The following is a 72089-nucleotide window of genomic DNA, read 5'->3' as shown; positions in this document are numbered from 1 at the left end:
AAACGGGTACGAAAGTCTGTATTTGGGATATCTACATCCCTAACCCTAAGCTAATGATACCCTTAATGAAGATCAATCTTAGCGAAGAAACTAGACCCTTTGAGATGATCGAACAAATCATCTATTGTGGGAAGTGGATACTTATTCTTTAAAGTGACTTTTTTGAGCTCACGATAATCAATATATATTATATGGGATCCATCCTTCTTTCTCACAATCAATATTGGAGCGCCCAAAGGGGATATGTTTGCTTGAATGAAACCCTTATCAGTGAGATCTTTCAACTGAAGCTTCAACTCTTTGAGTTCAGATGGAGCTATTCTGTTGAGAGAAATTGAAATTGGTTTAGTATCGGGTTCTAAGTCGATACCAAAGTCTATATCTCTAGGAGGAGGGACTCCAAGCAAATCATCAGGAAATACATCCATTCAAAACAGGACTGAGTCTATGGAAGGAATGTCATGATCTAAATCATAAACACTCATAATATTACATAATAACCCCTTGGACATCATTTTATTGTCCTTAAGGTTTGAAATCAAGGGATTAGGACGAATCGAGTTGAACCCCTCCTAGACTAGGTCCTCCTCATTAGGGAAACGAAATCTCACCACTCTACTACGACAATCCAAACAAGCATAACAACTGTGATGCTAGTCCACGCCAAGGATAACATTAAAATCACTCATGAGTAACTCAACCAAGTTTACAAAGATAGTCTTTCCACTTACAACTATTGGACAATCCTTGTATACTCTATCAGTTCTTACATTTTCTTCTAAAGGTGAACTAACCACTAGAGGATCATGCAAAACTTCAGGAAATATTTCAAAAGTGAGAGCAAGCAAAGGAGTTACAATGGAAAGGGCAGACACTGGATAAAGTAAAGAATAAACAAAACATAGGAATACTTGAAGGATACTTGTGACCACATCAATGAACTTCTCCTGCTCCTCCCTACCCTTTATAGCATAGAACTTGTTCCTCTTTAGAGGCTCGGCAGCTGCTGCACCCTGCGGATTAGGCCTAGGCAAAGCATTACCTCCAGCGGACCTCTATTCTGTGGGCAGTCTCTAACAATATGCCCACTCTTACCGCAATTGAAACATGCATTAGTTCCCTACCTGCACTCTCCACTGTGAGCATAGCCACACTTAGCACAGTTCTTTTTTGGACACTGTATATCAACTCCATTGATCTTCTTGGTCTCAGGTCTTCTTCCACTAGGTGTTGTACTCCTCTGGGAATTCGAATTCCCCGAACTCTGTTGCCCCTTCTTGAACCTAGGCTGCTCACACATGCCAATATTGTTTCTATGGCCTCCATAGCCGGGACATGCATGATCTTGAGGCTTCGGCCTCCTAATATCATGAACGCCCCTCTATTTGCGGCTATTCTATACCTGCTGGACATGCACCATCAACCTGGAGAGTTCTTATCATTGAGCATTGCAGACATACACTCTTCCTCCAGATTTCCGTTGATTATTATGAGGAACCTGCTCATCTAATCCTTGTTGTTAGATACAACGGAAGTAGCATACTCGGATAGTTTAACAAACTTCAGGAAATACTCCCTGACTGCCATTAATCCCTGCTTAAGGTTGATAAACTCCTCAACCCTCTCCTCCCTCATCTACCTGGGAAAGAATCTCTCTCCAGGAAGGCTGTCTCAAACAACTCCCAAGTGACTGGAACTCCGCTCAAAGCTCGCCTATCCTTGCATATCTTGCACCAAGTCTGTTTGACATACTTGAGCTGATAGGAAGCCATCTCTGCTTTCTCAGTATGTATTGCCCCCATAGCCACCAAAATCTTATGCAGCTCACCCAAAAACTTCTAGGGGTCCTCTAAAGTCTTAGATCCTGTAAAAATAGGAGGATTCATCCTCGTGTAGTCTCTCAGCATGTCACCAATGCTATGCACTGGTGGGATCTCCCTCTCAACATTCGACTTGTTGACCAGGGCAGTCAAGGCCTGGGCATGCATAGTGATGGCATGTGCTATCTAGGACAGATATGCCCGCACCTTCACATCAGTCAACCCAGCTTTGTTAACTGATATAAGTACTCCTTCAGCTGGAACTTGGGGTAGAACTTGATTGTTCCCAACAACTTCTACTCTTCTCCTCTGACCAACGTTCCTCTCAGTATTCATTCTATGAAAACAATAGGTATTGATGTTAGAGACACTCATAACACAAAGAAATCAAACATTAGGAAAGGCACAACAAGATCACAAGAAGGGAAATTTTCCTACGCCCCATGCAGTCTCTATTTCAGGATAGTGGTGCACTTCACTATATTGAGTTAGAAACTAATTAATGTGGTTGATGTGAACACATTATTCTCGGACTTTAACCTAGTTCTCTATTACAAACTTTTTTCACAACCAGAATCTAGACCCCAGACGAGACTGGCGTCGTTGACCTGTCAAAGCTCGCAGAAAAGCCTACATACGTCATCGTTACTTCTTCTAGGTTAATTTTAGCGGAAATGTTGAAGTTTTTGTTACTTAACCTTCTTAATTATAATTTCTAATATAATCATAATTTTTTCACCGGCAACAATCTAATATTAAGATCATCAAATGAAAATTTTTTTAATATAGCAATAACTGAATACTTGTCAAAATGGCACTAATAAAAAGTTTGAAATAATACAGGAAAGAAATGCCAGTGGAACATACTCAAAAAACTCAATCCTAATACTAAGATTTAATAAGAATGGCCAAGCATCCTCGAAATCATGAGGTCCTACCAATTCCGGATGAATGCTCGAAATCTGGATAGCTTCAGCTCAACCTGTAGCTCTAGCGTCAACCTTTGCTTGCACCTGAAGTTGTAGAGTTGTATAGGGTTATCACACCTTGTACTAAGTATAGGTACATGAAATCACAAACCACAGACATGCATGAGTAAGAATATCTCTTTCCTAACAACATGATTATGGGAAGTCAAATGAATAGACTTGCGAAATTTGGATTAGGAAAGTTAGTGAACTTTCCAAAATTTGGATTAGGAAGGTCATTCCATGAGGCTAATGTGCATCATCATACTTATCATATTGCACGCAATACATAACATTTGACACCAAACACATATCACATAACATACAACACATAACATCTTCTATAACATTCATTTATATGCCATGACACTTTGGAATCATGGACTTGACATTAAGACTTTCCAAAATGAGGGCTCAACAAAGGTACCTCAACTAGGGAGTCTTCACTAGCAAACACAAAGTCTACTTCATTCATTCATACGTAGTTTATTTTATTCATTCATAAGCTAGTGTAAACACTAGCTATAACTAGGATGTAGTTTAAGACTCTCATCGGGTTCGCTGTAAAATAACCAAAGAATAACCTTGTATCATTACTTGAGTGTAAATAACCACTTGATTATCATATCCTAACACCTTTGGTATTATTCATTTCATTGTGTGCATCATTTGAGGATGGCCTCATTTATTCATTGGGAACTTTAACTTTAACCGACATAGATCATGTGAGCATCATGAAATCCAGTGTCTCCCCCACACCGAAAAGAGGTGGAAATACAGTCTAGGTGACCCAAAACATCCTTGTGTACATGGGAATTTAACCCCGCTAGATTCCTATATTAGCAGTTGGCTTTTAGTATGAGGACATCATAGCTCAATAGATGATTTCTCATCTCATCATTAGTATTAAGTGTGTTAATCTTAATACATTCATGAGAGTGTTCATAGAGGTTAGTCTATTCATCAACTGCCACTCTTATAGGTGAGTACGTTTTGGTAACATTTAACTAGGCTCATTGGAGATTGTTCTCATTTTCACATTAGCCTCATATCATGATGTCACCATATTCATTAACATTAGTACAATTGCTCTTCATAATTACTCACCCCATTTTACATGAATGTTCATTTCATCATATGCCAATGACTTGGCCATGTGTGTATTTCACACTCTTACTTAACCTTTCTAGGGTTTTATCATTTCATTACATAATAATCATTTCATCTTATGCAAATTCACGTGGCTATTTAGTGTGTTTTACACTCGTACTTAACCCTTCTAGGGTTACTTTATTTCATTACATACATCTTAGGTTCACTTATTTTTGAACCTATGATAGACTTATGGGTCTATACTACAAGCCATGAGGCTTCATTCATAGCTTGTTAAGTGACTCATATCTTCATAACATTATGTAGTACAAAATTTTTGTATCTTATATGTATTCCAAGATTTCAATTTTGATATAAGTAAGTGGAATTATTCTTGAAAATTTAATTCACGTATCACTTATGCATTAATACGGAAAATTGGACAAGGGAACCCAAGTTCGAACCTCTTGGACAATACTTGCATTTTTCTTGACTTTATTTTTAGTCTTCATGACATTGGGACCCTAGATCGAGCCCCAACATCAACATTCTATTTTTATTTTTCTCCTTGGATTCTCCTCTTATTTGGCAGAAGTTTTGTGGTACCGAACCCCCACAACCCTCTTTTTTTATATATATATTTAATTCTTCTTGTCCAATTCACATGGACCATGAGCTTGTGGGATCGAACCCCCCCAGCCACTCTTTGTTTATGCTTTAATTCGCTAGGGGCTTTCAGGTTGTGGGTTTGAACCCCCCCCCCCCCCCACAACCTCATTATTTAATTTTAAGTTAAAAGTTGACTTAGTTATGCATTGGCAGTAAGGTTGTGCAATCGAGCCCCCACAGCCTCCCTTTACTTTTTTATTTCTTTCGCCCTTTTTCATATCTAGCGTTGAGGTCGTGTGTTCGATTCCCACGCCTCATACATCATTTATTTTATTTTTCTTTCCCTTCATTCGCTGATTTGAGGGCATGGTTTCGATTCCCACGCCTCCCATTTTATTTATCAAATTTTTTGCTCTCTCCTTTCTCAGCCAGTACAACCCATTTCGAATCCCCCTTACCCATTTTCTCTTATTGAGAATTTGAGGTAAAAAACGGGTGAGGTCACAAGTTTGTTCTCTATATTTTAGCCTAAACTAAACCTATATTTTTGGCTGGAAACTTAATCATTTTTTAACTTATTTTTATAAACATATCAACTTGAAACCCCTGGAATATTTATGGATCGTTTAACACTTTTTGGGGGGTATTTCGTGGATTCGTTTAGCTAAAATGTTGACATTAAAATCATACCCATTTCGATTTTAATGAACATCACGATTTACATAGATTTTTATATATAAAATTACAACCAAACCAATAAGAAACTTGAAGCCTTAACTCGGCATAATTCACAGTTTCATTTTTGTACTTGCACAAACTTTCGAATACAAGGTTGTCTATCATACAATTTCAAGTACAGAACGTAATCATATTCATCACGAAGACATAACATACACCTAAATCTACCAATAATCATACCCCACCTATGATACATTGGGAGCTAAAGACGGGGGCATGCAAAAGGGGAAACAATCCTTGTTTTCGAATGAATAATATGAACCTTAAGGGGTCTCTTGGGAAAGGGACCAAGAGAGAAGAAAACCCATACCTTATTTTGACGGTTAAACCGTGAATTTTATGCCCCAAAACCTCTCCAAAACTCACGTCCAGTCCAAGCTTTCAACACAAAACTTTCGATTGAAAAACCCTCTCATTACCTAACGTGTTCACTTTGCTTGTTTTCTTATATTTTCGTGTTAGTTCATCAAGTGAAGAACTATAGTAATTTTTCTGTTCTAGTAGTCGTATAGGCAGAGAGAAATCGTGAAAAGAGTGGAGAAAACGTGAGAGAGATGAGCATGACAGAGAGTTAAAGGAGGTGAAGTAGTTTATACTTAGTCAACAAGGAAACTTAGTAATAAAACCACATTAACTAACAAAATAAATAATAATTAATAATAAAATCTGATTTTTCCTTTGTAATCGGCACTTAATTTATTAATTTGTTAAATTAATTCACCAATTAAAAAAATCACATTAAATATTGCTCCTACCTAGGTTCGAACCTTGCTGGAGCAAGACTTCACTTCTAGTGATCAATTTTGATTCTCTCTCACCAATTTGTCCCTCCACTTTATTAATTAATTAATTAGTTATATATTTAGGTTAATTACTATACTACCCTTATCCATGAAAAGAACATTTTATCCCTTAACCCTTCAAACCTAAGATTTCTTCTTATTAAGTTCGGTAAAGACTCCCGAGTAAATATTCGTATTCAAGAGCCCTATATGGTTGAACCCAGCCTTTCCAAGATCAAATAGCTCCCCAAGTTAGTTGGTTTCGCTTTAGTAAGTGTTTTGAGGTCTGGTTCTACGCGCATTAATCCGTGTAAACCCTGGAATAATCATAGGCATTCTTGACACATTAAGCATTTCTTATCTTATTCATTTTTTTACTTGTATGGTTTTCATGTTAATGTATATACCAACCCCAAGATTCTACAATATGTATATGCTCTAAAGGAGTTAAATCTCTTACAAATAAGGTGGTCGGAATTATTGAAGGATTATGATATGAGTGTCCTCTACCGCCCTGGAGAGGCCGATGTGGGTACAGATACTCTAATTTGTATAACCATGGGTAGTGTATCTCATGTAAAAGAAGCCAATAAAGTCCTATTTAAAATTTTTTGTAGGGTTTTCTAGATTGGGTGTTAGATTGGAAGATTATCTGAATGGTGTGTTTATGGTCCACCTAACTTCGAGTCATCTTTTGTGGTTAAGGTGAAGTGTTAGAAACACCTTCATCAACCATCGATGGAATTAAAGGAATAAATTATGGGTAAGCTTAATGAGTCATTCTGTTTAGGGGGGATGGTGTCTTGAGATATCAAGCAAGGTTGTGTGTTCCCAATGTAGATGACTTGAGGAACTGGATTCTTGATGAAGCTCATGGATTCTGGTACTCCATATATCTGGGTTATACAAAGATGTATAGTGACCATAAACATTTGTTTTGGTGGGAAGTCATGAAGAAGGACATATAGGAATTTGTTGGAAAGTATCCAAATTCCCAACAAGTGAAATCCGAGCACCAAAAGTCGGGTGGTTTACTCCAAGAAATCCAAGTTACTACTTTGAAGTAGGAAGACCTTAATATGGATTTTTTGGTAGGGTTGGCTCGGGCACAAAATAAATATGACTTCATACGGGTGGTTGTGGAGTTGTTGACCAAATCCACTCATTTTATTCCCATCAAGTCTACTTACTCAACGAATATTATACAAGTATCTTCATTGATGAGATTGTGTGTTAAAATGGTATTTTGGTATCCATCATATTGGATAGGGGTGCACAATTCACATCTAGGTTTTGGAGGTAATTTCAAAAAGGGTTGGCTACCAAGGTGAAGTTAAACACCGCTTTTAGTCCCCAAACGGATGTTCAAGCGGAGCGTACTATTCAAACCCTTGAGGATATACTTAGATCTTATATATGTAATTTCAAGGGAAATTGGGATAAGCACTTGCCTTTGGTGGAGTTTGCATACAATAATAGTTAACATCCATCTATATCTATGCCTCCTTATAAAGCCTTGTATGATAGGAGATGTAGATCTCCAATTGGATAGTTTAAAGTTTGTGCGTCTTCACTTTAGGTTCCCGATTTGATTTATAATACTTTGGAGAATGTTCATATCATAAGGAATCGCTTGAAAACAACCTATAGCCGACAAAAGTCTTATGCCGACCACATGAGAAGGGAATTAGAGATTGAAAAAGGTGATAAAGTGTAACTAAAGATTGCTCCTATTAAAGGGGTGGTGATATTTAGCAATAAAGGAAAGTTGAGTCCTCGCTATGTGGGTCCCATGAAATTTTGCAAAAGATTGGTAAGGTTGTATATGAGTTGAAATTGTCTAGCGAACTGGCTTCGGTTCATCTGGTGCTCCAGGTTTCTATGCTTAAGAAGTGTATCCGTGATCCCGAGTCCATTCATCCTATTGAAGGTTTAGGTGTACAACAGAAACTCTCTTATGAGGAGGTTCCGATTCAAATCCTTGGTAGACAAGAAATGAGTTTAAGAAACAAAGAGGTTGCTTCTGTAAAGGTGCTAAGGAGGAATCACCTAGTTTTGGGTGCAACATGGGAGGCTGAGGCCAACATGATGTCCAACTAACCTCATCTATTTGATAAATAAGGTTCGTTATTCTTACTTGTATTTAAACTAACGAGTTTATTTGCAATTGCCTTTATTTTTGGTGAAGTGCGCAAAAAAGTCCATCTTATAGTAAAATTTATGACAAAAAAATGAAAATTTTACTTTCTACTTGTTTTGAGTTATTTGTGCATTTTAGTACATTGTGTCTTCATGAATTGTTTTTAGCATGTTGATATATGTTTAAGAAAGCCTTGGCATAATGAATAACCATGAAATGAATGTTGAACTCTCGAGTTTAAAAAAGTGATATTTTTAGTTGCATTGTAAAAAAGGCCATGTGGTTAAGTTGATTTTGATTGTGACTTATATTTTGATAGGTTTTTGATGATTGGGATTCTACTCTTGTGTCTATTCATTCATTTTTAAGAATTTTTGTGTCATTCAAGGAAGAATATTACTAAGGGCGGGATAATTGATATTCTGGAAGTCTAAAGCCTAATCTAGAGCCTAACATCAGAGTCAAAGAGTTATAAAACTATTTTAAGGTCAATTTTAAAGTATTTTGAGTCATTTAGGAAGTTTTAGAATCAAAACATCAAGGAATGTTCATGACATCTGAAAACATGTTTAATGAGGTGCAAGTGTGCCTTAGCCTATTTGACTATTTTTTGGGAGTCGGAAAATGATGAATTTTGGTGAAAGGTTGTCTAAAAAATATTAGAGTTAGTTTAGATTCGAAACATAAGGGTATAACTCCCCAAGGGTCCTTGAGGAGGAGCATCAAAAAAGTGGCTAAAAGCTATCAAGGGACAATGTCACTAAAAATGGCCATCGAGAAGGTGTGGTCCAATTGATGGGGCGTCGATGACCACTATCGATGGAAACTTAGAAAAATTTATGGGAATGCATCTTGAAAACATTCTGACCAAAACGACGGACCAATAAGACGTTTGGTCCATTTGTTGTCGATTGACAAGCAAGGCGTAGGTCTTGGTCTCGTTTGTCAAGACTGTTTTTGTTGCACGTTTTAAGGTAAGACAAATTAATTCATTAGGTAATTGATTATTTAGGGGTTCAGGGAGGTCTAATTAAGTTAGTTACCTCTACAAAGACCCTATCCTAATAAAACTAACCTAACCCTCATTATTTCCCAAACCCAAATCGCTCCTCCTTCTCTCATCTTTCTCTCTACCAAAGAAACCCTATTGAAGACCAAGCAAAGGAGGGTTATAGGTATGTCAAAGATCAAGTTTTATCCATAAAACTTCATCAAATAATAAGTTATGGTATTCCTTTCACCTTTAAGATCTCTTTCACCAAAAGGATACTTCAAATTAATTAAAAAAGTATGAAATTTTGATTCCAATACAAAATTGGTCTTGTGAATACCTTTATTTATGATTTCTTTGGTAATTATGAGTAGATTAACATTTATTATGATTATGTTATACTATTTTTTGATGATTTGACCTAGTTTGAGGAAGATTATATTTTCCCCTTAACCCTAGGTTGTGATCTTGAATTTAATTGTATAGTGTTGACTCAATTGGTTTTGTTAGTGTGTGAATTGATATCCTATGTTTTTATTATGATAATTATGAATATATTGTGATATATTGTAATCAAATAACTATAGTTCTTGAGTAATTAACCTTGGTTGTGAAGTACATTATGAAATTTATCTAAGTCCCTAATTCTACGATATGAACTAGTAATGAACTTTTGTATAGTAATATAACTAGCCTTGTTATTATGTTAATTAGTATTGTGTGATGGTACTTCATCCATTGTTGTGTTAAATTAGGTGGTTGATAGTAAGACCTTGATGATGGCATTATGGAGGAGATTGAGTAAGTCTTGTGATCTTTATTCCTTACTTCAATTATGGTTACTCGTGATTAAGTGATGATGTTGCATTGAACATTACCTTCTGTTAAGATTGATAGGGTTGGTATGATGTTGACTTCAAATGTCATCAACTGTGGATTGTGATTTGTTGGCTAAGATGTAAATGTTATATAAGGATGGTGATAACTTACAAATGTGCCTTGTTATGATATTAATATGTAAATGTGCTTACCTCACTTGTATGAATTGTAATGAAAGGAAAATACTCATGCAATTCTTATTGAGCTATGATGCTGATGATTATATAAAGGATAGAACCTTTGACTTACATTAAGCTTTGATGATTAATAAAGGATTAAAGACATTTCATAAAGTGACTCTAGCATAGCACTGAGTGAACTAGAGTGAGGAGTTTCTCTTCCCACATAGGGAAGGTAGGATCACTAACATACTCATGAGATTGGAGACTACAATGCATGTATCATAAAGAGGGTCTCAACTACATCTCCTAGTTCTTTAACTACGTTTCCCACACTCTTCCCACATAGGGAAGGTAGGATCACTAACATACTCATGAGATTGGAGACAACAATGCATATATCATAAAGGGGGTCTCAACTACATCTCCTAGTTCTTTAACTGTGTTTCCCCCGTAGGAATACTCACTAGTGGATACACCTAGATGCTATGTTGATGTTTTTGTACTACCTTGGAAAGTAGTCCGACTTCCTTTGGTGTAGGGTTCCATGACACCAGATTCCACATTAGCTCATGTTATATATTTCGATTAAGGAAAGATGTTCCCAAAAACGTAAAATGAACTAAAGAAATGAACTCTTTCTAGCATGACCTACGAGGGTTTAGCTTAGTCTATGTAGGGGCATGGAATATACCTAAACATTTCACTAGTTAGCCTTGGGGGAAGTCTTAGGAGGAGGTTCTTTTATATGTATATGCTAATAATTGTACATGATATGTATAAGATGACCTTCCATATTGATGATACTATATAATAATTGGTTTCACTTATAAATATGTTTTCGATCTCAATTAATGAGGGTGGGTAATGGTCTTGTTTTAGTTATGATGTTATGAACTCTTATCCATGCTTGTTGATATTATAGCTCGATGGTAGAGTTGTCTTGATTATGTGCTGAATTCGGTTATCTTCATGTTGGCTTGATTAGGCTTAGTATTTTTTGTCTTATGATGTACATGATCTTTAATTGATGAATATGTGTTATTGACGGTATGGTATTCTTGAATGTGCATAAGACTTTTCAAAGAAAATTGCATACTTTAATGAAATGTCCCTGTTTAACTTCATTTTATGTTGTGTGTGCATATGTTCTCATACTTAGTACAGGTTATGTGCTAACCCTATTTTCTACCTTTTTCCCAACATTATAGATTTCGGTCGTTGAAGGCTTGTGACGACATTTGAAGGAAGACTTGGATTCTCATTATCCAAGTTGGGTAGGTCCTCACTTCTTCGAGGACAATGCCATTATCTATCTAAGGATATTGATTAGTCTTAAAGACAATATGTTTATTTCCTTTAATTTGAATACTAAAGATTGTGTACCTTATATGTATCTTTTATGGTATTGATGTATGGTTTATGAAAAAATTTTGTACTCTTCCTTAGAAGGTTATGAGATGACACATCTGGTTTTAAGACTATGTTATATCTTTTATATATATATGTGCAATAAAAATAAAAGACTATGTAATCTTCTTATACGAAGGATCCCGTATACTAGATATGAAAATATATATATATATATATATATATATATATATATATATATATATGTATGCATATATATATATATATATATATAGAGAGAGAGAGAGAGAGAGATCTATGTAAACTTCATGATAGGTGTAGCAAAAGTTTTAACATTTTCCGCATTCTAACCTATGAATGTAATGATGTAAGATAAGAGGCTAGTCTTAATCCTTAATAAGGAAGACTACGCCGGTTACGTCTAGGGGGTACTCCGCAGATGTGACGTGAAATCTCAGTTTCCTCTCTTGATTCATTTAGAAAGTGATTACTCTTTCCTATAAACTAGCCCGAAGGCTCTTTGGAATTTCATTTTCCGTTCTTATTTAAATATGAAAACATTTTAAAACTCTTTGGGAATACTTGGTTCCTTATATAATTGGAGAAAAAAACTGCAACTTTACTCTTTCTCAACTTAGTTCTCAAAGTCTTTGAAGTACGTTGTAAGACAATTTGTAAAAAGACTTCTTAAATTAGGGTTTTTGGTGAATTATAGTCATGAACGAATAAATTAAAGGTTTTCAATAACCACACACTAGAATTCAATAATTTGAACTCAACAAATTCAGAATTCAAGGAGTCAATGATACTACTTATATCAAGAGTGCTCGACTCGGAGGGTTCGTGCAGAATTATGTCATGAACTGCTTAACTCAAAGACTCAATGAGACCTCTTATCTCAATACTGTTTGAGTGATAGGGTTCATGAGAAATTATGGGAATGAACTACTCAAATCAAGGACTTAATGGGTCATATGTAAACGTCACATGGTTAGAAATGAATATGAAAGAGGGATTAGGAACTCGACACTTAAGGTTTAGAACTTCAAGATTCAACTTCGCTGAAAGATGCTCAACTTACGATGTTCATGTTGAATTATGAGCATGAAACAATGCCACTTGAAAGTCTATATAACTACATGGAACTCATGTATGCAAGTCTTCTTTTTCTCTAACTTACTTTGCAAAACATAGTTTCAATCGGTAGTTGGTCTTAAAGGATTCCTAACTGAACTCAAATACATTCTCGAACTCTACTCTTAACTCTCTCTTGAATGTGAATTATGAATTCAAGAGTTATTATTCATGATAAAGAGGATCTCATAAAGACAAAGTAAACTCCTGTAATACATTCTCTTCCTTCTGATATTCACTTCCTCAAGTCTTGAAAAAATTTACTAGAAATTGTAGAAGGCTCCTCAAAATGACTCAAATAGACTTTCTCAAAAATGATTAGAACAACTCTCAAGACTTAACTCTTAACTTCACCATAAAGTTGAATTATTAATTCAATGTTATGATTTATGTTATGAAAGATTTATAAGGTATAAGAAGTAGATTAAAGTATTTATAATTAAAAAGAGTGAAGAGACACTTTAAATGAGCTCAAGTGGGACAACAGATGGAAAAGGAGTGGGGCAGGCGACCCTTGCGCATTCCAAGCGCAGGACCCTAACTTATAGATTTATTTTCTCAGTATTTTCTTAGATTCAATAAAAAAAACTTACTTACACACTATTAAACTCAAAATAACACTCAAAACAATCACTTTCATCCTAAGAAATCATAAAACCACAACAAATATAATTTAGAATAAACTTCAAGAACAGTTCTGAAGAACTTTAATCCTTCAACTTTTTACAGTGACATCACACTTAGAATAACATGTTTGGCGTGTGGGTGAGTAGACCCAACACTATGAAATATTACATACCTCATAGGGATTAAACCTATGGTGAAATACTACAACAAGACGCAAGAATATCGACGAAAGCTTGATCATCTCCTCTTTTCTATTCTTTTCACTTCTTGAACTCTAAACTAAACCCTATTTGTATAGTAGGAATATAAAACCGAACGTAAAAAAGATATGGCCCAAAAAATATTATTAATAATGAATAAAATCTAATTGAGTAAGGGGAATTAAAAAATAACCCTCAATATTTTTGGCTAGCTTTCCTTAACTGGACAACCTAACTTCAACCGGTCATATCTGACTCATCAGAACTTGAAACATATCAAACTCGGTGGCGTTTGAAAGATAATTGAAATATATTTCCGAAGGTATTTTGTAGCACACCTAACTCCTTAATTGGTAGGATTTATGGTCGTTTGAACTTGATTGAAAACATAATGGAACTTAGAAATCACTTGAATTCTTTTATCTTTGGTTCATCTTGGATCTTAAGATGATAAATCTAGTGTCTTCAACAGTTAGGAAAATTTAAATTCCTCAGTAAATTCTTACTCACAACAAAGGATGTTTTAGTTATTCGATTGAAAATTGTCTAGGGTGTTACAATGTGAATCCTTAGGGGTTGACTTAGTGAAAAATGCTCAAGACAAGGTGAGTAGCTTTCAAACTAAACTTCTAGACACACAAAGTAGACAACAGAAGTATGCAGATCACAAGGTAAGAGACTGAATTTCAGAGGATCGAGAAAGGTATAACCCATGATTGGGTTGATGATATTTGGTAAAAGGGGTAAGTTGAGTCTGCGCTATATTGGAAACTTTGAGACTCTTGAACGTTTAGGACCGGTGGAGTATAGGTTGGTGCTACCTACTAACTTATCCGGTGTACATCCCGTACTTCATGTATCTATGTTGAAGAAATATCATTGAAACGATGATTATATCAGTAAGTGGGACTTTATAGTGCCAGACAAAGATCTCCAATATGAGGAGGAACCAATTGCTTTTCCTGATCTAGGTTAACGTAAGTTGAAGATAAAAGAAATTAAGTCCATAAATTTTCAATGAAATTATCGTCAAGTCGAGGAAGCTACATGGGAGACTAAGAAGGATTTGTGAGACTAATATGTGCAATTGTTCACTGATTCAGGCACTACTCCACTCTTTCTTTAGCCATGTTTCCTATGTTTTGTCACTCAGGGATGAGTAATGGGTAAATTTATATCTATTTTAAAAATCAGGTTCCATCTTTACAGAAATTCCCACGACAGAAAAAATGGGGCCGGAAAATTTTTTGCGTAGTGTTATATTTTTCCAACATTGTCTACATTTTGAGGAAAGTGGAGTCAATAAGGTTTAGGTAAATCTGGTAACAATAGGGTGGACTAAATGTTGTTTTAACTATATAACTAGTTAGATAACTCGTTAAGGAGTCTCTACCACCATATGTAAATTAATTTGGATAAATACATCTCCTAGAATCGATCTTAGATTTAAGGGAATTTTCTGAGCGTAGTAGGTTAAAGATGTGTTTTAGAAAGGGAGAATTAAAATTCTCTAAAAAGCTCATTGTCTCGATTCGTGTTGTTGAAGCAAGGTTATTGCCGGTGCAGTGATGATGCTACAGAAAGATGAGTACCTCTTTAGCGAACGAGGTGGGAATTATATTATTGTATATCTTGGGATTTTTCAAGAAATCTCACTTGTTCAAAGGTGAAGCTACAGTTGAATGTGTGTTGTTGTAGCAAGAAAGATGCATAATAAATTCTATATAAAACCTCTAAAGGACCTTATTAGTCACTTTTCGACCTTTAGAACCAAATAACAACACCTGTGCTATTCCAACTTATTTTCCTCTATTTTTGAAGCTAAAGGTAAGATTTTCACCTCCTAAAATCACATTTTCATCCATATATAGAATGTAATGGAATAGGTCAATATTGATGGTGAAGGGTTTCTTGATACAGTGTAATTAAGCCTAAATTGACTAGTTGGGAAAATAAGTTTGATCTAGGGTTTATAGAATTCTTAATTTTCTGGGTAATTAGTGATTGTTCATTAATTTCGATGTTATTGTGTTTATTTGTAGACCAAGAACAACCGAACTAATTAGGTAAAGGAATGACCAAGTTTCTTAGGGTTTCAAGTTTGTTTAGAGGTAGGTGATGGTTGTGATTTCATGATTTGTATGATGTATAATATTCTTACTTCATTACGATACTTATGTTTATATGAATGTAGCAATATTGATCAAGTTATTGTAACCGAGATAGATGAACGATGTAGTTATGAAATTATGATGTAAATTTATGATATTGATGATATACTTGTGATTGTGATGTGATGTGTTATTGGGGATTTGATTTCCACTTTTCGAAATAAATATGGATTGGGTTACCACATTCTGGCACAACTTAGGGATTGGATTACCATGTTCGAACAAGCTAACTCAGATCAGGTACCACGTTGGTGGAGTAACAGTTTGATGTTTTGCTTCCGTGACAGGACTAATAATGTGTTAAGCATGTGAAATGTGTTGTTTAATGTTCATGTTGATAATGTTCTTATCTTTATATATGAATTGTATTAGATTGTTGTTAGACTTGTCATATATTGCACTAGTGAGATAGTTGTGTGCCTACCAGCACATGATAGTTGTGTATTGATTCTACACTTGATCTTATTTATGTTAAGTAATGACATCTTCAAGTCGCTATGGATAGACCTCTCTTAGGAGATTAGAGATTATCGTGTAGACTTCTAGAGTGAGCTACTTCTTCTGGGCTGCAATGGATTTCTCTTTTGTCCGTATCCACAATATTTATACTTAGACCTTTATATGTAATTAGGTGAATAGTTAATTAGTAATTCCTTGTTTAGACATGGTTATTCTTCAATAATTTTGATCATTAACTTTAAGGTTCTAGGCTTATCTTCCGCAAATGTTACGGATTAAAGTTTTTATTTAGTAGAAGAACTCCGCTTTTAATTATTTAACTTGCTTCCGTAACTTAATTTCCTTGGTATTAGAATATTGCTTTAGTTAGATAGTATTAATAGTTCTCCCACCGCGTAGCTAGTGTGTGTTCCTATCACAAAAGTCTGGGTCATGACAATATTTTATTCATATCTTAAAAATTTATTGAAATATTTTTCAAAGCCGTGAAGGGAAGGGCATCTCAATTGTTTTCTAGTTCATGGATGGTAAATAATTTCAATAGTGGTGTGTTTGGTATGAAAGAAAATATTTTCCTGGAAAATGTTAATTTGAAAACTAAGCTAGTTTCTAACTTAATTTCTCATGATTTGTTGGTGTGTAAAACACTTTTAAAAAAATTGTTTCTAGAACATCGTTGGTGAATAAATATTCTTTTAGAAAATATCTTTTACCTTTGTCTAAAGAGTAGAAAATATTTAGTTGGTGAGATCTAATTGTCTACTATCTATGTCATACCTTAGCAGGTGAATATGAGGGAGAGGTAAGTGAATTTTCACCTTCTCAATGTTATGGAATGAACTTATTGAGCATGCTGAAAGAATAATTGACAGTCAGACCAAAATGATCGGATCTTATGACGCTAGGAGAAAGATCTGAAGTGGTCGGAAATGGTCGAAGTAGTTAAATAGGAGGATAAGAATGACTTCAGTCATTGGTAAGTTTACCAAAGACGGAAATGATTTATTCGATATTATGGATAACTCGTTATAAATAGTATGCATACACTCTTTTGTTATATTATATGTATGTACATATCATTGCTATTAAATTTTGGGAATGTCTATACCCTTTAGCCAAAAAGAGGGACACGTGACGTTATCCTACGTATTTATTTGAATTTAATTTATCTACTCGTAATTAAAATAATCCATTGAAAAAATTCAATTAATACCTGAGTTGATATTTTTTGAAAATTGGGCAAAGAAGCTGCAATAACAAAGGAGTTTCATGCTTACAGAGAACATTTTTATGAGAAAAGACATACATATCTGTCATAGTCTAACGAAAAAGAAATGTAGTTTATTTCCACTAATAGGCTACAAGAGTCAACTGATTATCTCCAAACTTGTAAAACTCTAACAATTGTATCAGAATATCTTTTTTGATATTTTGAAACCTTAAAATGGGAACTAGGATTTGGTTTTTAATTTGATCTTTATTGCATTTAAGAAATTAATAGTTGTGAGAATTATGTTCATTTTGGTTAAATATATTAAAATTGGATACATGCCTAGGGTTATATACCATGCCTCTTTGTTTGGCTAAATGGCAAACGCAACCATAAATTTAACAGAAGGGTATTATACATATATAAAGTATAACAAAGGGAATATGCATACTTAAGGGTGTAAACATGAACTCAAATATAAGTAACACGCTTAAATGAAAAATATAACCACTTTTATTTTCTAATAAATATTTTGAGCCAAAATTTCCTTCACTGGAAACTCTCACTTGGCTGCCTTTTCGTCGTGTATTACATCGATGATTATGCAATTAACAAAAATGAATATAAATAATCGAAAAGTTTTTATCTAAGGTGTATACAAGCATTGCCAAAGGACGTTTCTCTGGACTTTGTTATAGGCATTTTAAAGGTCAATGAGCAACATATGCAAATTCCTTTTCAGCTTCCTATATTTCTTCTTCGGTTTTCTCATAAGATGAATGGCTTTAATAGTTGAACTCCCTAACATGAATCTAAGTAGGTATTGAGAGTGCACAAAAATTCCTTTACTCTACTTGTACTAAGATTAGACATTATGTTATTGATAATATTCTTATCGTCCTCCTTTACAACTATCAGAATGTTGTAGAAGACATTACATCAAAAGTAAAGAACGATGGACCTCTGCAATGACCGGTTGATCTTTTTCAAAGAGTTTTATAAATTAACTTTTTTGACCCTCCCAATATTGACCCCATGTTGTTCTAATTGTGTTTTTAAAATAGGTTCCAATATTTAAGTTGTAAGTTTTAAATTTTTGTAAGAATTGAGTTTGAAAGTCTAAAGTTGTTAAATTTGGTTTTCAATTTCTTTTGGAGTTTTGAGTCTCGAAATATAATTTCATTGATTCTATCAGTCCCGAAATATGGAATCTTGTTGGTGATAGTTGGCGATTAAATATTTAAAGTCCTTTTAAAAATTTGAGAACCTAAGTAGCAAAATTATAAAAACTTAGGTTTGCCTTGTTGTGGACCCTATTTGATTAATCAATGAGACGCTTGATAGCATTAGTGTGGACTTGAATTGCTTAATTTATGTCAACTTCTTATAGTGCGAGCTTGCTTATGTGCATTGATTGTTGTACATCATTGAGAGATATGTCATATAAAGCTTATGGGGAAATGGTTCCGGCTAGTTATATTATATAAATCCAATGTGAAAGGATTCTAACTAGTGATTTCAAGCAATGGGAAATCGTTCCAGCTAGTGATATGATATAAAGCTTATGAAAAATAGTTTTGACTATTGATATGATATAAATTCAATGTGAAATGATTCTGGCTACTTGTGCTGAAGGGAAATGGTTCCATCAAAAGTTTGATTATTGTGATTTAATAAAATTAAATGGTTATCTTTGACCTACTTTTCTACTTAACATTGAGATTGACTTACTCGACATGTTTGTAAATGAATTGTCGCTATTGGACTTTGATTATTGAGCCTTGAAAGAGGTATATTGTAGAATAATTACCGTGTTATTGGTATTCACTCCTTGCCTCTAGATTGTGTAAATTATGAGCCCGTATCGTGTGATTGTTTTTCTACTTCTAAGGCTTGTCAAAGAACTATTAAGAGGTCGTTGTTTTGTCATTCCTATGGGGGGGGGGGGGGGGAGCTATAGTGCTTCATTTTATATTTTGTTCCATTTGAGAGACAAAGAATTGAGACATGTACTGATTTATTAATTTCACAATTTAAGTAATAGTTCTTGTACACGTAACAATCAGATTTTGGGGTGTGAATAAATTAAATAAGTCTTCTGCATTTATCTTGTTCTTTCTTTTTTTCGCTAGGTTGAGACTAATTTGTCATGGTGAGAATAAATAAGGTTCATAACGTTAAATTTTGGATAGGAATAACCTCTTCCTCGATTAGTTGGTCATCTTAAAAAGGACATTATGGACATAAATTTGGGGATTAAATGGGATGATGTCGCCGAAAGAATAAGTGAAGCAAAGAAGAGCTTCTACGTACTCCAAATAGTTAATTTTGAAATATTAGAATACTAATGAATGATTGTTGGATGCATGTTTTGTCCCAAAAGGAATAAAGTGATATCACTTTTTTATAATTATTTTGACTTTCAACATCATATTACTCGCTCCAGCTGGCATAATTTGGCATATAATATATTGTACTTTAAAGTTTATCAACGAAATATTTCAAAATTTTCTACTTTCATTATTATTAACTATGTAAATTACTCACTAATATTAACATTTTTTATGTATACCTTACATTGTGAAGAACATTTTATTCTAAGACAAAGCGTTCCTCCAAAATCTTAAAGTGCTATATCTTTTTTTAATTTTTGTTATATAAATTATGAGTCAGAGAGATTTAGAGTATAATAAAGAAGCTTAAGAAAATCTTCATAAAAATATTTGGTGAGAAGTAATGAAATATGCTAAATCTGAAATTGTTATGAAGAACAACATCTGACAATAAAGAAGAGACCAAAAAGTCTCGAACAACAATACTCCCAAGTAAAGTGGAATATCACGTCCATATTAGAACATAATAAACTAAACTCAAATGGAAGATCTTCAACTCATTGCTTATAAACCTCCATCAATATATGTTTATTATAGTATGATGTATCATATATATGTTTAAAATTTAGCCTAAAATTTATCCTAGCATACGTGTTTTTCCTCATTGTCTCAGAGTAGTCATTACTATTGATTATCTTTCATATTACCGGCTCCAACATTTTTGGAATTGAACAATAGTTATTTTTATTGTTATAATATGCCGTTAGAAAGAATTAATATAATTATAAACCATGAAGTAGGTGGCCTCTGAAAGGAACTGTCCACAACTGGATATGCTAAACTAAAATTTTTGACATATAACATATTAAAATCTCACAGCATAATTTTGTAAGAACTTGAACTCGCAAATATCCACATATAATAATAAAACAACCGTGCATTCCTAACAATCAAGAAGAAAAATTAATGTTTCTTTTCTATCAAGTCGTATACAATTTTACAATTCACAAACTTAATTGAAATAATCAAAAATAAAGAGTTGTTACTTCTTGGTTTAAAAAAAGAAAAAGAAAACATTATCAAAATAAAGAGTTATCACTTCAATAAATATGATATTGAATAACAATACATAGTTTGATTATCAGTAAATATGTATTTTAAAAGGCAAGTGGTACTCTTTATAAATGTTCCTAAAGATTATAGAAGCATTAAATCTAATTAACACTTAATTAATATCGGTAAAGAGTCTAGCACTCTTCGTTAATGTGTATATTTATAGTAGGTAAAAATTTATTTTTTTAGTGTATTTTGTATATTTGTTTGTTCCAACAAAACTTGATCTCTTATTATACCTAAAAAGAAGAGACGAAGAAATTTGACAAATTACTTAACTTGCGACAAAAGAAGTTGGAAAATTGTGTCTATACTAAATTTTTAGGAAGAGTGCAATAATGTATAAATTATTTGTACCTAAGAAAAAATAATCAAAATAATATAGCAAATGTGGCAAGCAAGAAAACAATCTATTTGGTTCTTTTAGCAAACTGGATCATTGGTTCAGTGTCAATTATCTTATAATTTTTGTTGTGTGCTATCAAATATAGTACAAACCACAATTAACTAAATATTAAGCTTCGTTAAATAGGTGGACAAAAAATTTGAGATACTACACTTCATAAGGAGTTTAAATAATTTATTTGAATTCGACTGCCCTATAGAAAAGTAATACTTGCAAAAATTTTAATTAGAGAACCAAATGTTATGAATTAAACCATTTCAATAGCATTAAGAGTCGTGCAATGAGAGGTGCAAGAGTCGTAATGTGGTATTGCAATAAAAAATCCATTTTATTTGTTCATACATTGAAACCCGTAAAAAGATACAAAAGTGAAGATTAATTTTCATTTATCTTTGCTTAAATTGTAATAGAGTTCTAAAAAAAGTCAACACATTTGCAAAAAGTTATTGTCATAATTACATGAATGACTATGAGTTAAAGTAAACATTAAGTCAAAAGAGGAGGAAGAAAACTTTGAGGAATAAAACAAACTTCATAAGAATCTTAATTAATTTATTTGAATTCGACTGCCATAGATCGGAAAAACACCTACCAATAATAGTGGCAGGAAAACATTCTATATATAGACAACAAAGGATGGTTTGAATAAATTATTATTGTGATTTAATTTTAGATCACAACTCTTTGGAAAAGTTACAAACTTTTAGAAAGGTCACAACCATTTATAAAATTCATATTTTTTCATAAAAGTCGCAACTCTTCGGAAAAGTCACAACTTTTCATAAAAGTTAACAATAAATTCAAATTTTTTTTGAAAGGTTATAACTCATTGGAAATGTTACAACCCTTTAGAAAGATTACAAACTTTCATAAAAGGAACAAATTTTCAAAAAAAAAAACAACTCTTCGTAAAAATAACAACTCTTAATAAAAGGTACAACTTCTCATGAAAGGAGAAAGATAGTTTTTGAAATAAAATAAATTAAAAGGGACACCTTGTTTGTGGTGGCGACACATAGTCGGACATAGGGTTCTCTTTCATATATGATGTGATATATAATAGTGACTCCCAAAAAAACCGAAATAATTTTAATCATTTCATATAATTTTCTTTAAAAATATTTTCCTTGGAGGAAAATGTTATGCACACTTCACATTCTCTTTATTTTTTCCTCGTAACAAAAAATCACGTAACATGTTCTAATATTTAATGTTATCTGCAAAAAAACACGTAACATGTTCTAATATTGAATGTTATCTGCAGTGATAGTACACCTTGGCAAGGAGTTCTTCTGCTTGGTTCTCCTTGCACAAGAAAAACACTATTTGCCAAAGTTGTTGGTGCAAAGTGTGGGATAACATTTATGAATATTTATTGTAGTTTTTTGTGTGAAAAGTTGTATGGCGAGCGAACGATTGATACGGTGCTAATTCAAGCACGGTGTTAATCGTTAACTCTCCCCATGCCTTTTTTTACACAACATTCTACAAGTATTGTGTTAATTGATCACTTTGTAGAAACATCTTTGGCAAAGAGTGTTTTCCCTGTGTCAAGAGGATCAAGCATAAGAACCCCTATCTAACATCTTCTGATCCGCTGCAAAAAACATTCAATATTAGAACATTGCTATTTGTAACGGGAAAAACTTTAATGGAAATATGAACTGTGTACATTTCCCTCCAAGAAAAAAATATTTCAGAGGAAGTTTTATGAAATGTTTCAACTATTATTTCCACCATAATCTATATTTATCACTTAATATTTTGGAATATCAAAACATAGTAAAAAAAAAAAGGTAAATTATAATTTGTATAGTCTTGATCCTTTACCTTCGTGCCATAAAAACAATTTGAAACATTTTCCCTTATCTCAAAGAAACTTTTTCATATTTCTACTTGATTGTAATAAATAAAAAGTAGTTTTTGCATGGCATACAAAAGAAAACCTTTGATATAAATAATTTTTAATGGAAAAAAATTATAGTCATAGTATGAGTAAATAATTATTTCAAAGTAATTACATATTGACTATATAAAAATAATCCAAACAATAAGATTATTTGAAAGATAAGTACATATAAATTTATTGATTAGTAACATAAACTAAAGGGTAAATAATCCCAAAATAAAAAAAAATCAGATTATCATAAGAAATCTTACATATTAGGAAAAGTTAAATTAAAGAACTTTCCCAGTTATCTTTTACAGTGAATATAAAAGGAATTTCTCCTAATTATATGTACACTATTCTCTTTGAATTCTCAAAGTATGATTAAAGAAAAAACAATGAGGAGGAATAAGAAGCATCAAATTGAAATTGTTTGTTGTTGAAAACAACCACAATCTGCCGCAATAATGTCTAAAAAGATTGTATAGGAAGAAAAAACAAGAAAGGAAATCCATGGATAGAGAAAGAACACATAGAATTCTAAAGAGGATTGGATTTTCATGGGAAAGGTAATAGGGCAAATAATCTGCAACAACAAAGGAGCTCCATGCTTACAGACAGAGAATTTTTCTGAGAAAAGATATACAAATCTTTCATAGTCTAAAGAAAACAAATGTAGTGTGTTGTCACTAATAGGCTATAATTAAGAGAAAATTGATTACCTCCCAACTCGTACACACTAACAATTATATGAGAAAAACTTTTTTATATTTTGAAACCCTTATTTGCAAACTAGGATTTGGTTTTTTTGGTCTTAATTCGATTTATGAAATTAATAGTTGTTCAATTTTTTTAAATTTCAAGTAAATAAATTAATATTGGATAAATGTGTAGGATGATACCACATGCCTCTTTGTTTTGCTAAATGTTATTCACAACCAAAAATTAACGGAAGGGTACTAGTTCCCAAATTAAAGTTTCAAAATATAAGAAAAATTGATACGATTGTTAGTGTATACAAGTTGGGAGGTAATCAGTTTACTCTTACTTGTAGCCTATTAGTGGCAATGAATTGCATTTTCTTTGCTTTTAGACAATGAAGGATGTGTATGTCTTTTCTTATAAAATGCTTTCTCCATAAGCATGAAACTCATTTGTTGTTGTAACTTATTTCCCCATTTACTATACAAATACTTGGTGTGATTAGTGGATGATAATTCTAATTCAAATCAGAGAAAAAGGAGCGAAAAATTAGATGAAGAATGAAACATTTGATTTCTTCTAGTTTTTTTCTCCAGAAAAAGCTCAAAAGTACTTCTAAACTATTCGAAATAGCTCATATATACCCTTTAACTTTAGTTTTGCTCAAAACTATCCTTTCTGTCAAATTATTGGGTCAAAAAGTAGCCTTCTTATTAATGGAAGTTGTCAAATGCCATGTGGATGCCATATAGATGTCACATTGCATGCCAATAGGATTTCATTGCCACGTAGACTAAGTAGAAAGGGTCAAAATACACTTAAAATATCCAAAATAACTCATATTTACCCTTCAATTATATTTTTGCTTAAAACTACCCTTTCTGTCAAATTATTGGGTCAAAAGTACCCTTCTTATCAACAAAAGTTATTGAATGTCATGTGCATGCCACATTGCATGCAAGTATGGTTCCACTGCCACATAGACTAAATCTCTAAATCCTAAATACTTCCCCCCTCATTTCATTATTTCAGATATGATATAGTCACCCGTTCTCCCTCATTTCGCGGCTAGGGTTTCATGTTTTACTCTGTGGTTGGGTTTCAAAGTGAATATTCATGCTTATAGGTTAGTAAATATTTTTTCTTATTTATTATGTTTATGATTTCAAAGCATGATACTTAGGATTTCACAATTTCCCCCTAATTTCCCAGCTAAGGGTAAGCTTTCTTTGGGTCTAAGATTCAAAGTGGATATTCATTGTTGTAGGTTAGTATATATATTTTCTTATATTATTATGTTTACAATTTCAAAGTATGATTGATAGAATTTCTCAACATTTCCTTCATTTCACGGCCAAGGTTCCATAACTTTCTTCGGAGCTGAGTTTCAAAGTGGATTTTCGTGGTTGTAAACACAATAAAAAAAGAAAAAACTTTACTAAGCAATAACCACGAATATAAAATTGAAATCCAGTAATGAAGAAAACTGTGAAACATTAGCTACGAAATGAGGGAGAAGGGGTGAAGTCGTTTTTGAAAAATAATGAAATGAGGAGAAAAAAGAGTAATTAAGATTTAGGGATTTATTCAATTTGGCACATATGGAACTTAACAACGTCAGCCAATAAGGTCACTTTTGACCCAATAGTTTGACGGAAAGAGTAGTTTTGAGCCGAAATATAGTTTAAGGGTGTATATGACCTATTTAGGATAGTTTAAGGGTACTTTTGACTTTTTTCCTTTTAGTCTATGTGACAGTGGAAATATATTGGGGTGCCATGTGGCATTCATGTGACATCCACATGGCATTTAACAATTTTCGTTAATTAAAAGGGCACTTTTGACTCTATAGTTGAACGGGAAGGATAATTTTGAGCCAAAATATAGTTTAAGTATATATGTGCTATTTCAGATATTTTATGGATATTTTGACCCTTTTCCATTTTTTCTCTCATTTAAATTACAATGAGTAGTGTCTAATAATTTAAGCATGACTAACAATTTGTTTTTTGATTTTCCACGAGCCAAGAAATATTAGTAATAATAATAATAATGCTTACTAGCTAAAATGTGTAAGGTTCTGCTTCAAGATAAACAAACAAGACTGGCAACTTCACGTAATATGTATTAAGGGTATACTTTTAGAATTCTATATAAGAATAGGATGGAGAAATTGGGCAACAAATGGATTGTAAATAGAATAAGATATTAATTATGTCAATTTTTGACTCATGGTCAAATGAAATTAAAGTAAATATGGAAAGGTATTAATTATTATTCTTTTTTACTCATTGCCTACTGAAAATAATGTAAATATAGCAAAATATTAATTATTATTTTATATTTGACTCATAGTCAAATGAAATAAAGTAAGTATAAAAAGATATTAATTATTATTCAATTTTTGGCTCATGGTCATATGAAAATAGTAGAAATATATTAGTCATTGATTTTTTACTCATGGTCAAATGAACTGGAATCTATTAGTTATGCATTGCTATGTGACAATATATTTATTTACTGCATGTTTATTTGATTATTAAATCCATTTTCAATTGAAGGTTTATTTAATATATTTTTTAAAGGATATTCATAATAGAGTGTATTTTTAATACTCCCCTTTTGAAGCTTATATAATAGATATTGTCCCTTACTAAAATAATTAGTAAGAAAAAAGTTATTTGTAAAGAAAAACAATACATATAATAATAAAAACTTGCTTGTTGTCTCATAAAAAAATCTTATCACAATATTAACTCGATAAGATCTTATTTTTTAAAAAACCTCTATTTTGTTCTTGTATACAATTTTCTCAGGAGTTGAACTTATTAAGAATTTGATGAATAAATTTATTAGATTATCAATGGAGAGAATTTGTTGTATATTAATATCGCCATTCTTCTAAACATCACCTATGAAATTAATTTTGGTGAAATATTTTGCGTTCTATCATCTTTTATGATGCATTCTTTTAATTGGCTATGCATGAATTAGTATCTTCAAATAGAACTATGGGTACTTTGCTTTCACATTTTACGCCATATCTTTCATTGATGAAATGTATCACTGATTTCAATCGTATACATTATCAAGTTATAAATAACGGTTATCTCATTATTATTTCAAAAAATAGCAGCAATAAATTTTTTGTATATAAACAAGTAGCATGTCTGAAGATCGAGCTGCCACCTTCTACAAGTACAAATACGCTTTTTACTTGGTTAATAATAAATCTAGCATCTCCCTCATAAATTTGAAATCCAGAATTCCCATTTGATAATACTTTGCACCTCTTAGATATATTTTGTTTTCTTTTAAAATTAACCTTGCCACTGAAGAAACATATGTTATCCAAGTATTAACAAATATTCTCATAACGACATGTCTATTCACAATCTTATGTGTGATTTACTATAACATAGTAATAATTGACTTATTTCTAAGATTTATTATCCAATATATTAAAATATTCACACATGTTATTTTCAACAACTTCATGTTTAGAAGATGTAGAAAAAACACAATGTACCAATATTCTATATTGTATGCTAATACCTCTTCATATATTCCTTTTTTAGGTTTTGCATGTTTTTCAAGTTCATCGTTTAACTTCACCTCATATGAAGTCTTATCACAAGCCTAAAATTGTTATGATCATGACCATCGTGATTGACACCCACACTAACTATTTGAAGGGAGAACCACTACTACAAACAAACCAAACAACTAAACCAAAAACTAAGGTGTTTAACTAAAAGAAATCAAAGTTCCCATAAATTTCAACAAGAGTTATAGAGAACTAAACTAAACTATTCAGAAGAAAATAACACCTAGAAACAGAAAATAAATGAACTAAAACTACTAAACGATGACTAAGTTTGAACAGGAACTTTCATAACCAAACCTAAAATAAAAATGTTTAAAGAGCTACTCTAAGTCTAAAATGTAGACATACACCCCAAGAGAATCCAAAGCAACCCAAAAGATGCTATCTCAGACTAGAGTTCGAAAGAATTGATCGAAGATCTTCTAAGATATGTGTGTCAATAGCTTCCGAAAGATGTTCTATACTCAACAAAAATAAGATCAAGTGCAGTATCAGTACATAACCACTGCGTACAGGTAGGATTACACGGCTATCCCACTAAGTGCAATATAAATAAGTTAATACAATAATATAACCATACATTATATCGATCATCTACAATATTGAATATCATATGCTTCAAAAAATACACATTTTTAAAGGTAGTCAGTACTCTAAAGGAAACCAAACACAAACTATTAGTGCACCAAAATGTGGCACCCGATCCCATATTAATGTTGGAGCATGATGATCCGATAAAATTTTTATGCCTAAACCTTGCAATGTGATCCATTTAAATTATACCAGAACGTGAAAGTCTGATCCATCATCATACCACAATCAAATTCACAACTATATCCTCAATAATCATACAATAAAGAATTGATTAATTGCATATAATTATTCAGCTATCTCATTTCCAACAAGTTTGAATTCAACGATACAATATTTACATACAAGCATCATAATAAAGCAATAACAATTTATATCACCCAATCATATAATAACGACCATCACCTACCTCAGAACTATCTTGAAACCCTAAGAATCTTGATCCTTCCCTTTCCGTAGTAGTTTCACTTTTTCTTGGTATGCAAAAAATCATAATAACATGGAAATCAACAAACAACCGTTAAGTACCTAAATTTCTAACAATTTTATGAACCTGCAGCCATACCCATAAACCCAAGTATAGAATATATGGTTTTTTTTATCACGCCCCCATCGTACATCCTGAACGCGGGCGACACTCAATGACCATTGCTAGTCTTGAGAGAACCCTTGCCCTGACTTACTTAACTCAGTAGAAGACCTAACTTAACTCTATTATAAAAGTGGAAATATTCTCATGATAAAACTTTGAATAAATTTCATGGCTAAAATGATTCTTAAGTCTCAACATTGAACATATGAAATATAAGATAAGAAGAGAGTCAAAACGAACAATCTGACTGACTATCTGTCTATGAAGTCTCTACAATAACTAGGATGAATGTTGGGATAAACCCCTTAACATTATATAACAAAAATATTGGAAGAAATAAAGGGTCCTCCAAAAGCAAGGGGCTCACAACTGACTCTAGATGCTCAAACTGGATAAACTAGACGCTGGATGCTGATCCTGGTTACTTGCATCTGCATCAAAAGAAGATGCAGGGAAACTGGCATCAGTACATTAAATGTACGAGTATGCGAGTTCGAATGCTAAAGAACAACTTAATCTTAATGAGTATAATAAGAACTTACCTTGGCTTTGCTCAATTCAAGAATTATTCAACTCAATCCATGTATATACGACTATTTATAAAACATGCAATTTATAAATAACTTGTAAAAAATAAAAGCAAATCAATTCATCAAAAGAAATGTAGTAGAGAATGTAGTAGAGAACTCAACTCCTCATATATATGAACGTAATATATCTCTGTGGGAGTTTTCTAACCAAGAACCACCACGTTGAGCTTAAGTGGTGATACAACATCTCGCACTCGCTGCCAGAAGTGTCCTATTCTTTGCCATTGCATAGAACATCCTCAACCTAGTGTATCCACTGGCTAAACTCACGTGATCATCTAAAAAATATGACCCATTAATACCTATCATGGCTACATGGTTTACAGGGAGACTTGAGTTAATATGAACTCTCATCCCCATATAGGTGATCAATACAGCTTTTAAAATTTACTTTAGCTCGTGCTTTTAAAATAACTTCCTTCCTCTGGGTTGAGATAATTTGCTCAAGCCCTTTTTAGCTTTAATAAGACCTCTTGGAATCGATGTGCCCTTTTCTTGTTTAATACTCGATTAAGAAATCTTAGTTTCTCTTTAGCTTAAATCTAAAAATATTTACAAACATCCTAGGGAATACTTAAATCCCTTATGTCTTTTGAGAAATGAACTCAAATCTTTACTCTTTACTTTACTTGAAGCTTTTGATCTTAATCAACTCATTTGGGAAAACTTAGTCCCCTTATATCTTTTTAGAAATGAACTCAACTCTTTACTCTTTTTTAAACTCTAAACTTTAGCCCTAAAATGAAGTTAAAACATTTACATAAGACTCGTGGAAGCTCTAAGAAACTTTACTTTACTTTCTTTAAAGCTTTGGTTACTTCTTTACATTATTGACTAGGAATTGTAGGTACATCACTAAGGAACTAGTACGAAAATATAGGGAAGGAACGGGGTCTCCAGGTGACCTTGGCGCTTTGAGAGGAGTGCAACAGTAGAGCCTGACGGATAGAATCTTGTCTAAAGGAAACTGTCTGGTGCGGCGCGCCAGAACATGTCAGACAAAGGTTGTCTTGAGGGGCTCCGGTAGGCGCGGCACCCCAGGCCGTTTCAGACGGGACCTCTTACTTTTCTTCTCTGTTTTCGTCTCTAAGTCTTCTAAAATTCCCTGGATCTCACCCCAATCACTTAGGATAACTAATTATCTCAATATCCAATATATAACACCCGAAAAACCAACCAGAACACGAATCCTATCAATTAGAACATGCTACAACTCAATCAACAAGAATTCAAAAATTGATCATCAAGAAGTTCAATATTAATCAACCAATCTATCAAAAACGCGTTGAATTAAGAATGTTGGTGTGTGGCTTAACAAACCTAACAAAGAAAGATCTCACATATCTTATAGGGATCACACCCGGTGAATTCCACTTGATGATCTTGGCGTTGTTGATGAATTATTGGCCTTTTCTCCTTTCTCATTCTTCACTTCTCTTTTCTCCAAGACTTAAGCATGTTTCAATTTTATAAAATAGACTTTAGATTAGTTCTACCCTTTATAAACCCTTAAAAAAAATTAGGAAATAGTCAGGTGAAAAGAAAACTTTACCCTTATTAAAATTCGGATTGTATTTTTATCTAAATCAAACATCCCAACTTCTAATGGACATATCTCTCACATATGATATCACAAGCATGCAAACTCTCAACTCTGTGGCATTGGAAAGTTCTCATCAAGGGCTTTCCAACGATATAAAGAAATTGCCCTCAATCATCATGAGCTTGAAGTTATGGTTGTTTGGAAACGATAAAAAACTTACTTTTACGAGTTCTTACAGTATCTCCCCCTTGGGAGCATTCATCCTACAATGAGAAATATTTTACTAAGCTATGGGTAGTAACATCATTTAGCACTCAACAAATAATAGTAAGTAAAAACATAATGACACAGTCTTAAAAAGTGCTAAGAAGATTATCTCTTCTTCATATCCTCCTCCACCTCCCAAGTTGCTTCTTCAATAAATTGATTCCTCCAAAGGACTTTGACTGATGCAACTTCCTTTCTTCTCACCTTACGTACTTGATGATCCAAAATTTTAATCGGATTCTGTTCATAAAATAAGCTATACTTAATCCCAACATTCTTAGTTGGTACAATCAGTGAAGGATCACTCATCCACTTCTTGAACATAGATGCATGGAATACCGCATGAATCGCTGCTAATTCTGTTGGTAGATCTTACTCCTAAGCTATATTTCCTACTCTCTTGGATACTATATAAGGTCCAGTATACCAGGGACTAACCTTGCCGTTCTTACCTATCCTCCTAACCCTTTCATGCGTGAATAATTAATATATACCCAATTATCCACCTAAAACACTAATGGCCATTTTCTAACATCTGTGTAGGACTTTTTGCGACTTAATGCAATCTTAAACCTCTCTTGAATCACTTTCACTTTATTCATGGCTTGATGAACTACACCTGGTCCTATCGACCCTCCTTCACCAACTTCAAACCACCCAATAGGAGATCTACATATTCTCCCGTAGAAAGATTCATAAGGATCCATTTTGATTATCGAATGGTTTCTATTGTTGTAAGTGAACTCAATCAAAAGTATGTGATCATCCCAATTCCATTTGAAATCAATACCAAAAGGTCTAAGCATATCTTCCAAGGTCTGGATAGTATGCTCTGCTTGTCCATCCGTTTGAGCATGAAAAGTAGTGCTTAAATTCACCTTCATACCCAAACCTTACTGGAAAGACTTCCAGAACTAAGCAGTAAATTGTACACCTCTATCTAAAATAGTGGAGATCGGGACTCCATGAAGTCTTACCACTTCTTGAATGTACCACTTAGCATAATCCTCGGTCGAATGTGTAGTACTTACTGGTAAGAAATAGGTTGACTTTTTCATTCTATCGACAATCACCCAAATATAATCATGTTGCATGCAAGATCTTGTCAAGCTTGTGATGAAGTCCATGTTAATCATCTCCCACTTCCATTCTTTAATTTCTACAGTCTAAGACAAACCAACCAGTATTTGGTGTTATACTTTCACTTGTTGCAAATTCGGGCACGTGGCAACAAACTAAATAATATCTTTATTCATGCATTCGCACCAATATACCTCTCTCAAATTGAAGTACATCGTTTTTGAACCCGTATGAATGGAATATCTTGAGCTATGAACCTCCTGTAGGATCCTCTCTTGGAGTCCATCCACCCTAGTGACGCACAACATCCCTTGATACTTTACCACACCATCTCTCCCTTGTTCAAAAGCTAATAATTTTTGCTTATGAATATTTGCCTTCACATAATTAAAAGTGAGATCTTGGTTCTCTTTCACCTGAGACACTAGTGACGATTCAACCCCATTAGTCACCACTATCCCTCCTCCCATGTAACCCATAAGTCTGAGTCATAGGCATGCAAGTATGTGCACATATTTACCTAATTTCCTCTTTTGTTGATCAACATTGGCGGTGCTCACCATGGATAACCTACTTAAGGTATCAACAATCACATTAGCCTTACATGGGTGGTATATAATATTTATGTCGTAAAGCTTTAGTAGTTCTAAAACCCTTCTTTGTTTAAGATTTAGTTCCTTCTTTGTTAACACATATAATAGGATATTTTGGTCAGTGAGTATATCCACATGAATGCCATACAAATAGTAAAACCATATATTCAAGGTAAAAACCACGAAATTCAGCTCTAGGTCATGTGTTGGATAGTTCTTGTCATGAACTTTTAACTATCTAGGGCATAAGCTATGACCTTGCCTTTATGTATTAAAACACAACCCAAACCAACTGTTGATGAATCACACTAGACCACAAAACCTTGAGTACCCTTCGGTAAGGTCAAAACTAGAGGGGTGGTCAATCTCTTTTTCAATTCTTGAAAGTTTTTCCTTATAAGCTTCAAACCATTTGAAACTTGTCTTTCTTCTGAGTTATCTTGGTAAAAGGATACGAGATAAATCCTTCAAAAATTCTCGTATCTTAGCCAGACAAACCCAATAAACTCCTTATATCTTTTGGAGAGGTGGGTCTAAGCCAACTTTGAACGACTTCTATATTTTGTGTATCAAATCTAATCCCATGATCGGAAACAATGTGGCTCAAGAGTTCCACAGACTTAAGCAAAAACTCACACTTGGAGAACTTGACATATAACTCTTTTTATCTCTCAATGTCTGAAGAACAATTTTGAGGTGACTAGCATGATCTTCTTCATTCCTTTAATAAACTGGTATGTTATCTATGAAGATGATGACAAACAGATCTGCAAAAGGTTTGATAATTCTGTTCATTATATCCATGAATGTTTCTGGTGCATTTTTCAAACCAAAGTACAAAACTAGAAACTCTTAATCCCATACCTGGTTCTAAAATTTTTCTTTGGAATGTCACATTCCTTAACTTTCAGCTGATGATAGGCTTATCTGAGATCAATTTTCATGAAGCAAGAAGCACATTGAAGCTGGTCAAAAAGATCATCTATCCTCGGAAGAGGATATTTATTCTTGATGGTCACCTTATTTAATTTGTGGTAGTCAATACACATCCTAAGGGTATTATCTTTCTTTCTCACAAATAAGACCGAAGCACCCAAAGGTGAGACATTTGGTCCAATAAAATCTTTATCTAATAGATCTTTCATGTACTCTTTCAACTCTTTTAGCTCTAGTGATGCCATTCTATATGGCAGAATAAAGATAGGACGATTATTTAGAATGATATTTATGCCGAAGTCTATATCCCTCTCATGACGGGCTCCGGGTATATCATCAGAACAAACATCTTGATATTCCTTTAGTATAGGAACTAACAGAAGGGAAGTTACCTTAGAACTTGAGTCATTTACTAAGACTAAGTTATAGATATAATACTTTGAAATTAACTTCCTCACCTTAAGGTACAAAACAAAACAACCCTTAGGCAGTGCTGAAATACAACTCCATTCTATGACTGGTTGATGAGGAATTTGAAACTTGAATGCTTCAGTTCTATAATCTATTGACGCATATGAAGCATAGATTCATTCAATACCTACAATTACATCAAAATCTACCATGTCAAACTCCACTAGGTCAACCATGGTATAATTGTGATTGATACAGATAGAACAATCACTATAGACTCTTTCCGATAAAACTGACTCTCCAACAGGTTAGATACACATAAAGGTTCACAAAGTTTATCAAGAAGAATCTCTGACTGATTTGCAACATAAGGAGTTATAATAGACGAACTTGCTCCTCGGTCTATCAAAGCATATGCATCAAAAGTAAATACTTTTGTCATAAATGTAACGACATCTACCAAGTTCTCTTGTTATTGGCGGCTAGTGATTGCATTGAAATGATTTCCCCATCTCCGGTACCAGAAGTGGATCCTCTTTGTGAAGCCTTGTCGCGTAGAGAAACTGATGAATATTGAGATCTATTGCCTGGATTTCCACCACCTTTCTTAGAATTATGGTATTCTCTCATGAAGTGATCCTCCTGACCATAGTTAAAGAAACCTTCCTGTCCATCACTATATTTACGAGTGTGGTTTCTACCACACTTAGCATATGTAGAAGCCAAACTCCCTACTTATGCCACACTACCTTGGAATTGGGCTAGTCAAGCTTTGAAGTTCTTTGAATTTTTTCCATTATACTCACCTCTATTTCTAGGTGCACTAGTAGATGATGGTGCATGCCCCTTTGATTTGTGAAATTGTGGTCGACTTGAAAAATTCTTCTATTGACCATATTTATTCTTCATCTTGGTTGTCTTTTTCCTGTACTCCTCTCTATCCCTCAATTTTGCTTTTTCCACTTGTAGTATATACACCATTAACCTTAAAATGTTCATGTCCTCAATAACCATTACAGCCCTACCCCCTTTTCTTGAAGCGAGATCCAAGCAAAGAACAAACAAGGTCATTCTGCTCATCATATCCTTAATCATCTTAGGAGCATGGAGAAATAGTTGGGTGAACTTCAACCCTTATTTGTGAAAGCTCAAGGATTCATGTTACAGAATAAGGAACTTATGTACCTTTGCATCCTTCAGTTCCTGGGAAAAACAATGCCCAAAGAACGCTTCTTCAAAGCCCTACTCGGATGTGGTGCATCCTCATCTCTGCCCTCTTTCAACTGTTCGAACCAATTCCTACCAAAATTCTTGAGTTGATATGCGACTAGTTCAACTCTCTCAACATCAATCACATGCATCACATCGATATTGTTCAACTCTTCCACAAAGTTCTTGGGATCCTCAGAAGTACTCGACCAAGTGAAGATTGGGAGATTCATCCTCAAGAATTCCCGAATCCTCGAAGTGTCAGCCCCTTATTGTTGAGCTTCCCTTTGTTTCTTCAACTGGTTAGTCACCACTTCGCTTAGCATCTGAATACCCTCGTAAAACTCAGCATTTGTGACTACCCCTTGAGGTTGAACATTTTGTGCATTAGGTACCTGTGGTTCCTCAACATTCCTTTTGGACGGTAGACATCTAACTTCTCTTTTTGGAGGTATGATGATATGAAACATGCGCAAACACAAATTAGAGGGAAAATTTTTAGAGAGAAACTCTCACGCTGAAAATGATTATGAAATAAGTGAGATATTCCTATATGTTATAGCCTTCTAACAATAGATGTGGCGCGCTTCACACCGATGACTAAGACTCTACAGACACCACTTCATAGACTACCTAGGACATTTAAACTATGTGCTATAATACAATGTTTTTCATGCCCTAATCCTACACCCTAGACGTGGCCGACATTCAATGACCATTACAGGTCTTGAGCAAACCCGTTAATTTTCATAGCCAAAATATTATTTTACGTCTAAAACTTTGAACATATAAAATATAAGATAACAAGAGACCATAACTGAACAATCTGACTGACTATCTATCTATGAAGCCGCTACAATATCTAGGTTGAATGTTGGGAAAACCCCCACAACATTATATGAGGAAAATATAGAAAGCAATAAAGGATCCTCGGGGAACCAAGGTGACTCACCATTGACTGTGAATTCTCAAATAGATTTATATACATATATTGAGTGGAATAATTCTTGAGTGGAGAATAGACAAGGTAAGTTCATCTTATTTTCACCAAGCTTTAGTTGTTGTTTAACATTCAAACTCGCATACTCGTACATTCAATATACTGATGCCAGTAGGACTTCATCGACTTCTGATGCAGACATCGGTAATATATATATATATATATATATATATATATATATATATATATATATATATATATATATATCTTGTTAAATCTAAAACAAACTCAATTCATCAAAGGAAATTCAGTAGCAAACTCAATTTTACTTATATATGAAAGTAATATATCTATGTGGGAGTTTCTCTAACCGACAACCACCACTATTAGTCTAAGTAGTGGTACAATGTTTCTCCCACGCTGGAAGAACTATACTTTGCCGTTACATAAAACATCCTCAACCTAGTGAATATACTAGGAAAACTCACGTTATCATCTAAAAAATATGATCCGTTAATACCCATCATGGCTACATAGTTTACATGGAGACCTTAGTTAATATGATCTCTCATCCCCTCATTGGTTCTTAATACTAATACAAAAATATACTTTCGCTCATTCTTTTGAAATAACTTCCTTACTTTGGGTTGACGTAATTTTTTCAACCCCTTTTTACCTTTAAAAATCACTCTTGTAATAAATGTTCCCTTTTCTTGTTTAAAATTCTATTGGGAAATCTTTGTTTCCTTTAACTTAAATGTAAAAACATATATGACCTTCCTAGGGAATACTTGGGTCCCGTATATCTTTGAGAAATGAACTCCACTCTTTGCTCTTTACTTGACCTAAAACTTTTGATCTTAATCAAGTCATTTGGTAATATTTAGTCTCCTTATATCTTTTGATAAATGAACTAAAATCTTTACGCTTTTTTAACTCTAAAGTTGAGCCTTAAAACGAAGTTAAAACATTTACATAATACTTTTTAAATCTCTTAGAAACTTTACTTTAAGTTACTTCATAGCTTTAGACTTGACTTCTTAACTTCCTTGAATTTGATCCTAACATTACTTGAATTGAATTATGGTTTCAAGGTTCAAGGTTCATGATTCATGTTTATGGATGATTAATAATGTATAAATGTACCTCACTATATTGGAATCAACTAATAATTGTAGGTACATCACATAGGAAGTAGCATGAAAAAATAGAGAAGAAACAGAGTCTCCAGGTGATCTTTGCACTCGAAGAGGCTTGGAGGGCCAGAGCATGATAGGCGGACTCTAGTCTGAGGTGCTCTGGCTAGCACGACGCCCAATGGACTTTCTGACTGGACTTCTACTTTTATTCTCAAGTTGTCATCTCTAAACCTTCTAAATGTACATTAATCTCACCATAATCACTTAGGATAACTAATAACCTCAATACCCAATAGATTTGACCCAAAAAAACAACCCGAAAACACGAATCCCATCAATTAGAACATGTTATAACGCAATCAATAAGAATTTAATAATTGTTCATCATGAACATTAATATTCATCAACTAATATATCCACAACTCGCTTAATTAAACATTTCTGTGTGTGGGTGGACAAATCCAACACATTTCACTTGAAGATCTTGGCGTTCTTGATGAATTCTTACCCTTGTCTCCTTTCTCCTTCTTCTCTCCTCTTTTCTCTTACCCCTAAGTATATTTAAATTTTCTAAAATTTAATTTAGGCTTAGTGTTACCCCTAATAAACCCTTAAACAAATTAGGAAATAGTAGGGTAAAAAGAACATTGTACCCTTACGAAAATCCGGATTCGATTTTTCCTCAATCGCATAGCCCAACTTCTTATGGACATATATCCCTCATACGATATTTAAAATATGCAAACTCGGCGTGGTAGGAAATATCTGCTCAAGATCTTCCTAATCATATAAAGAACTGACCTTAACTCATCCCGAGATAGAAATTATGGATGTTTGAAAATGACTAAAAACATACTTTTACGATTAGGATATTTTCTAGATTTCTCCTATTCTATAAAAAAATATAACTATTCTTAGTTTCTTTATTTAATACTAGGTATTTCACTTTATGAGAGGTTACAATTGTGTTACGCCCTAAGCCTACACCCTTACCGAAACTGTCACTCAAAGACCATTGCTACACTCAAGCGAACCCCTAGCATGACTTACATAATCAGTGGAAGACTTATACTCAATAAATATAATTTCATGCAATAAACTAGAATGAGATAAAAAAAATTTAACTGGCCATCAAGGAAAACTAAAGTCTTAACATGAAAAACTTACAATTGAAAGACAAAAGAACTAACATTTACATGTCTGACTATCTTTGAAGCCTCTAAAACAATTGTGATGGATTTTGGGACAGAGACCACAACATCCTAATAAAGATAATATTGAAATTAATAAAAGGAGTCCTCCAGGATGGAAGGAGGCTCACCAATTGACTCTGGAGAGTTTAACTAGATAAACAGTGTGCTGGATGCTGATCCTTGTCAATTGCGCCTGCATTATAATATGATGCAAACTAAATGACGTGAGTACATTGAATGTACCAGTATGTAAGGTTGAATATTTAACAACATAGGCTTGAAAGAAATTCTCAAAGCAACACTTATCTTGTCTCTACTCAACTCATGGATACTTACTAACTTATTTCATTATAAAGTAGTTTAAATCAAGTGAAATATAAAACAAAAGTGCTTTAAAACATGATGTAAACTCTTAGTATATACAAGTATAAACCATAACTCTAAATGTACAAAAATATACAATCAACTAACGTATATAAAATACAATAAATTTTATGGTAGATTATGTATCCGGCAATCATTACATAAAAGCTATAGTGATGATACAACAATTGACCTCACCCTTCTTCTAGCGCATATTATACCCAACCAAAGGTAAAGGTGCTGAACAACCAAATGGATCCACTAGCATACTCTGAAAAAGGTTCACCTAAAAAGTATGACACTTTTATACCCATGATGGCTACATGGTTTTATAGAGAGGTGAGTTATCTGAACTCATTGTCGTCCCCTATTCAGTGCACAATACTACTCCCAAAATATACAGGCTTTTATGTTTTTATAACATAATTTTCTTTGAATTGAGATTAGTACTCAAAAAGATAAATCAAAGGATATCTTGGAAATATAAGTTTCCCTGCTCGCTTCATTTATAAATCTGTTAATCTGTTATGAAAACTAGCCCAAGGGCTCTTTTGAAAATTCAGTTTCCATTCTTTTTTAAAAAAATGTTAAAACATCTTTACACTTCTTTAGAAATATTTAGCCCTCATATACTTCTTTGAAGAAATGACTTCAACTCTACTCTGATCTTAACTCAAAACTTAAGTATCAAAAAAAAGTTGAAACTTTTGTAAAATTCATATGAAAACATGAAATGAACTTCTCTCACTTGACTTTTGACTTCTCTTAACTTTGATGTATTTGCTCTTGACTTGATTCTCAACTGATCCTTGAATTTAATGTTATAGATTCAAGGTTGTATTTTATGTTTCTTGATGATTTCTACATGTTAAGAAGTTATTTGGATTAATTAGAATCATTTGGAAGTGTTAATACACTTCAGAAATGCTTAAACAGACAGAATGTTTAAAATTGGGTGAAAAATGATGATTCAGGGGCTTCCGCGGCACACAACGCCAGCCTCACATGACATATGTTCCTTCCTAGCGCATTCTTACGGTGTCGCCCCTGCCTTCCTGGATCTCTGGTAGCGCGTCGCCCCATCCCTCTCCTAGACCTAAGTTGATGAATTTTTCCTCTCATTTTTGACATTCAATCATTTTAATTCGATTTTTTTTCTCAAATTCACTTTAGATTCATGTACCCACATCATATACACAAGGATCTAACCCAATGAACTCAAGATAAAATATTTCCACATCGATAAATTCCTAAATCTGAACTTATGTTAAAGAACGAAAACAAATATAGAAAAACAAACAGGAACATTCATTTTCCAATCAGTTTAGAGCTTGTTTTCAATGAATAAAACATGCTTGTAATATGGGTGAATGAACCCAATGTTATAGATGTCTCACATATCTTTTTAGCGATCACCACCGATGAAAACCATTCTCAAACTCGAAAGTTTCTTGGTGATTTCTTAATTTCTCTTCTCTTCTGTCCTTTCTCCAAGACCTAGCGTGAATTCTAATTTTCCTAAAATGAACAAAGTCTTGTTTTACCCGTTTTAATAACTAAAAACAAATGAACGTAATTATGTAAGGAAAAGAATATATTGCCCTCCACAAAGCTGGATAAGACTTTTCGTACTCTAGCAGCCTAACTTCCAAAAATGCATAATACACTCATATAAAATAGGAATCGCGCTAACCTGGCGGTGTTGGAAATCTCTTCTTCATATTGATATACCATGGTTTGATGGTATTTTTAATGCTTTTTCCTTGAATTTAGTGTGTGTCCAAAAGCGTTGTTGTATTGATTTTAATGTAAGTTTCTCCTTATTTGCAGAAAATCTGTCTAAAGATAAATGCGGATGTTTTGAGTGAGAAATGCAGAAGAGACCACGTACGGAGCTTGTGACGGTCTGTCAATCCTGTGATGGCCCGTAGGTGGAATCATAGTGAAGCTGCTGAAGGAATATGGGGAATTCTAATCTTGTGTGGGATTACATAAGTCCACGACGGACCGTCATATCCACGAACGTCTGTCCTGCTGGTTCGTTGCAATAATCAGAGAGTAGTCTCAGTACCCAAATTCGAAGAAGTTTAAGTATTATGGAACGAAGACCCTCGATGGACCTTCATGCTTGGAATGGTCCGTCATACCTGTCCTTTGAGGGTTATGAAGAAAGCAGAAGAAGAATTTTTGAAGTATGGGACGACGCAGGCCACGAAAACCCGTCGTGACCACAACGGTCCGTCACGAGGTCTGTTAACTCAGACGCGTTTTGACTAATTTTCAGTAATTAGAATCCTTCTTTTATTAGGTTTTTTGTTTTTATTATAAATAGTTCGAAAAACCTCATTTTTGGGGTTAGACTTTTTGATGGTAGACTTTTTATTGTTAGACTTTTTGAGAGTTAAACTTTTGCATAATCTTTAGTTCTTTTTTTCAAGTATTGAAGGATTAATTTCAGCAATTGTAATACTTTTTCTGGAATTTATTGTTGGTGCTTTTGTTGATTAATCAAGTGAATTTCTGAATTTTATTCTTTCTCAGCAAAGTAAGTGCATGAATTCTTATATTAAATATATGTCTAGTGTGATTATGACTATGGGTAACTAAACTCCATAACTAGGGTTGTGGGAACCATGGGTGAATAATGAGGTAAAATCTAACTAAAATAGCAATTTTTAGAATAGTTTCTTGCATGTATTGATAATTCTTTTGCTTAGAAGTCTTTTTAACGGATGACCAACGTTAGAGCTCGCCTTAATGCTACATGCAAGACCAAGGAGGTAGATAATTTCAAAAGAATTATCAAGAAAGATTTAGTGTATACAATCTAATAGGCTAGTGTCGATTGGTACGAGGTAATAACTTAGTATTTTTAATACAATGCTTAATATGAGGTAAAGGTAAGGGTTAGTATAGCAACACACGTAGCCGGACCATGATTCAGAGTGAAATTTTCTAGATGTCGGACAAGGGATTTAGAGATACATAACTTATCACTTTACATGAAAGATACTAGGAAAAAATTGTTATAGCCAAAATTATCAAGTTAGAAACGTGTGGGGAACACTTAAGCCCTAGTTACTTTTGTTAATTGATTAAGCTCACAGATTTGAATCTGTTAGTAGTTTACTTTAGTTTAGTTATTTATTTTCATTAATTTAGAAAAAAAACCCCTTTATTGGCTTTTTTTGCCAAGGATATAATTGACTAAATAATATTAATAATAGAATAAAGTTAAGTCTAAACTATTTTCCTCGTTGGAACGATCCCAACCTCATTTGTGGGTTCTTTACTTGATACGACCACTGTACTTCTTATTTGAGAAGTAAGTTTGAGCATATCAAATTTTGGCGCCACTGCCAGGAAAAGTAGCTTTTAGATTAACTTAACCTTATTCCTAATGTTTAGTCAATATTTTCTTAATTTTACTTTTCTTTTGTTTTTGATTCTTGCAGAACTAACTTTCTTGTATGCAAAATACACTGAGAGGAAGAGAACCCTTTTTCCCTACGACCATGAATTAGAGCGTACACTACGCAATATAAATCAAAACTTGTGTATTAACGATGATGATCCAAACCAGAACATTCCAGCTCCGGTTGATGTTCATAGTCTGTTATTACCCGATGATCCCGGTGAACATCAACTATGGGGTCAAAATCCCGCTCCACACCCTCAAGAATACTACAGAAGTTATGATAACATTGCCGAATCTGATGGTCCACTTTTCTTTCCCCCGCTACCACAAGGCCACACCTTTGTGGTAACTAGTAGTCTGATGGAAATGCTCACTACTAGAGGTTTGTTTCCAGGGCTACCTTTTGAGGACCTACATATCCATATAGCTAAGGTAAGGGCAGTGTGTAAAATCTGTGTAGGGAGGCCTAATTTGGAGTTGGATGTAATAGGGCTAAGAGTATTTCCCCTCTCATTGACGGGAGAGGCTGCTATTTGGTTCACTGAGCACCGTTATAAGTCAATTTTCACATGGAACCAACTAAGGGACGTTTTCTTAGCACGTTACTACCCGGTCTCCAAGAAACTAAACCACAAAGATAGAGTGAAAAACTTTGTGGCACTACTAGAAGAGTCAGTTAGCACTTCTTGGGATAGATTCACTTCATTTTTGAGAAGTGTCCCCAATCACCACATAGATGAAGAGTCACTAAAGGAATACTTCTATCGGCGACAGGATGATAATAGTAAAGCTGTATTGGATACTACAACTGGGTGGTTCTTATGGGGAGTGTCCTTATACCAAGATTGCCAAAAAGATACAGAAAATCTCTCGGAATAATAAAGCTTGGAGTACTAGGAAGTCAGATACTAGAAGAAATACCTTCACAGTGCAATCCACACACAACCAAGCCACAGATGAGATTCGTGATGAGATGGCTCAGATGAGAACTGATCTTGGGTTGGGGTATTAAAACATGTCACTGTGGTGCAGAAAAGATAAATGCAGTTAACTACTTGTCTAAACCACCACCACCAATGATGAATGTTATTATGAGAACGATTCCCATGTGGTAAATGAGCAGACTGGGGGTTTTCAACCGAGTGCCCAAGGCTAAAATTAGGAGAATTGGCGTCAAGGTCAAGTAAACAAAGGTCGTATCTATGGTAACTATAATCGTGAGGGCCATTATGTCCGAGATGGAAATTAAAACAGCGACAACAACTTCAACAGGGGTAACTATATGGTAACATAAATGATTGGAATGTGCCCTATGTTCCTCCTTAAAATCGTGATGTTACTCCTAGGGATAGTAGAGGTAGTATGATGCAAGTTGAGGATATGTTGCACAAAATGATGAGGAGGTTCGATGCTATTGATGAGTACACTAAAGAGTTTAGGAGTGATTTACAGGGTATTGGACCGAAAGTCGATACACATGCAATATCGATTAAGCAGCTTGAGTTACAAATGGCCAAATTATCTGTGACTGTGTACAAAATGCAACCGGTCACTCTCCCTAGAATTACTGTCCATAATCTAAAAAATGATGGACAATGTATGGAAAGAACTACTTATAGTGGTAAGCAAACCATTGACCAATTTATGTCGTCTAATGAGGAAAAGATGATAAAAGATAATGAGAAAGTGGTAGAGTTTAGTGGTGAAGTAGAAGATTAAACTGGAAAATATGCTGAAGTGCCAAAATTAGTAACTCCCATGCGTAGACCACAAGACCTATTTCCTCAAAGATTAGTGAAAAGCACTAAGGATGGTAAATATCGGTGTTTTAAAACAATAATGAAACAACTTTCTATCAATGTCCCTTTGGTATAAGCTTTAGAACAAATGCCCGATTACGCCAAGTTTCTGAAAGATCTAGTTCCAAAGAAAAGATTGGTCACTTTTGAGGATGATGATAGAATGCATCATTGTACTGTTATGCTATAATATCTGTAGTACAAAAGAAAGAATATCCGGGTGCATTCATTATTCCTTGTACAATCAGGTTATTATATTTTGTGAAAGCATTATGTGATATGGGGTCAAGCATAAATCTCATGCCCCTCTTGATTTATAAGAAGTTGGGTTTGGGTGATAAAAGCCCACTGCGATGCGGCTACTGATGGCCGATCGAACAGACAAAAAGGCCTATAGGGATACTTTACGATGTTCTAGTAAAAGTGGAGTTGTTCATATTTTTGGAAGATTTTGTTATTCTTGATTGTGAAGTCTATTTTTAAGTGCCTATTACTCTTGGGAGGCCATTCCGTGCTACGGGTAGAGCCTTAGTTGATATGGAAAAGGGGCAGATGAAATTTCGGTTGAACAATGAAGAAGTGAGCTTCAAAATTTGTATGTCCATGAGGAAGCGTGGTGAGCTCCAATCGGTATCTGCTATATCCTACAAAGTTGGTGAGTCATCTGAGACACAAGTAGAAGAACGTCTAGATGTAGACGCATTAGCGGCAGTGCTAATGAATTTTGATAATGATTGCGTTAAAGAGTATGGATCATTAGTCACGACTCTTGATCGATGTGATCTTCGGTTTAAACTGAAGAAATATGATTTAGAAATGAAGAATCGTGATTCTCCATCCGTGAAACCATCTATAGAGGAGGCTCCAAAGTTAGAACTAAAATCTCTCCCACCTCATCTCAGGTATGAATTCTTAGGAAATGGTGACACTTTTGTTCGTAATCATTGCATCATATCTGAATGAATAACAAGTTGAGAGTTTGGTGAAAGTGCTTAAAAGGTTAAAAAGAGCTACAGGGTTGACTATTGCAACATTATTGGGATCCCTCCTGGTATTTGTTTTCATAAAACCCAACTCATGCTCGATCATAAACAAAGTATTGAGCACCAAAGATGCTTAAATCCACCTATTCAAGAGGTCGTGAAGAAGGAAATCATTAAATGGTTGGATGCCGGAGTAATCTATCCGATCGCCGATAGTAGTTGGGTATGCCATGTTCACTGTGTACCTAAGAAAGGGGGAATGACTGTGGTCCCCAATGACAAAAATGAACTTGTTCCAATGAGACTAGTTACTAGATGGAGGATGTGTATGGATTACCTTAAATTAAATGCATGGACCGAAAAAGACCATTTTTCCATGCCCTTCATGGATCATATATTTGCTAGACTTGCCGGAAAAGGGTCGTACTGTTTTCTTGATGGATATTAGGGGTATAATCAGATTTCTATTGCACCAGAATATCAAGAGAAAACCATCATTACTTGTCCATATGGGACCTTTGCGTTCAAGAGAATGTCGTTTGGGTTGTGCAATGCACCCACCACATTTCAGAGATGTATAATGTTGATATTCTCCGACATGGTGGAAGATACTATTGAAGTTTTTATGGATGATTTTTCTTTGGTTGGTGAATAATTTTAGCGGTGTTTGAACCATTTATCTGAGGTCCTTAAGAGATGTGAAGAATGTAATTTAGTACTAAATTGGGAAAAATGCCACTTCATGGTGAAAGAAGGTATTGTTTTGGGTCATCACATATCAGGAAATGGAATAGAGGTTGATCGAGCTAAAGTCGAGGTAATAAAGAGACTTCCCCCACCTATCTCTGTAAAATGTGTGAGAAGCTTTCTTGGGCATACAGGTTTTTACTGGAGATTCATCAAAGATTTTTCAAAAATTGCACATACGTTGTGCAAACAGCTGGAGAAAGATTGTAAATTTTATTTTGATGAATCTTGTGTTAAAGCATTCGACGAGCTAAAAGAAAAATTGGTGTCTGCACCTATCATTATTTCTATGAATTTGAACATTCCATATGAGGTGATGTGCGCTGCTAGTGGGGTTTCTCTTGGTATGGTATTGGGAGAAAGAAAGAACAAAATCCTTCACCTCATTTACTATACTAGTAAATCCCTAAATGAAACCTAGAAGAGCTACACAGTTTTTGAGCAAGAACTCCTTGCAGTATTCTTTGCTTTTAAAATTTTTTGCTCATATTTGCTTGGAACTAGAGTTATAGTGCACTGACCATTCACCATTGCGATATTTTATGTTAAAGAAGGATGCGAAACTGATGTTGAATCGTTGGGTATTACTGCTACAAGAATTCGACTTTGAAGTGAGGGATAGAAAAGGGACCGAAAATCAAGTTTCTCAAGAATAATATCAATGTTTATACAAACATATGGACTTACAAAGGATAAACTCCCACCTAGTTCTAGCAAGGCATAAACAGTAAAGTCAATGACTTGAGAAATACAAATGACAACATTCGATGAATCTTCTTGCTCATGGCAATTGATGAGAGCATACAAAAGGTTTGTACCTCCATAAGTACCGAAAGTAACGACGGATGAATACTAGGATCTATGCCCCCATTACCACTTCCCTGCTTGTTATTTGGACATTCTCGTGTCCACTCTGACCATACTTGACACAACCATTTGACTCTTCACAACAACTACTTGAGTGGTTCCTACCACACTTGGCGCAGGCAAGAGTCTTACAATCCTCTTGCGCCACACTATCCTGAGAATAAGAAGGTTTAACTCTGTCATTTTGACTATATTAATCATCCTTATTCTTAGGTGCATGTAACCTAGTAGCTGATGGAGCATGATCCTTCTCTTTCGGTTGGAAGGGTGACTGGTTTGCTTTAGTCTTCTGCTGCTTAGATTCATTCCCTGTATTATCCCTCTTGGTCTTGATCTCTCTCTATCTCTCAAATTTTCTCGGAATACCTATTGCACATGCATCATCAACTTTAAAATGTCCATGTCCCCAATAAGAATTGATGGCCGGCTGTATTTACTTGATGAACGGCCCAACCCGACAACTAAAAAATTCATTCGACTCCTCATGTCCATAACAATTTCTAGAGTATAACGAGATAGTTGAGTAAAATTCTAACCATACTATTATACACCTGGTTAGCCACCGCTTAAATCAACAACTTTATATCTTCTTAGAACGCTGCATTAGTAACTTCCCCTTAAGTATCTTTGACTGCTTTTTCGTGGAGGCATGGTTATTAAAAACACATAGAAGCATGAGTTAGAGACAAAAATTTTATAAATAAACTCTAACAAAAGAAAGGAATGTGAAAGGAGTGAGATAATTCCTAAATACTGCATCCTTCTAATTATAGTTGTTGTGTGCTTCACACCAATAACTTGGACTCTACAAACACGACTTCATAGACTCCATAAAACTTTTGAACTATCTACTCTAATACAATGTTTATCGCACCTCGAGCGTACACCATGGGCGGGACTGGCACTCGAAGACCATTACTATACTCGAGCAGACCTTTATCATGGCTTACCTAGTAAGCAGAAGACTTAAAGTCAATAAAAAAAGGTTCATCCCATAAACTGGAATGTTATAAATAAACATTCAACTGAACATCAAGTCAAACTGAAGTCTCAACATGAAATAATGCCAATGGAAAGACTAAAGAACTAACATCTGGCTGTCCGGCTATCTATGAAGCCTCTTAATAAATTGCGATGGATGTTGAGACATACCCCACAACATTACTAATAAAGAAAATACTAAAGCAACAAAAAAATCCCTTCGTAATGCAACGAGGCTCAACAACTCACTGTGGAGTGCTCAATTGAATCAACGGTGAGCTGGATATCGATCCTCGTTACCTGCGCCTCCATCATAACACTATTGCATACCAACTTTCATCAATACATTGAATGTACTAGTATGCGAGTTGGATTGCTAAATAACATAGGCTTGAAAAAGATACTAAAAGAAACATTTATCAAAGCTTTACTTAACTCATGGATACTTACTAACTTATTTCCTTATAAAGCAGTTTAAATCAAGGGTAACACAACAAAATAGCTAATTAAGACATGATGTCAACTCTATGAATATGAAAGTTTATAATATAAGTGTGAAATGTATCTAAAAATACAATAAACTTACATATATAGAAAAATAAATATTATGGACCTTTCTCTAGCCGAAATCCATCACATAAGAGTTATAGTAATAACACAATGATATACCTAATGCTGCGATTGCATCGTTTAAATGAAAATGTATAGGAATTGAAATTCCTAATGGATCCACTAGTCTAATCTGAAAAGGGTCCATCTAAAAAGTATGAACCTTTTTTACTCATTGTTGATACATGGTTTTATTGAGAAGTGAGTTATTAGAACTTATGTTCATCCCCAATTAAGTTCTAAATACTAATCCAAAAAGATACTGGATCTTATTCTTTTGAAACATACTTCTTCTGTGAATTGAGATTATTTCTCAAAAAAATAGGTCAAATGTTATCTTAGAATTATCAGGTTCCAAGATTGCTTCATTAGACTGTTATTATTCTGTTCAGAAAACTATCCCGAGGCTATTTGGAAATCTCAGTTTCCATTTTTTTTTAAATGTGAAAACATCTTTATACTTATTTAGGAATTCTTAGTCCACAAGTACTTTGGTGAAGAAACCACTTCAACTTAACTCAAAACTAAATTCAAAACTTAAGTCGTTAAAAAATTTGAAACGATTGTAAAAGACTTATAAAAATTTTAAATGAACTTCTCTTACTTGACTCTTGACTTCTCTTAACTTTGGGCTTATTTGTTCTTAACTTGACTTTCAACTGATCCTTGAATATGATGGTATGGATTTAAGGTTCTATTTATGTTTGTAGATCATTTCTATTTGTTTAGAAGTCATTTGGAGTAATTAGGATCATTAGGAAGTGTTAATACACTTTTTAAAGGCTTAAACTTACCAAATGCTGAAAATTGGATAAAACGGCCAATTAAAGCGCATCCGAAGTGTGCTGCACCAACCTCACTTGACTGAGGCTCCTTTTGGGCGCAATGCTGGTGCACCTCCCAAGCCTACTTGGTTCTATGCGGGCTCATCACACCAACTCTCCCCCATAATAAACTTGATGAATTTTACTTCTTATTTTCTTACCTTAAATCATTTTAATTAGATTATTTTCCTGAAGTTCACTTTGGATACATGTAGACATAAAATAGATTCAAGGATCTAACCTAATGAACTCAAGAAAAAACTATTCCACATCAAGAAATTCCTTAACCTCAACTTATGGTCAATATCGAATGTAATTCAAGAACAACCAATAAGAACATTAAATTTCCAATCATTTTCGAACTAGTTACGTTGAATCAAGCATACTTGGACCGTGGTTAACAAACCCAACGTAATGGCAGACTCATGTATCTTTTGAGGGATCAACCCCAATTAAAACCACACAAAAGCTCAAAAGTTTCTTGGCGATTTCTTGTCTCTTCTCTTTTGTCCAAGCCTTGACTTGAATTCTAATTTTCCTAAGTTGCACAAAGTCTTTTTCTACAACTATTAATCTAGAAAATGAATTAATATAATTAAGGAAAATACTAAATTGCCATCCCTAAATCAGGATTAGACTTTCCTTACTCCAAAAACCCAACTTCCGAAAGGCATAACTGACCTATACAAACTTGGAATCGTGAAAACTTGGCGGAGTTTGAAATATTATTCCAAGAGCTTTCCAGTCATATCTAGAATTACACATAACTCATCCTGAGGATTTATGTTCGTTTGAAGTTGACCAAAAACTCATTTTTAACTTATTTAAAAATTTCCCCATTATCTTATACATTAAAAAAATAAATATTTTCTAGATTTTTACTTGTTTTTTAGTTATTACTTGTTGCGAGATGTTACATGTTTCTACCATATTATCTATCTAAAACACCCTTCCCATCTATATTTATCCATTCTATTACGTTTTTCAGATCAAAATGGTTTTGGGGAGTGAAAAACTTACATTTAGCCTCAAGAATGATGAAAAACAAGTAACAGTCGCATAGGATTCGTTCCTTAGCTGTAAAAATTGAAAAGTATCTAATAAGGTCATTTAGGTATTGAATAATGACATTAAGTCACCTCTAACCTTCAATAGCGTCTACCACCCAAATGAAGCGGATTTACCAGAGCGGCAGAAATCCCCGCCAAAGTGGGATTCTCAAGCCAGTGAGCTATTTCAAAGAATTTAAAAATCCATATTTCAGAACCTATCACTAATCCACGACACCCAGAAAATACCTTTTAAGCTAATATTGATAACAAGAGTTCTAAAATGCAAATTCAATTCGTTCAAATCTTACGGGTTCTTTAGGGATTTACCTTAGTAAACGTGAAATCAAAATAATACATGACTCACCCGGTTTCTACCTGATTTTCCTAAATCTTAACAGCTCCAATTTTATCTAAATCTGGACTAGGTTGGAAATTATTAAGATACTACCATAAAGTTTTTCAACCAAAAATTTTTCTCTGTTGGATTTTCAATAACATTGAAACTGGTCATTCACAAGTGACAAACTTTGGAAAAATAGGATAACGGATGAATGGAGTAGGATTTGACAAAATAATTGGGGATACTTGTATGGAATAACCTTCTCACGTATCCAAAGTAGACTCCTCAAAGGATGACGCTTCAACTAAACCTTCACGGAACAAATATTTTTGGTCCTCAACTTGAACACATCACGATCAAGAATCACAAATAGTTCCTTCTTATATGAAGTCTTATATAATACAATAGTCATAATTAATCACACGATCGACGTTACAATAATACATCTTCAACATGGACTCAAGAAATATCGGATGAACACTCGATCGATTAGAAGGTAAAGCAAATGAATATGCTACTGGGCCCAAAAACATTTGGAGGGTCCAATATACCTAGAATTTATCTTGCCTCTCTTAACGAATCTAATCACCACTTTCATAGGTGATACTTTCAATAGAACATTTTCAACAAATTGAAATTCTATTTCTCTCTCCTTATGATCCACATATTTCTTTTGTCTACTCTGGGCTGCTAGAAGCTGAATTTGAATACTACTCACCTTATCTTGAGCATCCTTCACTAAATCAATCCCCAATGGTTTCACATCTCCAGCCTAAAAACATTCTATAGGTAGTCTACATATTCTCCTATACAGTACCTTCAAAGTTCCATATGAATGCTATAAAGATTACTATTATTATACACTACTAGAAATTTGTTCTACTATCACGGTTCACCTACCGTTGCAATAGACGTTACTACCATAGCAATAGTTCTAAGGCTGCGGTTACATCTACCGCTACAACAGACCGCGTAGCAATAGCTCTTTTGCTACGGTTTTGTGCGACTGGTCATATAATCGTAGCCATATGTTGACCTATTGCCACGGTACACATTTGAATTAATTTCCAATGATTTTGGTCGTATTGATACGGTTTTGAACCGTCATAATAGAGGTTTATGCATTAGTTCTGGTAAGGCTATGGCTATAGTTTTTCTTTCGATTCAACACACTGTTTCACTCTATTGCAACGGTTGTTAAATGCTATTGCAAAACTTTAAACAATTGTAGAACTGTTGGTTATAGCCTATTGCAACAGTTATTACCTGCTATTGCAACAATTCTAATGCAATATTAATAAACTATATATACATGTTATATACTAAATCATTCACAAGAATAAATTTTATAACATAAAAATACACATAAAATCATTAACGAGATTAAATGGTCATTACTAAAATTAGAATTCAAGATCCTTGATTCTATATCAATAAAAGAAAAATATACAAATCTTTTTATAGCATTCGGAAAAGGTGAAACACATGCACTGCACAATTTTCAATCTTTAAAAATATATGATTTTAAGAACATCAATAAAGTTTACATCAATACTTCAGCTCCTATGTCAAGTATTCACTGCTGGTTTCATCGCCTTCTTCAATTTCATCAACTACATACAATTAATGAAAATTATAAATAATTTAGCAAACCTCAAATCTTGGACAATAACAAGTATACATGTAGTTACAACCATGCATTAGCTTTTAGAATTGTTCAACCATAGAACTTGGAAATGAAGTACATGCCAATAACATTCAACTGTGGCATCCAAACTTCTACAAGCAGCAGCATAAACAAGAGACCAGACTACATGCAATAACATGGATTAGATACTATGTTGGCTCTACTAAACACAATTGTGAAGCTAAGATTCAACACTATCATGCTACAAGGAACCAGTAGAAGAAACAAGAGACCAGACTAGAAGCAGCAGAAACAACACTATCATGATTCAACACTATCATGCTACAAGACACATGTTTTATTAGCATAAACAAGAAACACAGCCAACTAGGCTACAAGTAGCACCAAAAAACTTATGAACCAGACTACAAGTAGCAACTCAGACATTAAACTAATGAATCAGCCATTTACTAATCCTCTGCCTAACTTTTCTCCAACTTCCTTAGATCAATAGCATACTTTTCCATTATAATCCTATAAGAAGTAGCAACAACACAAAAAAATTAAAACATAGAATTAGCGACGTAAACCTTGTTCAGCCCCTTAAACATAAGTAGATTCTATTGGTGCAAGAGAAGACAATGATGCCAATATGCTAGGATCAATTAATCCCGCATGCTTAAGTTGTTCTATAACATCTGCAATAACTTCTTATCGCACAATTTTCTTTTGTTCCTCCATTTGTATCTCCATTTTCTGCATCCTTTCTTGCATTTGTTGCATTCCATCAATTGTTGCACTTAAAGTTTATTCTGAATTGCAAACTTTTTTTTTTCAAAGTAGTATTTGTAACTCTTGCGCCATGTAGTCTTAGACGTCCCGGATGTTGAGGACCCATGACGCTTGAAAATGCATCAACATACTCACCATTTATGCTAATTTGATTTTCAATTTCCTCCATTTCTGCCTACCAAAACATAACCAACAAACACAATATGAAATAAATAATTGCTCTCAATAAAAAAATTGAAAATAGACAGTTTACATACAATTTTATTAGTAGTATCTTCATTGGAAGACTTGTACAAACGCTCAGGTTTTCTTGTTCTTGAAACCACAAAGAGAACCTTAGATGATACTCTCTTCTTATCTTTCTCCTAGTCAAATTGAAATGTATATCAAAAAAACACTCACACATGAATAAAAAGCCCCAAAATTTTATTTAAAACATAATATATAAGAGAACACACTAACTTATTACGAACTAAAGTGAAACTATTTTTGCCAATAGTGTGTGGATTCATCATGTTTTTCGATTCTTTGCATCTGTTTCAGACATTTTCTGCAAATAAAAAATGAATCAATAATGTTAATATAGGTAAGAACTGCATTGTCTGCATTTGTTTCAGACAACATTAAGCTGCAATTTGCCACTTATCATCTAGGTAAGAAATATTTGTTAATGCGTGTTTCCGCGTAGAAAAGAGAACTCCTAATAGTTCCATCATCTTCTTTATTTCAGTTACAAAATGCAAACGTAAAAGACCATTTTTTAATCTTCATTATTTTGTTTATAAGTCATTTTCTTTTGACAACTTTGTTGTTGGAGAAGATGAATGAGAAGACCAGCTATATTAAATGAGATATCCAAACATGCTAGACAAAGAGATGCTACTTGAAACAGAGGTACTATTTTATCTAATAGCTTTGAAGTGTTAGGGGTCACTAGGTGGGAAGAAGCTTGGAAGGGAGCAAAAATCATGAGTTATAATACAAATGCTACTTATTCAGAAAAAATTGAGATTATGAACTACATTTTTACCTTGAATTTTTAAGAATTCCAATATTTGAGAAGCACTGTAAATTGACTTTCTAGAATATGACCAGGCGTTTTTGCCATTCGAACTACATCAGTGGCACATGGATCATAATAATTCATCTTCAAATCAATTCTATGTCTTCTCCAAGCATCTTGAATTGTTAACATAGTCCAATTGTACGCAGCTTCAGGAATAATGTATTTCTCCTAGAATTTTAATTCATTCACTTATCCAATATATTTAAAATACTTTTACAAATAATTAATTATTGTAAACCACATACCTTGTTATAATCCCATAAATCCTTTTCAGTGTCCATGTTGCAAAAAGTCGCATTTCTAGCCAATGTTCTTAGGAAGCTACTTAGATCTATGACAACATTATTAGTAGGACCAACAAGTTGATTTTGACTGTTAAGTATGATCAACTTACGCTCTTTTCGGGCATGAACATCATGCATTTACGTTCCACTTCTTTTATTTGGACAAGAAACATCTTCAGCTATAAGAAAATATAAGAAATATAATTAAAAATTATGGATACATTTAATAGGTTTAAGCTTATATATTTCCTTGTTCTTCAGGTTGATCTTTTACTTGAGGAGTAACATAACTCATTTGCACATGCTGCTCAAGAGGCGGCTCCTCGACAGGCTGCTCAAGAGGCAGCTCCTCGACAGGCTGTTGTTCAAAAGGAAACTCCTCAATAGGCTGCCCCTCGACAGATTGTCTTTTTGCTTCAGATTGTTGTGCTCTAATTAAGTTGAGCAGATTTCCTTTCTCGCACTTTGTTTCTTCAACAATCTCTTTTGTTTTCAATAACCGCCATTTCTTATTTGCCAAGAATAATAAGGATCCCAGTTTAGCAAATGTCTTCTTTTTTTCTTTTTTGGTTCTTTTTGAAGATTCGTCTTGATTCATAGTTATGACTATTCAAACCTGTATGAAAATAAAACTTAAAGAGTTAAAATGTATGGCAGTGTACACCTGAAATACTTAAACATATAAATTACCAAGGTCTTACAAGGAGATCAAATTATTTTTTGAACTCCATACATGTAAAGAAAAGTATTAGCGAAGAAATATTCAAAGAATAATAAAAACGAGATACGAACCAGTAGTTTTGGACCTTAATAAAGAGATAAGAACCTTGTAATTTGCTGGTCCACTACAATGTTGAAATTGTACTTGAGAAACAAACATAAAACATGAAAAAACAGAATGTATTCGAACAAGTCCACAAGATCCGTGTCAATCATCAACTTCCATCCAATTCCAATTAGTATCAACAAAGTCATCCTCCTTCTCTTCCAATGTTTCCATAGGTTAATATTGTGAATGTGGTGCAATGGAAGGAGCATCGATGATATCAACAGGAAGATCTTCTCTCGACCATCTAATATCTACATCAAATACTCTTTCTGATGGACCAATATCATCATTAGGATCTCTCAAAAATGTTTCTTCAATATTAGGACAATTCTCTTCCTCCAAATCATACAACTCCACAGGGACTTTGTATCTTCCATAATTAACATTTTTCTCAACTGGGTCTTCCACATAAAAAAGTTGATTCACTTGAGATGCTAGTACAAAAGGATCATTTGTACTACATATTTTGTTGAAATATACCTGAGTTCATCCATATTCATCGACTTCATTAATAAACAAATCAAAAATTAAAAAGTACAACACTAACTGATATAACGTGGTTTCACGGTATTATTAATTCTTTTTCCTTAAGTTTAGTGTGTCCAAAAGACTTTTTGTGCTAATTTTTATATAATTTTCTCCTTATTTTCAGGAAATCTGTCCAAAGATGAATGCGGAGATTTGAGCGAAGAAATGCAGAAGAGACCACCTACAGAGCTTGTGACGGTCCGTCATGCTTATGACGGTCCGTAGATGGCAGCGTAGTGCAGCTGCTGAAGGAAGATGGGGAAGTCTGACCAAGTGTGGGGTTACGGAGTCCATGACGGTCCGTCGTGTAGGTTTGTCATGAAGTTCAGAGAAGTAATTCCAGTACCCATATTCCAAATGTTTAAGTGTTTTAGAACGAAGACCCTCGACGGACCGTCGTGTCTGTGACGATCCGTCATACTTTCCATTGAGGGTAATAAAGAGAGTAGCAGAAGAAATTGCACAAGTATGGGACGACGGAGTCCATGACGGTCCGTCGTGACCAAGACCATCCGTCGCGAGGTCCGTCGACCTAGCCGTGTTTTGACAGATTTCCAGCAAATAGAGTCCTTGTTTAATTAGGTTTTTATTTTCTATAAATAGTTCGAAAAACCTTGTTTTTGAGGTTAGACACAGTATTATTAGTTAGACTCTGGATTATTTGGTCAGGCTTTTGATTATCATTAGACTTTTTGTGCAATTCTTGATTACTTTGAGATTCTTGCAAGTGATTGTTGGTGATTTTTGTTGATTAATCAAGCAAACTTTTAGATTTTACTCCTTCTCATGGAAGTAAGTACAGGAATTCTTATATAATATATTTGAATATTGTGATTATGACTATGGGTTACTTAACTCCATAACTAGGGTTGTGGGAACCATAGGCAAATAATGAGGTAAAACCTAACTAAAATAACAATTCTAGAATATTGTCTTTCATGTATTAATAATTCTTTCGCTTAGTAGGCTTTTTAACGGATGGCCAACGTTAAAACTCGCCTTAATGCTACTTGCCGGACCAAGGAGGTAGATAATAGGAAAAGAATTATCAACATAGATTTAGTGTATATTATCTAATAGGTTAGTATTGATTGGTACGAGGTAATAACTAAGTCAAATATCGAATATGATGCTCAATATGAGGTAAAGATAAGGGTTAGGATAGCAACACACGTAGCCGAAACAAGGTACGGAGTAAAATTTTCTAGATGCCGGACCAAGGATTTAGAAATACATTACTTATCACTTTGCATGCAAGATACTAGGAAAGAATTGTTATAGTTAGAATTATCAAGTTATGAACCTATGGGGAACACGTAAACCCTAGTTACTTTGATTTATTGATTAAACTCCAACATTCAAAGCTGTTAACTGTCTCTTTCAATTTCGTTAGTTATTTTCATTCATTTAGAAATAGAAACCCCCCTTTTATTGTTTTTACTTTCTAAGAAAGTAATTGACTGAACAATAGTAATAATAGATTGAAGTTAAGTCTAAACTATTTTCTTCATGGGAACGATCCCAACCTCACTAGTTGGATTATTTACTTGACACGACCGCTTTACTACTTATGTGAGAAGTAAGTTTGAGCGTATCAAATTTTGACGCCGCTGCCGGGGGATTATAGCTTTTAGATTAACTTAAACTTATTACTATAGTTTAGTTGATATTTTCTTGATTTTACTTTGTTTTATTGTTTTTTATTTGTGAAGAACAAACCTCCTTGTATGCAAAATACACAGAGAGGAAGAGAACCCTTGTTTCCATACGATCACGAATTAGAGCGTACACTACGCAACATGAATAGAAACTTGGGAATTAATGATGATGATCCAAACCAGAACATCCAAGCTCCGGTTGATGTTCATAGTCAGTTGTTACCCAATGCTCCAGGTGAACACCAACAGAGGGGACAAAATCCCGCTCCACGGCCCCAAGCATACTACAGAGGCTATGACAACATAGCAGACTCTGATGGGCCACTTGTATTGCCTCCTTTACCACCAGGTCATACTTTTGTGGTAACTAGTAGCCTGATGCAAATGCTCACTGCCAGAGTTTTGTTTTCAGGGCTACCTTCTGAGGATCCACATGCCCATATAGCTAAGGTAAGGGCAGTGTGTAAAAGTTGTCTAGGGAGGCCTGACTTGGACTTAGATGTAATAGGGCTTAGAGTGTTTCCTCTCTTAGCATGCTACTGTCCGGTCTCCAAGAAACTAAACCACAAAGACAGAGTGAACAATTTTGTGGCACTACCATGAGAGTCAGCTAGTAGTTCATGGGATAGATTCACCTCGTTCTTGAGAAGTGTCCCAAATCACCGCATAGATGATTATTCACTGAAGGAATACTTCTATCGGGGACAGGATGATAATAATAAAGTTGTGTTGGACACTATAGTAGGTGGATCTTATGGGGAGTGTCCGTATGCTGAGATTGCTGAAAAATTAGAGAAAATCTCGAATAATAAAGCTTGGAGTACTCACAAGTTAGATACAGGGAGACATAGCTTCGTAGTGTAGTCCACTCACAACCCAGCCACAGATGAGATTCGCGAAGAAATGGTTCAGATGAGAACTGAGCTTGCGTTGGTACTAAAACATGTCACTAGGGTATAGAAAAGATAAATGCAGTCAGCTATTTATCGAAACCACCATCTAATGATGAATGCTATTATGCGGAGGACTCCTACGAGTAAATGAGCAGACAAGGGGTTTTTGACCGAGTGTCCAAGGCTCAAATCAGGATAATTGGCGCAAAGGTCAAGGTAACCAAGGTCGAATCTATGGTAACTATAACCTTGAGGGTCATTATGTCCGAGATGGAAACTACAACCGCGACAACAACTTCAACAGGGGTAACTATGGTAACAGAAATGATAGGAATGGGCCCTATGTCCCTTCTTAAAATCGTGAAGTTACTCCTAGGGATGGTGGAGATAGTATGTCACGAGTTGAGGATATGTTGCACAAAATGATGAGGAGGTTCGATGCTAGTGATGAGCACATTAAAGAGTTAAGGTGTGATTTATCAAGTATTGGGCAAAAAGTTGATACACATGCAATATCGATTAAGAAGATCTAGTTGCAAATGGCCCAATTATCTGCGATAATGAACACACGGCAACCGGGCACTCTTCCTAGCAACACTGTCCAAAATCAAAAAAAATGATGCGCACTATATGGCAATCACTAATCGGGGTGGTAAGCAAACCATTGACCCACCTATGCCGTCAAATGAGGAAAATGTGAGAAAGGATGATGATAAGATGGTAAAGGGTAGTGGTAAAGCAGAAGAGAGTAATGGAAAAGATGCAGAAGTCCCTATTAAGGTAATTCCCATGCCTAGACCACCACCACCCTTCCCTAAGAGATTAGTGAAAAAGACCGAGGATGGTAAATATTGGCATTTTATAACAATGCTGAAGAAGCTTTCTATCAATGTCCCTTTGGTAGAGGCTCTAGAACAAATGCCCGGTTATGCCAAGCTTATGAAAGATCTGGTCACAAAGAAAAGATCGGTCATTTTCGGGGTTGATGATAGACTGCAGCATCGTAGTGCTATTGCTACAAGATCCCTCGTACAAAAGAAAGAAGATCTGGGTGCGTTCACTATTCCTTGTACAGTTGGGTCATTACATTTTGCGAAAATATTATGTGATCTAGGGGCAAGCATAAATCTCATGCCCCTCTAGATTTACAACAAGTTGGGTTTGGGTGATCCAAAATCCACTGCGATGCGGCTACTGGTAGCTGTTCGGACAGTGAAAAGGCCTATAGGGATACTCCATGATGTGCTAGTAAAAGTTGAGTCATTCATATTTCCGACTGATTTTGTTATTCTTGATTGTGAAGTCGATTTTGAAGTGCCTATTATTCTTGGGAGGCCATTCCTTGCTACACGTAGAGCCTTAGTTGATATGGAAAAGGGACAGATGAAATTTTGGTTGAACAATGAAGAAGCGACCTTCAACATTTGTAGGACCATGAGGCAGAGAGGTGAGCTCCAATCGGTATCCGCCATATCCCACAAAGAAAAGATGAAGAAGGAAAATGAGCAAAAAAGTGAAAAACAAGAGTTTATGGTTGGGGATTTAGGGCTTTTAGACAGTTCTGGGTCGCCTTGTCTTCCGGGCAAGCTCAAGACCAAATGGACTGGACCTTACTTGATTACCCAAGTATTCCCTCATGGAGAAGTTGAGTTAAAATCCAAGGAGAGAGTGTGGTTTAAGGTGAATGGAGAATGAACAAAACTCTATCTTGGGCATAATGCATCGGGGAATGAAGTGATAGAGGCATACCATCTTCATGAAGTCTGATTAATCAAGTGTCCCCAGTCGTGCTGCCACATTAAATCAGGCGCTTGTTTGGAGGCAACCCAATACTTATAGTCTTTTTAGTAATGGTAGCATTTTTCTACTAATGGGTTTTAAATTTGCAGGCACATCACCGGGAAATTATGCAGAAAATTACTCTGTAGCAGTCACTGACGGATACAGCGATGGACCGTTGCGCCTGCAACGGACCGTCGCATGAATCCATCGTGCCAGGTACGTCTTTCTGTTATTTTTAAACTACGGCAGACATGACAGAACCAACGACGTATCATCACAACTGAGACGGACTGTCGTCGTGGAATCGTCGTGTCATTAATGAGGCGTACCCGACCCGACCCGACTGGAGTTTTTTTTCATCAAAATCTTACCGTTTAAACACCCCAACCCCTCATATCACCCCCATTCCTTCACTACTCCTCCTATTTCCCTCCCTTTTGAACTTCCAAAATCTCTCCCTCTTCAACCGATCATTGTTCCCCGAAAATTCTCCAATTCCCTAACAGTTATCATCTCCTAGTCGGAGTTACTGCTGTGGGTGCCTCTTGATCACCAAGTACCTTTCCATCTTGTTTTTCTCCAATTGTCAGGTATGTGTCTCTAATTTCTATTCATTTATCTTGCATTTTTTTTATCAATTAGTATTAGCCTAGTTCTTCTTGGTATGTTCATTTCTTTTCTATAAAATTCTGTCTAACCTAGGTTAAAAATCTTTGAAATTGTCGTGTTTACAACCCTAGACATAGGTGCTTTGGCATTGCTAGTTTACTAGGTATTTGGGTTAGACAAATGTAGGTCCAAAACGCTACAAATTTGATTTGGTTCATCGGGGATGAATGGGGTACCCCCAGTTCTGTCACAGATCTACAGAACGAGACCCCGATGATGGACCATCCTACCCACAACGCACCATCATAGGGTCCATTCCAAAAGCCCTAACACCCCACTGTCCAATTTTATGCAAGTGTCCTCAAACGGACATATGCGACGGACCGTCATACTCACGACGGTCCATCCTGCACAACCGTTTTAGTTGTCAGAGACACTATTCCTGAGGGTCTCTCACTTTTTCTAAGTGACCTCCAACGGACACATGTCTTTACGGTGGTCCGTCCTGCACAACCGTTCTGGTTGTCAGAGACCCTGTTTCTAAGGGTCTTTCTCCGTTTTTCTAAGTGTCCTCAAACGGACAAGTACAACGGACCTTCATACCCACGACGGTCCGTCATGCATGAACGTTACGATGGTCAGAGGCCCCTCTTCTAAGGGTCCCCATTATTTTTTCAAGTGTCCTCTGACGGACACCTACGACGGACCGTCGTACCTGTGACGGTCTGTCCTGCACATATCGTCATAGTTGTCAGAGACTCTCCTTCAGGGTTATCCATATATACATAGTCTAAGTAAGACACGACGGATCCCATGACGGTCTGTCATAGTCACGAAGAGCCATCACGTGGCCCGTCGCGTTTCACTGAAACTATAGAAATGTCATTTTATTTTAATTTTATTTTCTTTTGTGTGATTTTGCTTGTCTTGTTTGCCACTTCTCGTACTAATATTGATCCTTTAAAGGTACTATCTACTATGGCACCAAAAAAAGATCGAGTCTATGCACGCGGGTGATCGAAGTCTGTCGCCCCGTCTGCCCGCATGGTCATTGGCTCTGATGATGAGCGTGACCCCGAGTACATGCCCCCAGGTAATTCCACCCCTTTCCGTGCTGCACGTGCTGCCAGAGCCACACCCACCAATGTGGAGTCCGGCGTAGTCACTGCCTCCCAGTATGATAAGGAGCGCACACTGACCGGCACACCTTCTGTGTCAGCCACCAATGAAGGAGCGTCTGGCTCCTTAGGAGTTTTGTGGCCGGAGGAAGCCTCCGGCTCTGCTGAGGCTCCCGCACCCGCTACCGCTGCAGCGTCGGCCTCGTCTGATCAGGCGGACAGTTCGGAATCCACACCCAGTTCACCAGCTCATGGTCTCACCCCGGCTACTAACCAGCCCAACCGGTGGTGTGTTGATGGGCAATATCAAGTCTACTTTGACGCAAATTTCCTGAATGACAAAGGAGTTATGACTTGAACACTCACATTGTAGCGGTAGGTTCTTACAGGGAGTCTCCCGATGATGCCCGAGATCCACAATCTCTTCACCAGACATCGACTGGAGTGGACAGCACGTCCGTTGGGACGGTATAGTGAAGACTTGGTCCGAGAGCTCTATGCATCCTACGTAGCGACTCTCCGCTCAAAGATTGATAGGCGGGCTGCCCCCGCCAAACAGGCCCTACTGGAGCAGGTTCGAGTATGGGGCGTTCAGGTCGATATCTCCCTGCATGTCATCCGCTATTTTTCATACGGCAAGGGTATTGATGCTAATCGGACCCCTCTCACTGCCGAGTTTGAATACCGATGGGAGTTTGTTAAAGATGGCCAATTCCTGCGTGAGCCATCACTGAGAGAGACCACCAAGAGGTGGATGGACCTGCACTTGTCCGTTGATAGAGAGGGTGCCGACTGGGTGACCGAGCCGAAGGGGGCCATCAAGAAGGCCAACCTGACTTTCACGGCAAAGTTTTTGTGGTTGATTCTCCGCCACTGCCTTTCCCCCACAGCCGTCGATAATATCGTCACATGGGATCGAGCAGTACTGATGGCGATGATGATAGCCGGGTTCGAGGTGGATTTTGCATGGCTTCTACAGGAAATCATGCACGAGAGGGCTTTTAAGATCACAACTACTTACCCTTTCCCGTGCATGATATTTTCTCTCTGAAGGTCCGCAGGTGTGCCTATATAGCACGTTGATCAGATCAAGACCCCTCTGGGCACTGTTGATGTCGGCCTCATAACAGATGAGGCCAATGAGTTGTCTCCACGCAGAGGGCACCGTCCAGAGCTGCCCCTACTTGCTGACGATCTCGATAATACGGTAGCCCAAGCCCCCACGCCTACGCAGGCACCGTCCACTAACACTACCCTGGTCGAGTCTATCTCGGGTAATAGCACTGCCCCGTGCTCCTCTCGCACAGCCCCTCTACCAGCGCTGGTCCCGCTTGCTAGGGTCCAAAAATTAGAGGCGCAAATGGCTACACTTCTTCATCATATCCATCCGTGGATGCAGAGGTCTATTACCAAAGTAGAAGAGCGCTTGGAGCAGAAAATGGTCCAGCATACAGAGCGGAAGATCGTTGAGGTTCACCAGCGCTTTGACGCTTTTGAGTTGCGGGTGCTAGCCTGACCAACCCCTCTGGTGGATATGTCGGCTCTTAAGCCTACGGTCGACAGTCTTCGTGCAGATATTGACATGATCTTAGAGGCTAGGGTGCCTGAGTCTGACGCCCCTTCTGTTCAGCCTGCTGAAGACACAGTGTTGGCGGCCCTATTCGCCACCTCAGAGATTCCACCACCTCCCCTCGAGAGCGTGCCAAGAGGCGTAAGGGTTGAGCGGAGGATGAGGCGCGAGCATGGAAGAAGGAGCGCCGTGAGATTGAGGCTGCGAGGAAAGCCTCACTTTCTGAGGAGGAGGCGCACTACATGAGAGCAGGAGAGTTAGCGGCAGGGGCTTCTAGCTCCCGAACTGTGGAGATAGCGGGAGGAACTGCTGATAGTGTTTTTTTTGCTGAGGACACTACTGAGGATGTCCAAATTACAGAGGAAATGGGTTCCGGGGAACCGAACCACCAGCTTGCTGATCGTCGGCGCTTTGCGCCCCAGGTTTGCTTCACCTACCACTCTAGTATTTCAATTTTGATGCATTGGGTACAATTGAATGTCTTTTTGTTGGGGGTGGGGTAAATGGAAAGTGAGTGTTAGGGTGAAGTTTGAGTAGCTCAATTCACTATCCTCTTTTGGGGTTTTCTTGCCTGTGTTCTTTTTCCCCAAGAGACTGATTACTTTTTCTGTTGAACTGGCATGTCTATATCTTGTGTACGTAGTTTAATTCTGAAGCATGATGGCTAAAATGATATCCTGATAAATAGGCATAGTAATTGATTAATGTGTGGCTCTAAGCATGGCATAGAGGTACACCACTGCATTACCATAAGTCTAAAATTTAAACTAGGTGTCTGATAATCTGGTAGAGTGATGAGATGTCAAGTGAGTGTGAGGAAGATTTGAATAGTATGCTATTTGGACTAAGCTAGAACTTGGCTGGTTAGTCCTGCTAAAAGTAAGTTGTAATAGACAATTAGGAAAGGATCATAGGACCTTATTCAATGTCGCCCATTTTTAGCCTAAATAAAATAAAACCAAATGAAATTTATCCTTCTTTGATCCAAATGATCTGAGCTTAAATTAGACCTTTCTTTTTCACCCCAACTGATCTTTTCTGGGAATAATGTGTTGGCCCTGGTCCCTCCTTGGACATGTGCACCTCAGCTTATGCCAAAAGCATAATTTGAGGGTGGCTAATGTAGTAAACAACCTTCGTTATGGCCCTGACCCAACTTTGGGTATTGTGTACTTTGACTCATGGCAAAGCCATGAGTTGAGGGTGGATATTATGAGGAATGCTCTGGAAAGTGGGGTTGAAAGAACAAAGAGAGAGAAAGAACAAAAGTAAAGTGACTCAAGAATTAGTTGAAAGAAAAAGAAAAATATACAAGAAATACAAGCAAGAAAAGAAGAGAATCACTTACACAAATGAAGAAAGAAGAGAAAATAGAAAGGTGAAAGAATATGAGAAATTAGGCGAGATAAAATGATAGAAAATGGTATGTTTAGACGATATGTCAAGGAGGTCAAAAACTCACTAAAGTATACTTAAAATATACCCTACCTGACCTTGAGCCTATGTTACAAGCTAAGAAAGTCCTATCGTGATCCTAAGGGTTGTATAGCAAACTTAAGGCAGTGAAAATACGGGCAAGCTTATGGCAATATGTATGAATGAGCGTGAATTTGTTCTGAGAGCGAGTGTTGAAAAGTAATACTTATACTCAAACTGAAATCATTGTGTGAAAATGAGGATTTTGTTTTACAGTGAGGACACTAGTTGCAATACCGGAAATATTAGCATCTCGGTGATAAATTGAAGAGGATAGGTGTTAGTGCATGGTGAGTCTGTGTCATGCTCTAATCCCACATAACTCAAGCCTAATAGTGATAGCATGCATAAATATGATGAGATTAATCGGGATTCATAGCCAAATGATTGCAATGGATAAAACATGGATACAATTGTACAAAGATATTATATTGATTCATTGTGTGTCGCTTGAGGACAAACAATGAATTTAAGTTGAGGGTGTTGATATACCGTGGTTTCACGGTATTATTAATACTTTTTCCTTAAGTTTAGTGTGTCTAAAAGCCTTTTTGTGCTAATTTTTATATAAGTTTCTCCTTATTTGCAGGAAATCTGTCCAAAGATGAATGCGGAGATTTGAGTGAAGAAATGCAGAAGAGACCACCTACGGAGATTTTGATGGTCTGTCATGCTTGTGATTGTCCGTAGATGGCAGCGTAGTGCAGCTGCTGAAGGAAGATGGGGAAGTCTGACCAAGCATGGGGTTACGAAGTCCATGACGGTCCGTCGTGTCTATAACGGTCCGTCCTGCAGGTTCGTCATGAAATTCAGAGCAGTAATTCCAGTACTCATATTCCAAGAGTTTAAGTGTTTTGGAACGAAGACCCTCGACAGACTGTCGTGTCTATGACGATCCGTCATACTTGCCGTTGCGGGTAATGAAGAGAGTAGCAAAACAAATTTCACAAGTATGGGACGACGGAGTCCATAATGGTCCGTCGTGACCACGACGATCCGTCGCGAGGTCTGTCGACCCAGCCGCGTTTTGACAGATTTCCAGCAAATAGAGTCCTTGTTTAATTAGGTTTTTATTTTCTATAAATAGTTCAAAAAACCTCGTTTTTGAGGTTAGACACGGTATTATTAGTTAGACTCTGGATTATTTGGTTAGGCTTTTGATTATCATTAGACTTTTTGTGAGATTCTTGATTACTTTGAGATTCTTGCAACTGATTGTTGGTGATTTTTGTTGATTAATCAAGCAAACTTTCGGATTTTACTCTTTCTCATTCAAGTAAGTACATGAATTCTTATATAATATATTTTAATATTGTGATTATGACTATGGTAACTAAACTCCATAACTAAGGTTGTGGGAACCATAGGTAAATAATGAGGTAAAACCTAACTAAAATAACAATTCTAGAATAGTATCTTGCATGTATTAATAATTCTTTCGCTTAGAAATCTTTTTAACGGATGGCCAACTTTAGAACTCGCCTTAATTCTACTTGCTGGACCAACGAGGTAGATTATAGGAAAAGAATTATCAACATAGATTTAGTGTATACTATCTAATTAATGTTCACAGCTGGAAATAAAAGAAAAAATATGAAAAACCTGGCCCACTCAGGGGCCATTTAAATGTACGAAAATGCAATAAAAACAGGCCCATGCAGGGGATAAAAATACAGAAATACATATCGAAAAAACCGCATAGGGGCGAAATCTACCATGTCGTCCCTGATGGAACTGCTCCTCCGCTGTTATCCTTAGTCTTGTATTACTGAAACATGCATTGTAGTATCATTAGGAAAAATTAGCTCAGGCGTCCTTTTTCTTCTAAGCTCTCATATTACATCCTCTCTATCTTATCTTTTGGCCCACGAGTCAAATTCATCATAACCATGTCTTAGCTTTTCCACTTCTTGAGTTGCCTTCTCAAGAACATGTTCGTTCTCAATAAACATGCTGTAAATTTCTTGGGCTTCATGCTTTGACTCCATTAGCTCACAGCTTTGGCCTCCTTGTCATTTATACTGCGAAAACTGCACGGGATTGGAGAAGAGATACTTTGTCTGTTATCTTTCTACCAAGCTTTGTAAGTCTCATCATATCCGACGTTGAATCAGTCTTGGGAAATTGTGTCTTTATCGATCCACATGGCCCTTTTCCACTCTATCAGCATTTTTGAAACCTTATGCACTTTGTCATCTTCAATATCATACACATAAATGCCTTAGTATGCTTCTCGGGGTGTGGTTTTCATCCTCCCAAACTGTCAAAGGACTTGAAAGGGTGTATAAGGATGGTTTCCCCGAATACCTAGTAAAGGAAGCACATGATATTTGTGACCTTCTTTGACAACTTCTCTTGAGATATAGAGATCGAGCATATATTGAAGATCCTCTTCTCTTAGTTTGGAAAAAATCTAAGACCATCTACCCCTCTTTCTCCGATTCCCCAAATTTCCCCAAAAAACCACATCGTTCAAGTCTTCGAGGGTGTTCTTATTGTCAAGAGTATGCAATTCCTGAGTCCCAACCCCCTTTTCTAAGTGACTCAAAATCCACCACGGAAGGAGTAGATTATACCCTTGGAAATAGCGATGCCCTTCCTTGCATTTTCCCAAGGCTCGATACATATCCGACAGAATGACCGGAGCTATAGGTTTGTATTTCACTTGTCCTTGGTTCATGTATCCTTTGAACAAGGTGTGTGAGAGTGTTATTACTTGGGTGTTGATACTCAGACTTGGTCCATGTGGAAAGACCATTGTTCCCAATAATTCTATGGCAAATTTTAAAGGACAAATTTCATTCCACTCTCTATAGAAGACCTTGAACATTTGGTTATATTTAGTGTAAAAGGTTGTGTTCCCGAACATAACATAGATGTATCTGAATTCCTTGTTAAACTCTGGGTATCAGTAGACAAAATATTTTCCTAACCCGAGCTAGTCTGCGATATTCTCTACAAAAGGTTTGTTGGGTATGAATTTGTATTCTTGCTTTCTTACTCTTCTCTCAAACCTTATACCCACTGCGTTGATGCAGTCTCGAATCTCTTCGATAGTTGGGGTGATCTCCAAAGTTTCGAATCGGAACATCATTATTTCATTATCCCAATACCCGGTGAGAACTTCGATCAGTCTGGACAACCCTTCATGTTGATCAATTCGGTTAGTGCACCCACGTACTTGTTAAGGGACCTTCTATGATCTTTGTCAAAGTTGTCATGCCACATTATTAGTAGAAAGGGTGCTTTTACAACCATATCGAACCTCGAGAAGTGATTCAGACCTACAAAAAATAAACTTGTTAAGTTTACCCACCCTACATTGGTATCCACACATAAATCATTTAAATGTCAAGCAAATATGATGTGTCGTGTGGTCGGAGAACTTGGACATGATTTTGGCGGTTTCAACTAATGGACTTAATAAGGCTTGGTTATTAAGCCATCTTAGGCTAATTATTAAGTATGGTTTAGGTTTCTCTCTATCTTAGGCTTACTAGAATTTGTTTCAAAGTGACGGTTACCTGAGTCGGGCAAACAACAGGGTGAAACTATCAAACAACGTTGGATGACCACATTCCAAATATTCTAAAAGAATTAGTGGTAATCCACATAACTTTCGTTGTCGTAATGCAACTACTTGCCATTAGGAGAAAGTATGCCATGAAAAAAATGAAATAGTTTTATGAATATAACAGAAAAATCAAGTAAGCAAATTATTTACACATAGTCAAGTAAATTAGTTTTAAGGTTAGAATCCTCCAACTCCCCAGTAGAGTCGACATTTCTGTTTTATTAAATTTTTAAAAAATATTATTTTTTGAGAGTTCTCAATTTTTTTGGGCCGCCACTTAATATTTGAGAAAAATCAAGAAAACCTTTGTTTTCAAAAGATTTATATAGAAAAAACGATTGAAAACCTTAAGAGGGGTTCTAAGATTCTTATTTATATTTTTAGGAAGGGTTTTAAGGCACCAAAAATACCCACAAATATGGTTTTCCGGCAACTAACTTATTAGGCTAAAATTGTTTAACTTATTCTTTGCGATGAATTTATTTAAAAAATTTTGAAAGTAAATTCTAGCTCTTTATCTAAGTGAAACATCTAACTTGCAAAATTAGTTTGAAACTATTTAAACTAGATTCAATTTTAAGTCGATTAAATATTACGGCGTTTGCTGGGATTTGAATTCTTTAACTTTAAAATTACTGACAAATGAAAACAGATAAATAAGCAAAAAATAAGAGAGAGAGAGAGAGAGAGTTGGGTCCAAATTCTAGTTTTCTGCCGCCTAGACTGGTATTTGGACCCGTTTTTGTTTTGGTCTTTTTGGCCCACTTCACCTGTACATGTACTAAACTCTAAGGATACAATAAATAAAATAATTAAACGGGCTTAGGCCAAACGACAACAAAATACAAATTGTAATAAAAAAGTAGAATATTTGGGCCATAATGACCCAACTTCTTCAATTCTTCACCCAATCTCTTGCAATCCTTCCAACTCCAGAAATTGTACATCGATTCTTATAGCTGATTGACCCAATAAATAGGGATTGAGCCTTTCTGGATCCTTCGAAAACATGGAGGGAACATGGAGTCCACTTGGACTCAAATGTGTTTCACATGCACAAGGAGAAACAAATAGTAAGATATGAAAAGGATTAATCAAATATCATTACTAATAACGAAACAACAAATTTGGTATCCTCACCAAGAGACCAACACACTTTTAAACAATAAGAAAGAAAGAAATATTAAAATGTATAACGAAAATAAGCATGCTGGAACTTCGAAGACATCTAAATCATAACTCCAAATAATTATTAATTTTCATATTTAAATGGACGAAACAAAATCATTGAGATTAGTATTAGCAAACCGGCTCATGCAGGGACAAGTGAATATATACATCTTAGATTAATTTCAGTTAATTCCTAAATTGAGAAGGAGGAGAGTAAGCAACCTAGCAGTAACCACATGAAAGAAATCATTACCATTGAGCTACGCATAACAATTCAAGCTGATAATCTCTTTGTCAAACAATTTCAGGCATACAGAGAGTGGTTGTGGAACATATTAGGAAGTGAGATGAGATCAAATATAACACTAGTGCACATTAAACAATTAATCAACGGAAAATCTACATGGAATGGCATAACTAAATCACTAGGAAATTTGAGAGAATCTGATATGCTCAAACTTACTTCTCAAATAAGAAGTAAAGCGGTCATGTCAAGTAAATAACCCAACTAGTGAGGTTGGGATCGTTACCACGAGGAAAATAGTCTAGACTTAACTTCAACCTGTTATTACTATCGTTTGGTCAATAACTTCCTTGGAAAGTAAAAATATAAAAAGGGGGGTTCTATCTCTAAATAAGTGAAAATATACAACGAACTTGAAAGAGACACTTAACAGCTTTTAATGTTGGGTTTTAATCAATTAATCAAAGTAACTAGGGTTTACGTGTTCCCCACAGGTTCATAACTTGATAACTCTAACTATAACAATTCTTTCCTAGTATCTTTCATGCAAAGTGATAAGTTATGTATTTCTAAATCCTCAGTCCGGCATCTAGAAAATCTCACTCCGTACCTTGGTCCGGCTACGTGTGTTGCTATCCTAACCCTTATCCTTACCTCATATTAAGCATCGTATTCAATATTTGACTATGTTATTACCTCGTACCAATCAATAATAGCCTATTAGATAGTATACACTAAATCTATGATTTAATTATTTTCCTATTATCTACCTCCTTGGTCCAGCAAGTAGCATTAAGGCGAGTTCTAACGTTGGCCATCCGTTAAAAAGACTTCTAAACGAAAGAATTATTAATACATGCAAGACACTATTCTAGAATTGTTTTTTTAATTAGGGTTTATCTCATTATTTGCCTATGGTTCCCACAACCCTAGTTATGGAGTTTAGTTACTCATAGCCATAAACACAATATTCAAATATATTAAATACAAATTCATGTACTTACTTCAATGAGAAAGAATAAATTCCAAAAGTTTGCTTAATTAATCACCAAAAATCACTTGTAAGAATCTCAAAATCTAACACTAATCAACAATCAAAAATTCCAATAATCCAACAATCCAAAAGTATAATAATATGGAGCCTAACAATACGGAGTCTAACCTCAAAAAATGAGGTTTTCTGAACTATTTATAAAAAATAAAAACCTAATTAAACAAGGATTCTAATTGCTGGAAATCTGCCAAAACGCGGCTGGGTCGACGGACCTCGCGACGGACCGTCGTGGTCACGACGGACCGTCATGGACTCCGTCGTCCCATTCTTAGCAATTTGTTCTGCTGCTCTCTTCATTCCCCTCAACAGCAAGAATGACAGACCGTCATAGGCACAACGGTACGTCGAGGTTCTTCGTTTCAAAACACTTCAACTCTTGGAATCTGGGTACTGGGATCACTTCTCTGAACTTCATGACGAACCTGCAGGACGGACCGTCATAGCCACGACGGACCGTCACAAGCTACGTAACCCACACTTGGTCAGACTTCCCCATCTTCCTTCAGCAGCTTCTCTACGCTGCCACCTACGGACCGTCACAAGCACGACAGACCGTCATCAGCTCCGTAGGTGGTCTCTTCTACATTTCTTCACTCAAAATCTCTACATTCAACTTTGGACAGATTTTGTGCAAAATAAAGAGAAACTCATATAAAAACTAGCACAAAAAGACTTTCGGACACACTAAACTTAAGGAAAAAGTATTAATTATACCGTGAAACCACGGTATATCAACACCCTCAACTTAAATTCGTTGTTCGTCCTCAAGGGACGCACTATGACTCACTACACAATCTTTGTACAATAGTATCCATGTTTTATCCTTTGCAATCACTTGGCTATCAATCTCGATTAATCTCATCAAATCAATGCATGCTATCATTATTAGGCTTGAATTTTGTGGTATTAGAACCTGACACAGACTCACCATGCACTAACACCTATCCTCTTAAATTTCTCATCGAGGTGCTAACAATTCCGGTATTGCAACTAGTGTCCTCACTTCAAAACAAAATCCTTATTTTTCACACAATGATTTCAGTTTGAGTATAAGGATTACTTTTCAACACTCGCTCTCAGAACAAAGTCACACTCATTCATACTTATTGCCATAGGCTTGCCCTTATTTTCACTGCCTTAAGTTCGCTATACAACCCTTAGGATCACGATAGGACTTTCTTAGCTTGTAACATAGGCTCAGAGTCAGGTAGGGTATATTTAGGTATACTTTAGTGACTTTTTTCCCTCCTTAACATATGGCTAAACCTTTCTCTTTCTATCACTTTATCTCGCCCAGTTTCTCCTATTCTTTCACCTTGCTATTTTCCCTTCTTTCTTCATTTGTGTAAGTGGCTCTTTTCCTTTTTTTTCTTGTATATTTCTCTTTTT

This window comes from Solanum lycopersicum, chromosome 11, assembly GCF_036512215.1.
Source record: "Solanum lycopersicum chromosome 11, SLM_r2.1".
Taxonomy (NCBI): domain Eukaryota; kingdom Viridiplantae; phylum Streptophyta; class Magnoliopsida; order Solanales; family Solanaceae; genus Solanum; species Solanum lycopersicum.
The sequence above is the reverse complement of the archived record's forward strand: the minus strand, read 5'-3'. Positions refer to the sequence as shown.